Raw genomic sequence first — 67,916 nt, forward strand, 5'->3', positions numbered from 1 at the left:
AGCCTTCCAAGCGGGCAAATCTGGAGAAGAGGGATGGAGGGAGGTGGAACCAGCAGCTTCCGACAGAGCATCTTTGCAGTCTTCTATTGACAAAGCAACCAAAGAGGCTGTTGAAAGTGTTAGCTCCACCTTGTCATCCTTCGTAGCCTCTCAGTTTGAACAGGACTTTTGCTTTCAGTTTTCTGAGATCCTGAAGCTTCAGAGCGTGACAGAAGGACAAGGATCACCCAGAGCATTGGAACGGCAGATCCCAGAAGCAAGCAAGAGAGCAAAGTTGCCCAAGTTGCAACCACTGCAAAACGCTGCTGATGTCTCACGAGTGAGTCATGAGATTGCCACGCAGAGCATTCAGAAAGCCATCTCGAGAGTTCAGCAGCTGGATGCAGAATTGATCGGGTATGCCAAAACCATTGCCCTTGAAGTTGCAGAAACGATGAAGAACAAGTTAGAGGAAGAAAGGAAGTCCAAGCAAAAAACAGAGAAGCTCCAACCCAGGAAGGTCTTGCCACCTCTCAGCCTCCCTGCAATAGTCACACCTTCAGAGGACGCAGGGCAATGCAAAGAGGAGAGCTCATGTACTCTTCTCCCACCTCCCCTCCCAGGCGCTGAGCAAGACGCTTGCCGGCCAACAGAAGGCTTTCAGAAGTCCTGGGATGACACCTCTGGAGGCACAGCAAGGTCTTCAGTGCCCGTGTGGGAAACTCTGAATATACTCAGGCCGGGGAACACCGCAGGCACCCTCCCCTCCACAGGCCCGCAGTTTGGAAGGCAGCCCACGCCTCCAGCGGGTCTGAAGCCTCCTAACCCAGCAGGAGCAGGGCGCAGACCCGTGTGTTTAAAGCTTTTGCTGGAGGAGCCCGTGCAGCCCGTGTCATTAAAGAGGGCGGTAGCTGGGAGCCTTGTGGAGGGTGTCCTGAGGAGGCGTGCGGCTCCAGGGCCACAGAGTCCCCGGGCAGCTCCCCCAGGCAGACAATAAAGTTTGCTCCCGAGGACTTGCTTGTGCCTACGTTTATGGCCTACGCCATAGGCCATACCATGTGTGGGCATTTTCCCTGCAATGTTTTCCCCCGTCTTCCCCCTTCCTACAGCCTCGGTGAGGCTAAGACCCAGCTATTCAGGGAATCTTAGGTAGGGAAAAGAAGGGTAGCCAACGGTTTTTTGCCTTGTTTAGAAAGCTTTGCGGCTGGGCTATTGGAGGGACTGCTCCAGCTCTGTAAAGCTCTACTCATGCCTTATGTGAGTCCTGTATGTAGGTGCTGTTGAAGGCAGTGCCTTTTTCTGTGCATTTATTCTCTCACCCCATCAAGACCTCCTGAAAGGCCTTTGGGTTCCCACGCAGGACCCTCAGTGGGCTTTTCAGTGTCTCGCCAAGAGACCGGCCTTCAGCTTTTCATCTTTCCCGGAGAAATCCTCTTGTCTCCTCGAGACATTTGCCTTTCCATGTCCCCTAGAGACCAGCATGGGCCTTTCGGGGCAAGCGGGGGGCTGCCAAACAGCCTTTCTGTGCCTCCCAAGGCACCCCCATTTCTGTTTTTGTGCTTCCCAGAGCCCTCCATTGCCCTCTGCTGCCTGGAGCTCTAGATGTGCCATTTGGTGTGGCCCAGAGCCGCAGCCTGTCCCAGGGCTCACCAAAAGGGGAGCAATCCCCTCTCTGACAGGAACTCTGTACCCTGCTGTGGTGCAGGCTTGGCCCTTGACCCTCTGACAGACAGCGTCCCCTGGGGAAGGGAGGTCTTCAGTCCCTCAAGATTACAGGGACCAGTGAAAACTGACACAATAAAATTGTTGAGTACCTCAGCCTTCTCCTCGTCTGTTGATACTAGGCCACTGTTCTTGTTCATCAGGCAGTACACTTTCTTTGACTTTCCTTTTCTGGTTGACGTACCTGTAGAAGCCTTTCTTGTTATTTGCATCCCTTGCCAAACTCAGCTCCAGCTGCGCCTTGGCCCTCCTGACCCCATCCCTACACAACCAGGCAGCGTCTTTATACTCTTCCCTGGATACCTGTCCCTGCTTCCACTGCCTGTGCAGTTCTCTCTTGCCATTTAGTTTCACCAGCAGGTTTTGACTCAGTCGTGCTAGTCTCTTCCCTTCCTTGCCTGATTTCGTATACCTGGGAACTGAGAGCTCTTGCGCTTTATGGACCATGCCCATAAAGATCTGCCAGCTCTCTTCTGTTCCCTTGTCCCTCAGGACCGTTTCCCACGGGGTCTTGCTGAGTAACTCCCTGAAGAGCTGGAATTCTGCTTTCCTAAAATTTAGGGTCCTGACTATACTCTTTGTTTTTCCCATATCCCTCTGGAGGGTGAACTCCACCAATGCAAGATCACTGTGGCCCAGGCTGCCTCCAATCTTGATGTCTCTGATGAGCTCACTTGCACCGGTGCCCATCACGTCTAGCGTTGCATCCCCTCAGGTAGGACTATTACCTGGCTCTGCTCCCCGCCACCCCATGTTGACAGCAACACAGATGCATGGCGCAGGTCCAAGCTGCAGAAGGGCCAGGGTGTAGGGCCAGCTCTGCAGGGGCAAGGACCATCTCCTTTGCTCTCTCATTGTCCCATGAGCAGCCAGCAAGCTGAGCCAAGCACTGCTGATGTCCTTCAGTTCAGGTACAGCCATGCGGGCTGGAATTCATCCCTGTCTGACCTCTGGATGTAGATGGTGGTAGGACATGGCTGCACTGCTATGTGCTCCAGCTGGTCACGTTATGGGGTGATCCCACGCGAGGACCTGTGCCCAATGTGCACTGCTGCCGAGGAAAGGACAAGGAGTGCTGCCATCAGCAGGTGGTTAGGACACCCTGGTTTAAGTGTGAGCTAAAAAAGCTCAGGGTGGTTGAACTCAGACATCCCTATGTTCGTGTGTGTGTGCACATGCTCCACACAGCAGCACCCCTCTACCCCCACTGGCATTTTCCTACTGAAAGGTCCTTCCCTCCCAACACCTGCCCCAGCTCACCCAGCCACCTCTCACCCTGGGATGTGGCCATGGTGACTCACACCAGGTCCGATGGCTCTCGGGGTGGTGGGAGGAAGGGCCAGTGAGTGCACTCACTGCAGAGGCAAGGGCAGGGGGGAGCCAGCCAGCTGGCTGTGTCCGTGGGGAACTGGCCCTGGGAGCCAGCCACCCTGCTCCCACCACCGGGAGGAACAAAGGTGCTTTGTCCCTGGTGAAACAAAGGATGGTCCTGATGGCAGCACCTTCCTGATACTCTTGGAGAGAAGGAAAACCAGGCTGGCGCCACTGCAGGGCTAACAGGGTGGCAAGAAGCAGCACAGCAGAAGCAAGCAGTTGTCCCTACCTTGCCTGGTGGGTCAGCACCTCCTCTCTTCCTCCATGGTGCTTCTGGTCCTGGGCAGCTCTCACAGCTCTGTCTTGTCCTCAGCACTGTGCTGCGAATCTCTTGACACCTTCGAGCTGAGGCTGTAGGACATCACCCGGGTGCTCACTGCCAGCCACACTTCCCCCAGGTCTGGCAGCCTGTCCCACGTCACTGTCTCAGTGTGCTTGCCCGCCACCATCCCCTGCTCGTGGTACTGAGATGACTGTGAGCAGCACTTTGCCAAGCTGGGGAAGGTGTTTTCACCCAGCAGTGTTTAACCACAAAACAGAAGCAGAGCATGTGCTTTAAATGTCAAGGGCTGGAGGAGGTGGTTTCACCTCTGCTCCTCCTCCCACCTCTGCTGTGGGCGAGCCGGGCCCAGGGGGGTCCTGGGACCCTGGGCTGCCAGGACAGCCATGGGGCTGAGGCCACACTGGGATGCCCAGAGCTTGCGTGGCACTGGCTCCATGGGCAATTTCCCAAGGCCACCCTCTGTTCCACCAGATCCCCACATGGCAGCACCGGCAGGGTCACCTTGGCAAGGGTTGCAGCCCAACGGCCCCTGTGTCCCCAGCCACCTCTGGCCCCAGACCCTCTTCCCATGCCACAGGCTCGGTTTCCCAGGGCACGGGGCTGCAGTGCATACCTGGGTGGGCTCCCCCTTCCTTTCCTGCAGCTGCTTCGAAAGGCGGTGAGGAGAGCAGGATCGTGTGTGCGAACAGCCTCCCACACTGTCCCATGGGGTGACCTTCTCCACTGCTGCTCAGTGCCTGCAGTGCGGCGCAGGAGACGGGCCGAGTCCTGCACCCTCCGGCTCAGCCTGGCTAGGAGGTAAGGGCTGCACCGTCCCCTTGCCCAGGTGGGAAGGGGCCCTGGGTGTGGGGCAGGTATAGGGAGCATGTCTCAGCTCCTTGCTCATGTTGGGAGGCAATGCGGTGTCTGTCCTGCAGGAGGGAATAAGGTGCATTTGGGGAAAGCCCAGAGCTTGGCAGGACCGTGCCAGGGGTGAGTGAGAGGGAGAGGCAATGCCACCACCTCTGCAGCAGGCTTGGGCTCGTGGCTTTGCACCAATTTGAGTGCACAGGATGGCCGTCCCTGCTCCAGGCTTTGCCAGGGCCGGGGATGCAAAGCTCCTATCCTGCGGGGAAGGGATCTCTCTCTTCAGAGACCCCTACAAACAAGCAGGGAGGTTGCAGACCCCATTCAAGGGCTGATTCTGCACAGCCAGGATGGTGCTGCAGAGCAGGGCCATGGCACAGCCCTGCTCAGGGCTGGCTCATACTGCCTCAGGTGTTAAAGCCACCTGGGTTTTAAAGCTGATGGCAGGAAAAAAGCATGATTATGGCAGAAAAAAAGCATCCTGTGTGGCAGCGCTCCAGCACTAACCCTCACTGCATTTATAGCCCCTGTGGCAGTCAAAAGAGCCGGTGGGATTTCCCCGGCATGGGGAGCATCTGTAGGACAGCTGGGGCTGGGAGCTCATTGCAAAGAGACCAGAGGTGAAACCCGTGGGGTTGGTGGGAACTGCAGCTGAAGCTCAGAAAGCTAGATGGGTAAGAGCACTCGGCAAACCCCTGCAGCAGCCTGGACCTCCCTGCGCCACCACCCTTTCGCCCCCCTCCTATGACTGTGGGGAGCAGCCAGGGCACCCTCTCTCCCCTTTGTGACCCCTCCTCCCCATACCCCTGTACATGGGGTTCAACCCTTTGTCCCTATGTCCATTCTGCCTCCTGGTGCTCCTGCCTGACTTGGCCATGGGGAACATCAGCCCCAACCCCTAGGAGGGGTCTCCCTTACCCCTCAATTATCCCTCCTCACATTCCTTACAGTGGCCCCAAGCTGTCACAGTGAGATGCGGATGGGAGCCAGCCCAGCCTGGCCCTGCTCCCCTTAATCCATGGAAAGGGACCAGCCTGGCCCTAAGGTGCCACCGCATCCCCTCAGCATGTGCGACCCCCAAGGGCTGCAGGGACCAGCCAGGCCTGAGGGCACTTCCCCCCAGTGCCATAGTGTGTAATGCTCCCCTGGCACAGGGAGCGATGCTGCCGGCCTGGAATCTCTGCCAGCATCGCAGCCACTGACCACCCAGTGTTCCCCATCCCCTGTAATCCTCTGCTCGGTGCTCTCCTAGATGCTGCTGCTCTCAGGGCTGGATGGATGAAGCAGCATTGCTGGGACCTGCCCACAGCCCCCACAATGCCCCAGGACACGGGGCTGCCTGACTGCAGCAAGAGCGGACCCTGCACAGGACGTCTCAGCCTGCTCAGCCTGCCCCTGAAGAAGCGGGAGCTGATGGAGAGGAAAGCCGCCTCGGCTGAGGGCAGCCCCAGGCAGCCGGGCTCTGGCACTGCCCTGCCAGACGCTGTCTGCCAGCCCTGCCTGCCCGGTGGGCAGCAGGCAGATGCCCAGGCGCTGCCCAGGGCTGCCTGGCTCTCGCCCAGCTGGGTGAAACCGGTGGCTTCTGCAGGCATCCAGCAGCCACGGGTGAGATCCAGGGATGCTCACAGCTAGGCGGGCACTGCCGACAGGGCAGCACTGGGCTGCGGGCAGCCTCCAGGCACGATGGCTGCCTGTGGAAGGGGCTGGAGCACCTCTGACCCCGAGGGCACCCCCCAAAACTATCACAGAGCCAGGAGCTGCCTGCATGCCATGGCCTCAACATCGCTCAGCAGGCAGCATGCAGGCAGGCAGGCCAGAGGGCTGGGGACAGTGGTGGCCCTGGAGGGCACCGGTCTCCAGCCAGCCCTATTGCACTGGCAGGGGCTGAGCCTGGGGGGGTGACAGAGCTGGACAGGGCCATTCCCCTGGCTGCACCGCTGCCCGCAGCCTGTATTACACAGGCGCAGGTGTATTACGGACTGCCTGCCCCCAGCATGGCAGCAGGCACAAACGAGCTGGGCAGGGAGGGTGCCAGCCTGCAGGATGCTGGGGCTGCCTCCCCCACGCCACCCATGCCCTGCTGGGCAGCCAGCCATCCTGCCCCCAGCCCCTTGGAGGCCACCAGTCCCTCACCTCTGCTTTCAGCCAGTGCTGCCCCTCTGCAGCCTGGGGCTGCTTCCCTGCATGGGAAGGGCAAGGAGAAGCCACCTGCTGACACAAGGGACATCCCCACGATGCCCACACCCGCCCCTACCCACCTTTCTGCCTCCTTCATGCTGTCTCCCATGGGACCATCCTATGCGTTGGTCTATTCCCAGCCGCTCGGTCCTGTGGTCGCCATGCCGGTGGGCTCTGGTCCCTGCTGCTGCCCACGGTGAGCACAGCCTTCGTGCTGCCCCACTTCCAGAGGGCGTACCTGACTGCGCTGCCTGGGGAACAGCAGAAGAGGGTGGAGGAGCTGCAGGCAGAGGATTTCCTAGGGTGCATGGCAAGTGCGGAGCTGCACCTCCACCCCTGTCTTGTGCAGGGCATCTGGAGGAGCCTGTGTGCTGGCTTCGCCTGCCTGCAGGTCTACCTCAGGGACCAGGACAGGTAGGTGTGTAAGGTACCATCCTACAGAGAAAAGGGAAGGCCGTGGGAACTGGGACCCCCCTGCCCAAACACACAAGGTACTTGGCAGTCACCAACACAAGCAACTGTCCTTTGCATTCCCACAGCTCTTGTTACCCAAAGCAACTCCATTCTTGCAGAGCAGGACAGGCCAGCCCTGAGCAGATCCTGGCCTCCTGATAGCCAGATCAGTGCCATTTCTCAAGGCCAGGCTGACCCAGTCCCTTCAGTGGAGGGGGCCGGTGGCCAGGGAGGGCCAGAGCAGGAGAACCCCAGCTCTGCCACTGATGTGCTGCACAGCCTTGGTCATCTCTCTTGATGCGGGAGGATAAAAAGGCACTGCAGGGTCCAGTGGGGCTCATGGGTTTACCAGGGGCAAACACACTGTGGCTGAGCATGGCTGCCCTCACAGCTAGGAAGGAGCCAGCCTGCCCTAACTGCGCGGCAGGGAGGCAAGAGTGGCCGGCTGGGGGGCTGCCCCCACCCCAGCCTGATGCAGGACCTCTCCTCACTCTGACCAGGTGTCTGCTGAGGTGCTCCAGGAACACCCCTTCTTCGCCTGGGGCCGGGGCTGGGTGTGCTGCTGCCCACACACAACCTCCCAGCTCTACCAGCTCCCATGCCAGCAGCTGGCCATTGGGGATGCCTGCATGGTGTGGAGCCCAAGAACATGGGGACACAACACTCCTGTGGGTTGGAAGGAGCCTCCATCAGCAGTGTGCAGGGACTGCTAGTGCTGGGACCAGGCTCCCCTCCCTTGGGGGAGGGACACAGCCAAGGAGCCAGCCGGCTCCTGGCATGGAGCGGTGCTGTGAACCCCAGCCAGGCAGCACCTCGGCACAGCCTGGCTCCCCCCACCTCGCCTCCCTGGCCCTGTGGAGATGCTCATTTCTCAGCAGCCACATTCCTCTGAGGGTGTTTATGGCTTTTTCTGTCTCCCCACTGTCCCAGGCTAAACTCGCCCCTTTTAAGGGAGCCGCTGGACACTGGAGCTTTGCTGGCAAAGGCTGCTCCCTTGCAATGTATCACCTCATTTACTGGGAAAGCAGCATTGCCTTGTTTTTTCCTTGACTCTACAATTTACTGATTCGAGTCAAGCTGCAGCTCACTCCCAGCCCCGTCCACGCGTGCCTCCTAGAGAATAAGATTTATTTTCACCAGCAAGTGATTCACCTGCCTGGCACTGGTTTACCTTTCCCTTAGCAGCCGACTCCTCCCCAGCTCCATCCACAGCCCGCAGCTTCCTGACTCACCTCCCAAACTTCTAATAGATGGGAGAAACCTGAGCAGGAAGGGCAGGAGGAACAAGTCACATTACATTTTCTCCTGATGATGGGTGCACTTTGATGCTGGCTCCCCTGGGGACTTTTGGCAGGAGCAGAGCTCTGTGTCGTGGAGAGAAGAGGCATCATTCTTACCTGAGCTTGTGACCCGGATCTCCAGGAGCCACCTCCCAAGGATCTGGGCATTTGTGGCTAGGGCAAGGGCTGTTGACACAAGACGGTGCCGTCAGCCTGCGCTGGAGGCGCAAGGGAGGTGGGGGATGCTGCAGCAGCCAAGGCAGACCCTGCAGGTACCTGGCAAGGCTTATTCTTAGGCCTCCCTACCAGACGTGGAAACTCTCCACTGACTTCAGTGTCACCTCTGTCCCCTCTCATCTTTTGGCTGGGGCAGCCACACTTGGCCACGAGCAAAAAAAAAATCATTATGTGGAGCTGGCTTGCCTGCATTGGTTTAATTGGAATAAAATGGGTGCCCCGCTGAGAAGCACGGCTTGTGCTGAAGAGCCGGGATGAGTCAGGCTCCGTGCTGATGATATCACTGCTTTTCCAACCCCCTCCCAACAAGACAGGATGGAGGGGCCACAGCAGCGGGGAGCCTGGGTGCGTGTCACTCTGTGCAGGCAGCACCCACGTGCACCAGCCCCACAGCCAGGGACTCGGGCTCCAGTGACCCCTAGGGAACTTGGGGTGCTCCAGGGGACTCACGTGCACAGAAACAGTCTCCATGCCTTGCTGTCCTAACGGGTGCCAATTGACACAGACATGTCACATAGCAAAGACCTGAGCTAATTCCCTGGCCCTGCCTCCTCGCCTGGCCACTGGCAGAGCAGGGCAGGGGGTCAGCAGGGACAGTGGCGAACTGCAGATGCTGCTCAGAGGCCATGCCAGACCACATGGAGCTGTAAGCAAGCCAGAGCTGGCAGGTACTCGGCAGAGATTTGCTCCTGCAGGTCCTCAGAGACCATGAGCCCCATCTCCTGCTACAACAGCCTGGCCCCCCCAGCCCTTCAGGGCCAAGCCACAGCACTGGCATCCTACGCCCAGGTGGAAACCATCAGGCAGGACTGAGGGTGCTTTTTGGATAAGGATAAACATTCTTGTGGGCAAAGCTTATCCCTCAGAACCACTGCCATGTGTGTGAGCTGAAGCCAGCAGCTATGGGCAAGTGCACGGGGTGCAGGCACCGGGTCTCCAGCACAGAGCCGGTTTTTGGCAGCAGGAGCTCCCTTGAGCCAAGGGGGAAGAGCAAAGCAACAGTAGCCAAAACAGACCTGGGACACAAACAATACCCAGTTATCTTTACTCATCCAGACAGTGAGACAAACACAGTGAGAACGGAGCAGGCGGGACACACAGACACAGGAAACTCCCTTTCAGCCGGAGAAAAGGGCAGAGTGGATGTTCCCCACTCCCGGCTCGGTGGTGACCAGGCTGCGGGCAGAGCTGGCGCTGGGCACGGCGAGGCACTGACTCACCCTGCTGAGATACAGGAAGGAGGCGAGCGGCCAAGTCTGCTTCTCTGCCAAGAAGCGGCCCTGATGTGCAGGGCCGAACGTGGGAGAAAACACCCCAGAATGGGATCTGCTGGGGGATGAGGGTCTTGGAAGGCCAGGGGTGAGCTGGGAGGGAGCCCACGGTCCATGAGCTGTCATCTCTCCCATGGGATTGCATGAGCCAGGCATTTAGAGAAGAAAAAAAAACAAAAACAAAAACAAAAAGCAAGCATGAATGGTAACTGCTCTCCGTGCCCTGCAGAGACCCCTGCCTCCAGCCCTGCCCACCCCCTGCCATGCGTGGCAGAGCTCCTGCCGGAGCAGAGCAGCTGCAGCCAGGCCCTGTGGGGCGCAGAGCTCTGCCTGGGGTGGCCGTGGATGGGGGGGGGGACACACACACCCCCTCTGCAGGGACCCTCCTTGGGGACCAGGTACCCCGCAGTGGGCTCTCTCTGTGGGTCCCGGGAACGCAGAGACCCTCCGTGGGGGCCGGGACCCATGCATGGGGAACCAGCTCTCCATGGGGGCCGGGGACCCCGCACGGAGACCCCCGCCGCAGGACTGCCGCAACGCGTGCGCCCCCGCACCGTGTCCCGACCACCGCTAGCAGCAGCGGGGCAGGGGCGGGCCGGGCCCCCGGCGGGCCGGCAGGCGAGAGCCGCCGCCGCGATGCCGCGGTGCGGGGCGCGCTGGCACCGCCCCGCGCAGCGCCGAGCACCGCCCCGCAGCGCTCGGCATGGGCGAGCGGCGGCCGGCGGCGAAGGGGGGGGCGGCCGCCCCACGCTGAGCCCGGCCGCCCCGGCCCCATCCCGAACCGGTCGCAGCAACCGCAACCGCCGCATGTCGGGTCCCGGGGCTCAGAGCCGCAACCGGCGGCTGCCCGGTAAGTGCCGGCCGCGGGCTGTGCTTGGCGGGAGGGGAGCGGGGAACCCACCGGGCGGGCAGGGCTCGGGCTGCCCGCAGCCCCTCGCAGTCCCCCAGCCCCTCGCAGTCCCCCAGCCCCGCAACGCTCGCCCGGTGCCCCTTGTGAAGTAGCCGTGCCCCCCCTTCGGCCCCCGGAGTCCCCCGAGCCCCCGCTGCACCAACCTGCTGCACCGGCACCGCTCCCCGGGCTGCTTTGGGCAGGGGCTGCCCGGGGAGCTCCGTGCCTGGGATGGGGATGCTCGGGGAGACCGGGCTGGAGGGGACCCTGCCTGGGAAGCGGCTGAGCTCGGGGACCTGTTGGGCCACGGGCTTGTTGCAGAGTGGCATCGGTACCCCTCGGAGCGCGGGGGGGAGCGGATCCCCCCGCACGCGCGGGGTTTAGGGGAAGAGGAGCCTGAGAGGAGCAGACATCAGCGAGCGAGGCAGGGTGAACAGCAGCCGGGGTGACAGGGGGCTTGCAGGGGGACACCCTGCCACGGGTCAGTGCCTCGGGCTCTGCGCTGCCCTCCTGGCTTTCTTGTCCTCACGCTTCTTTCTGCACGAATGGAAGCAGGGCCCCGTAAATAGCAGGGTCTTGTGACACAGCCTCTGCCGGGGAAGGAGCTCTGAGTGGCAGGGATATTTTTAGTGCTGAGACGCAGGGGATTTGGAGATCGCTCGGAGGAGTACAGGCCATGAGACCACAGCGCAGGCAGGGGTTACAAGGTGCCATGGCCTCACGCTCTAGTTTCCCCCCGCCCCTGGCTTTTCCCAGCAGGCGGCTCTGCCAAAACCACTGCCTCCCTCGCACTTGCCTGGTGTGTTTCCTCTCACCGGGGCTATGGTTATTTTTTGCTGTGCTGCAACACAAGGTCAGACATGCCGATGGAGAAAAGACCGTGCAGGGAATTCATGCTCAGGCGGCTGGCGTGTCCAGGCGCCCCATCTCCGCACACCCTGACCCTGCATGATTTCTGGGGCATTCCCAGCTCTCCACACTAGCTGCTTCTCCCAAGGCTAAAGAAGCTGGAAGCCCTTGGGATTCACCCTTGTCCCGCAGCAGTTTTGCTGGGGCAGGGTGATAGGGAAAGGCTTGTGATCTCTGCAGGGCTTCCTGGAAGATGCTGTGGCAGCAGAGGAGCTGCATCTTCCCCCCACCCGAGCTCCTTGCAGCACTGCACGCAGGCACCGGGAGCACATGGTGCAGTTCAGCAAGCTGGGCAGTGGTGGGGTGCCCCAGGCCTCTGGAGGAGCAGGGTCAGGGCATTGGGCTCTGGGAAAGCGCAGGGAGAAGGGCAAAAGCTGGCTGGGCCAGCCTGCCACAGCTCTTTCATTCACCGAGGAACTGGCCCATGCTTGGAGTGACCCCTTGCTTAAACTCTGCTCACCTCCCCATCACCCTGTCCCTTTTCACAGCCCAGATTATTTTTCAGGACCTTCTTTAAATCCCTTGAAATCTCTTCAAGGTACTGCAGAGCCACAGCCTCAAGAAAAAGCCATCCCCATCCTCTCTTGGCCTTGCACGTCCACTAACAAGCCTCTCCCACCCCAGACACACCCCTCCTATTCACTGGCACAGAGGGAGGCTGTACCAGGATCCCATGGGCCAAGAAGGAATTAAAAAATGCATCCCCTCCCAGCAGAAATGCCGCCAGACAATTGAAACGTGCTCCACTCCCAGCCCAGACCCTGGCTGGAGAGCACCCTTAGCTGGTGCTCCCAGCACCCTCAAGCCCCGACTGGCCCTCACCCCATGCTAACTGCATCCCAGAAACTGCTCCCCTCCCAGCCCACTTCAGCAAGGCTGTGGATGGGAGAGCTTGCGGCTGTTTGCTTTGCAGCCCGGCCTCCCACACCTTTCCCCATCACAGCAGTGGCTGTGAGCCCTGACCAGGCGAGGGCTGGCTCCTCAGCACCCCCTGCCAGGGCAGAGGGACCAGCTGGGCCAGCATCCTCACCCACAGCCCACCATGTGGGCAGCTGCCTGGGAGCAGGCAAGAAGGAAATCCCTGCCTGCACTTTCTAGGGGGAATCCTGCCCTGCCCACCCAACCTCCACACCAGTGTTTCACACCAGCGTTTGGCCCTGGTTCCTCTCCGAGCTGCACTGGCTAATAAGCCGTGAGAGCCGGAAGGATTTGAAGGCAGCGGGGTGCTCGGTGCCGTCGCAGTGGCGCTGGGCAGTTCAGCCAGCGGGGAAGAGCCTTGCTCTGAATGCAGATAAGCCTCCAGCCCCTTGGCTGAGCGGGCTGTAGAAATAACCATGACAATAGTAATAAAAGCCAGGCCACCAGCAGGTACCGACAGATCCCCCACGGTGCACAGGGGGTACACAGGGGCTGCATTGTGTGTGCGAACGTGTCCCGCGGTGGGAACATGCCAGCCGGATGAGACAATCCCCACGACTGACAGCCGGGGAGTATGACCGGCCGTCACATGGGGAAGGGCCGCGGCAGGGAACGCTGATCTCCTTTATTTCCCCAGTGAGGGTTGCTGAGGAGCGGCCACACTAGCAGGGCTGTTTGCTCTCCCCGGGCCCGGAAGAGCCCCAGGAGGGGGGAAGGCTCCGTCCCCGACTCTCACCGTGGTCACGGGTCAAGCAGGGCCGAGCACAGCCCAGCTGCTGTCTCCCGCTGCCGGCGTTCCGTACATAATGGGATCTCAGTGCTCGTGCCTGACTTCCTGGCAAGAGCTTGAAAACAAGTTCATAAACAGGTCCTGCTAATTTCTTCCACAACAGAAGTCCCGGCGCCCACAGGAATGCTGCCACCAGCACCCATCCTGACTCTCCCCGAGCACCCTTACCCCAAGTATCGGTCACATGCTGGGGCAGTGAGAACATTAATGGCACGGATCAGCCACGCTCACGGCACTCGGGGCAGCACCCGCTAGCATTTTGGTTTGTGTCTGCACTGCCGGAGGGTTTAGAGACCTTCCTCCTTAGCTCCACACTGGGGTCCCTTTGGCAAGATGCCACACAGAGAGCTGGTCTGTCGCCCTGAATCTGGGATCCAGCACAGCCTCTGCGCCGAGCCCAGCTTCCCTACGGCTGGAGCCTGACGGGGTCTCCTCAGTGTTGTGAAGCGCGGCAGTTTGCCATGGATTTGGCACAGCTGGGCTGGGAGGGCAGAGCTCTGCCTGGGACAGACAGGACAGAGCTGGCTCCAGTTGCTGAAGGAAGCCAGCTCCATAATCAGTGTCCCATCACCCCCCTCCTTGTCCCTGGCTCCACTGTTTTTTGCAGGTAGGACAGGGGAAGCAGGAGGTTTTTGCCTTACCCCGGCAGTGCTGGGCTGCAGCCACTGGTCAGGCTTGTGAGGAAACCTTCACTGACACAGTGCATCGGCCACTGCAGCTGTTAGCCCGGGCAGTGCACACCATGCCGAGCCTCTGCACCAGAGCAAGCATCCAGTGCTTAGGTCAGACATTCCGAGAGCAAAGGACCCTTCAGGCAGCCAGGATCGCTGCCCTGGGCATCGCACGAAGGCGCTGAGCAGCTGGAAGAGGACCAGAGCCTCTTTCAGAAAGCGTGTGGTGACTGGTCCTGAGTCACACTGCATGCTTGCGCTTTGCTGCAGGGAGAACTTGGCCTCCCTGAGCAGGCACCTGCAGACAATGGGTTTTAGCTGAACGAAACCCAGAAAGAAGGTGCAGAGGAGCCCTGGAAGGGCTCAAGAAGAGAAGATGTGACACTGATCTCCAGGACATCTCACCAGGCCCACCACCTCAAGCCTTTTGGGTCCTATGCTGCTATATATAGCTGACAGCCAGCCCCCTTGCTGTCCTCGCCCCCGCTCCTGCCAGACAGGGTGGGGATGCTGCTTGCTCTGTTCCCTCCTCCCCAGCCCGGAGGAGCGGAGGGTTTGGGCTGTGCTCAGGCAGAGCAGAGGATGTTTGTTTGGTTTCCTTGGTTACTGCACTGCCTGCTCCAGTAATCACATTTTCCTTGTGCTGGCTGGGTCAAGAGTAGCAGAGAGGAAATCTGGAATGGCTGAGGTCAAACACCAGCCTGGGAACAAGCCGGGGCCACCAGCCACGGCCACTCTGTGCCATTTGGGTCCTTGCCATTGCGGGTACCCAACCAGGAAGGGAGGTACCAGACCCAGGGGTGCAGCAACAAGCTCCTTCAGCAACAGCCTGAGGGCTCCCATTACTGCCTCCGGTGTGAGCAGGGGACATAGGCACCCACGTTGAACTGTGAGAGGAATTACAGGAATGAAAATGTTTGTGCAGGCAGAAGCCAAGCTGGCTGTGCAAGCGGGGGATGTGAGCGGGGGAGCCCGCGAGCGTGGGTGCGGCTGTATTTATAGTGACAGTGCCGGTGGGGTGCGCGTGTGCAGGGGTGACAGGGCTGCTGATGCCTTTTATTCTTTATGCATCCCTCAGCCCAGAAAGCCTGGAGCACTAACGCCAGTTCATGTCCCTGGGAGTTTCCCCTGCTTGTTAGTGTTCACAAACAACCCTCTGTTTTGTGGCAAGGAAACTGAAACTTGAACATGAGCAAACCACGGCTGATCTCATAACACTCTTTCCCCCCTCAATAATTCACTTCAGCAGCCGTGAACATAGCGTATGAGCTCCCAGCTCCTGCCTGCCCTGTGTCTTGGAAGCAAGATCTGAGGCTCCCGCACAGCAAGTGCTGGTGACGCTGCTGTTCCGGCGTGTAACATCTATTCACAATGACTAAATCAATGTGCGCTGGTAAAACACGGCTGTATCTTGTGAGCTGGGACAGGCATTAGGGCTTGGACAGCCCTGCCTGGTCCGACCCTCCTCACCTTTCTCCCCAGCCGACATGGAGCAGGCGCAGCGGAGCCTGGATGCAGAGCAGATGCAGCAGCAGCAGCTGAAACTACGGGACCGGCAGAAGTTCTTTGAGGAGGTTTTCCAGCATGACGTGGATTTCTTCTTTCCTATGTCTCACCTGCAGATCGAGCATCGGAGACGTAAGTGCTGCAGGCACCGGTACGGGGCTGGAGGTGTTTCAGGGAAAGACACGGCATTAGAGATCAGTGGGACATCCCCAATCTAAAGGCAGCTGGGGGCACACGTGTCCTGCGCCGAGACAGGACCACACACGCTGCGTGCGGGTGTGCTGTGGATTACTCACACCACTTAACTGAAGTCACTGCACATGGGTACCCAGGCTGGCGCCCTGCATAGTCATGGGCTTCAGGCAGGCTCCTCCAGACAGCAGTTTGGAGCGGGAACAAGGACTGCAGTGAGGCAGCAGGGGCTTCCAGAGGGATGTTTTAAGGAAACATGATTTTCCTGGGGCACTCCTACCAGCAAAAGCAATTCAGTTCCCCACAGCAAGGCTGACCCCTTCCTTGGGGTCCTGCCTGCACAGGTGCCCATTGCCTGGCACTAGTGATATCCCAAAGAAAATAGAATTGTCTTCGAAGTAATAACGATGACCCATGTGAGCCTGGCAAAACAGAATGTGGCAGCCAGAGAAGGGAGCTGAGAGATAGGGAAGCATTTGTTTGAGGACTATATCCTTGAAGAGAGCTGAGAGACTGATAGAGGGGAACATCCCTCCTCGGAAGATGCTGAGAACTGGGTGATAAAGTGTACAGTCAAAGAGAACAACTAATTGGGATGTTGATAAGAACTAAAACTAAGTGTCCTGTAGGTGAACTGTCCTCATTATAATACTAAAAATCACTCCCATAGGCCAGAACCAGCCCCCACTCAAATAAGCCCCTTACTCTCTGAGCATGCGTGGTAAATTTAAAGGGAGCTGTACCTTTAAGTTGAAATTAGAAAGAAACTAACCAATTATTAGCTGGGGGGTGTGAATATTAGCTGCTATCGACACATTTAACTGTATAAATGCCTTATAGTTTCTTGGTGTGGTGTGCTAGCTTTGCAGAGTTACCACCTCACACCCATCTTTGCACAAATATGAAATGAATAAAATCCCTCCGCTCTGTGTGTAGTTTGGCGTTTTGCGCAGCAGGCGAACGAGCCCGCTTTTAGGGATAACACTAGCACTCACCTTTCCACTGGCCTCTGTCTCTGCAGCCCCCTTAGGCAGCATTTCCTCCATGGAGGTGAATGTGGACATGCTGGAGCAGATGGACATGATGGACCTGTCAGACCAGGACACTGTGGACGTGTTTCTGGGCTGTGGGACAGAGGAGAGCAGCGTTGCTGGGCCCCTGCCAGGTACGTGCAGTCCAAGCCTTTTGCGGGCCAGGCTGGGAGCCCTTTCTGCCCGCAGTGCCCGCGCTGCCTTGTTCCTCAGCCCTGGCCACCCTGTGTGGAGATCCACAAACACCCACGCAAAGACAGACACTTGGTGCTGGGGTCTGTGAGGTTGGAGGGATCATGCCAGTGCCCACCTCCACAGCCAAGAGGTACAGGTGTATATACACACTGCAGAAGACAGGAGAGCCCAGGCACTTTCCAGTGCTATTGTGGATATTGTGCTATGGAGCACAATCTCTTGTCCTGAAGCCGCTCTGGAGCAGCCAGTGTCTTGTCACAATTTTCCAGGTCCCTACTGCACTGCAGAGCTCACTGTGCCAAGTGGGAAGGCTGCAGGACCCCTACCCCTCCCAGCCAGACCCCAGGGAGCTGGGCCTGGGTCCCGTAGGGGAAGCCCAGGGTGCCAGCACCTTCCTCCCCACGCACGCATGCTGCAGCGATTCACTGAGGCCAAGACGAACATCTCCTTGTCTGCTGCAGCTGATGGCCTCATGCAGCATGGCTCCAAGCCGTGCTTCACACGAGGCAGAAGAGGCTCCACTGCCAAAACGGGGAAGGAATGTGCAGCATTGCCCAGAGCCAAGCCAGGGGTGTGAGGTGGGGAACAGCCATGACAGCCACATGGGGAGCAGCTGGGAACGGCTGGGGAAGCACAGCCTGCCAAAGAATAAGTGTTGGGGGGGCTATCCATGAAGCTCAGGGAGGAAGAAGCCTCCAGAAGCTCTTTTCTTTCTCTCCTCCAGGGGCAGATGCCAGACAGTGCTCAGAGGAAATCACCCTGCAAGTGCCCAATGCAGCCGAGAGCAAGTCACGGATTTCCTCCACATCCTCTGTCTCCACGGATCTGAACAGCCTGGACACCAGCGAGGAGGGGGCCGAGACCCCCGTGGTGCAGTCAGACGAGGAGGACCTGCAGGAGGACAGTCCCAAAGAGCAGGAGGCAAGAAGCTAGCAGCCAGCTTTACCCTGCTCCCAGCCTCCTCTGTACGGACCTGCCAGCCCGGAGGAAGTAAAGCTGCTGGCACACAGTAAACCCCATCCTGGACTGCTGCCCTGCAGAAGGGGAGAGAAGGTTTTCCCCTCCTCTCCCTCCGCAGGTTCTCCTGGCAGCCAAGGGAGAAGGAAAGGGGTATTGTAGGCTCCCAAAATTAACTCTTCAGGCTTTGCTGCTAACACTCCCCGCTTCACTCCCCTGTCAATGCTTGACATCCCACGGCCCCACCATTCCCAGAAAGCCATCCCTTGGGATCCCAGCTCCCCGTCCTACTGACAAGGGTCCTGCCCAGACAAGCAGTTAGTGATGGCATACAGAGAAATAACACTCCTATCTAAACAAGCAGTGGGTGTGTGTGTTATTGAGAGAAAACAGCACTGGGGATGAGGGTTAGGTGGGGGTTGCAGGAGGGAGAGCGGCGTAGAACCAGTATGCTATGGGTGCCACACAGGAGCAGATGAGGCCTCCTGTTGCACTGCCCAACTCCAGCACAGGGACGGTTCCTGCGCCCAGGGCAGGAGCAGACGGCACAGACCTTGGCGGAGAAGGGCGGCTGTTTGTGGAGTAAGTCACTGTACTGAGCAGCTCTGGTGCTGCCTCCAGGAGGGAGAGCCAGCAGCTGCAGTGTGGACACAGCTCATCACAGCAGACCTAAAGAGGGCTGCTGGTGACCGGTAACTACCCACCATGAGTGCACAGGGGGAGAACGTCAGTGCACGCCGCACCAGCAGCTGCTGCTCCCCGGCACAGCATGGTGGCAGCAACCCTGGCTGAAGGCTGCTTTAGAAACATGAAGGAAGAGCCATCAAAATGAAGCCACTTTGCAGCCTGCTACACTTGCTGCCTGCAGGAGATGTCAAGAGGAGTCAGGCACAAAGCTGGCCAGAGCTCTGCTGCCTCTGTCAGTGGCTGTGGGCCACTGTCCCTGCTTGGGCTGTGTCAGCACAGCCACGGTCATCCCCACGAGGAATGGAGCCTGGGAGATAAGTGACAGGAGCCAGGGAACACGCCACATCCCAGCTGCTTCCCAGGGGGTCTTCAGACCTTACTGTGCTCCATTCGGCGTCAGCCAACCCTTCGTGAGACCACCTGTAGTGCCCCAGTTATCTGGGATCGGCCGGCCAGAGCGGGAGGCGTTGTGGGCTCTGTCGGACTCCCACCCCAGTGCTGCCTTGCTGGGGCTGCACTTTGCTTCCTCTTGGGGTGGCCCCGGGCTGGCCGGGGCTGGCAGCCGGTGGAAGCAGGGTGCTTCCAGATGGTTCTGTGCTCAGAGATAGACGCTGCGCTCCGGAAAGCAGACATCAAGGAGTGAGGGAGAGCAGACAGCAGTGGGAAGAGCTGAGAAGTGGAAGGCACCCCGGGGACAGGCACAGCCCTCGTGCACGGTGAAGCCTTGCAGTGAGCCGCCCAAGCTCGGCCGCACAAGAGCTTCCCCCAGTGTGAGAAGCCGGGGCGGGGAGCACTCGCGGAGCTCCCCACAAGACAGACGGTCTCGCTCCCGGGCTGGGGCGGCCGCTCCAGGTGCTCCCCTCCGGCCGGCCGCGGCCGGGCAGGCGCTTCCCCCGCCACGACCACCGGGGCAGGCTCCAGGCCTGCTCCCCGCAGCAGCTCCCGGGCTCCCCGGCCGGCCGCGGGCCCGGTACGGGAGGGAGGGAGGCGGGGAGGGGCGGGGCTGCGGCGCCGCGTCTCCATGGCGACGCCGGAAGCGGGCGCCATTGACCGGCGGGGCCGGAAGCGGAAGTGGGCCGTGGGGAGGCGGGATGCTGGCGGCGGCGGCGGCGCTGCTGCTGGCGGCGGCGGCGGCGGGGACGGTTGGGGCGGGGCGGGACGCGCTGCGGGAGGAGCTGCTGCTGACCCCGCTGCCCGCCGGCGACGTGGCCGCCACCTTCCAGTTCCGCACGCGATGGGACGCCGACCTGCAGCGGGGCGCGGGTAGGGCGGGGCCGGGCCGCTATTGGCTGGGGCGCGGCGCAGGGGGTGGAGCTATTCTGCAGGGTGACGACGCGACGTGATGATGACGTTACCGCGTTGGGGTGATGACATCACTGGGGGCGAGTGACGTCAGGGGCGGGGGGGAAGGTGAGCAGGAACAGGGTGGGGTGAGGCTCCATGGGCTGCAGTGACATCAGCACAAGGGGGCTTAGTGGGGTGATACAAGCGGGTTGCGCATGATGACGCGAGCAGGGAGTAGCACCAGGGGATGATGCCATATTTGGCCAGGCCCTGGTGTGATGTCGTGGGGGAGCAGGCGGGCAGGACGGGGCAGGTGCTAACGCCACCCACAGTCTCTCACTACAGGCTCTTCCCGAAGGCGCTGGGGCAGCTGGTGGCGGCGCTGGGCGTGCGGGAGCTCCACCTCGCCCTCACCCAGGGCTTCTGGCGCACCCAGGCCTGGGGGCAGCTGCCCCTCCAGGCACCCGCTGGTGCCGAGCTCTGGGTCTGGTTCCAGCCCACTGTCACCGAGTAGGTATCCCGGCTGTGGGTTTGTCCCTCCAGGTCCCCTCTACAGCCACTGCCCCTGGGAGCTGTCACTCTTCTCACATGAGGCAGCCATGGCATGTGCTCGGGCCTCCTGGTTTGGAAAATGTCCACTGGAATAAAAAAGCCTGCAACCCCAGGAGCTGCTCTAAGAAAAAGCAGAATGTAGCCCCGCTCAGTGCATGGGGCAGGATGTGGTGCTGAGGGCAAATCCTTGTTCATTAAAGGAACAAGTAATTCCCTTATGGGCTCTGTGATGACAAACCCCTTTCTGCACTAATACGATGGGGTTATATCTTATCTGTCATCCATGACTCACTTCCTTTGACTCTCGTCCAATACCTGTCACCATCTCCCTTAGCACACAGCTGCTGTTTGAGCCACAGCAGCTATATGTGTACTCACAGAGCTCTCTCCTCCTTACAATTGGCACATTTCGGGTCTGCTGGTGGGGCCAGCCTTCAGAGCTGCACCGAGGTGTTGCTTGAAGTCTCATAGCCCCTTCCCCCTACACTGCACGTCACCTCCTGCATGCTCCCTGCTCCCCCAGCCTCTCTCCTCACTTACCAGCTGCACCCACTGCCAGGTCCCAGGCTGTGTGAAGCCCTGCCAGTCCAGGGGCTGCCCCTGCCCCCAGATCTCATGTGCTGGGATAAAATACCAAGAGAGCTCGGAGAGTACATGACCAGCATCCTCTGCCTGCATGCTCCTTGTATCTGCTGAAAGCCAGTGTGGTCATCCCCATGTATTTATTGAATATTACTGACTTGATGCTTCTGGTTCCGAGGATTCGAGTTTCTGAGTAATCTTTGGTATCTGTTCTCACACAGTGTTGACAAAGCCTGGAAAGAACTGAGTAACATCCTCTCGGGAATATTCTGTGCTTCTCTCAACTTCATTGACTCAACCAACACGGTCACTCCAACAGCGTCCTTCAAACCCCTGGGCTTAGCCAATGGTGAGCCCGGCCTGCACTTGGCTTCCTGGCTCTGCCCTCTTCACTCTTGCCTCTAGCTTTAGTTCTGCCCCATGCCACTGCAGGGATTCTGGGCGCAGGTCCTGCAACGACTGTGGGTCTGGGTGTGTACAACGGGTCTGTTAACCTCCTCCTGGAAGCATTTCCTCTCCCTATGAATGAGGCTTGGATTTGAACAGAGGAAGCCCACACGCAGTACGTGGCAGATGCTCTCAGGCCCTCGTCTGTCTCTGAAAAGTATTTTATGAAACAGTGAGGACTAGAGGATTTAAGGCACTCATGAAAAAAAAAACTCTGCTAGGATATACCCTCACCTATTCTTTCCAAATCACTCTGAACAAAGTGGGATCTATTCCTGATTGAGCTCATGGCATCTTGGGCGTGTTGAGAGGGTGGTGGGCTGTGGGGTGCACTGCGGGGTGGAACAGGTCTGCTTCTGCTCTCATGCCTGTAGCAGTACCAGCCTGTTGACCCTCCACCTCCCTGCCCAGGGACAGATCACAATCTCCTGCGCTATGCCGTCCTGCCCCGGGAGGTCGTCTGCACAGAGAACCTCACACCTTGGAAGAAGCTGCTTCCATGTGGCTCAAAGGTAATGGCAAGTCCTGCTGCTTCACTGGGCCTCTCCCAGTGGGCTGCTGGGTTCACCACAGCAATCTGGGAGCATGCACTGGGAAGTCTCAGCAGGGCCTTTCTCTCAGTGGGACCAGAGAACAGACCTGGGACTGAGTTTCTGTTTTCTCCCTGCAGGCTGGGCTTGCTGTGCTGCTGAAGGCTGAGCGCTTGTTCCACAGCAGCTATCACTCACAGGCAGTGCACATCCGACCCATCTGCAGGGTAAGCAGGAGGCTTGGGGCTCCTTCCTTTAACACCCCCAAGAGAAAATCAGAAGCCGCCTTGTGGCACTGCAAGGTGACAGACTGGTTTGCCCAGGTCCCCTGCAGTGGGTTCACTGTGTCTAACACAGCTGTCATTCTGCTTCTCTGGTCTCACCCGCATCCTGATGGGATTCTTGCAGTCCTGATAGAGTTCCAGCTCTGTCCTGGTGTCCTGCCCCTCCAGAAAGTGTGATCAGAGCCACCTGTCTCTTTCTTGTCCAGGATGCCTCCTGCCTGGCTGTGTCCTGGGAGCTCAGGCAGACCCTTACTGTGGTCTTTGACACCTTTTCCAGTGGCCAAGGAAAGAAAGGTAAGCTCAGCCGCAGCGCGCTGTGGTCCTCAAGTGCCCACAGCCCGCAGCACTTCATTCCACCTGACACTGACTTTGCTTTCCACAGACTGGTCACTCTTTAAGATGTTCTCTCGCACACTTACTGACGCATGTCCTCTGGCATCGCAGAGCAAAGTGTATGTTGACATCTCCCCTAAGAACAAGGTAATGCTCACGGACCAGAGAACACCCCCTGCTCCCTCAGTTTAGCCACTTTGTGGGCTTGGAAACATCCTTGCCTCCATCCTGTGCATGGCTGGGCCCCCCAGGAGCCCTCTGGGGTAATGAAGGGAGGTGATTTCCTTCCTCTGAGCAGGGCTGCAGGGATGATCACAGTGGTTTTATTAGAGCACCAAGCTGGCCATCGGGTGGGAGAGCTCAGGGCCAGCTGGAGGGGCTTTGCCCAGTGCTGCCAGTTACTTCAAGGGGCATTTCTCCTTTCATGGTCCATTTGCTTTCTCAGGAAAAGGAGTTACTGGAAGTGACTCCCCCTCCAGCATCTGTACACGAGGCAATTGTCCAGGGAGACAGGAGAACCTATGCTGTCTATGACCTGCTGAGCCCCTCGCTCTTCAATACATCTCGCAGCCTCAATGTGCAGCTGAAGTGGAAGCGGCCCCAAGACAGCTGTGAGTGACCACAACTTCATTCCTGCACCGCTGATCAGGGCTCCAGGCCTAAAAATCACCTGGCGTCACCCCCCATTCCTGTATCAATCCCCACTCCTGTGTCGTTTTCTCTTTCGCAGCGGAACTGCCAACACCTGTACTCCATGCGCAGCGCTACGTGAGTGGATATGGGCTGCAGACCGGAGAGATCAGCACTCTCATCTACAACACACACCCATATCGGGCCTTCCCTGTGATCCTGCTGGAGACTGTGCCATGGTATCTGCGGCTCTATGTGCACACTCTGACTATCATCACAAAGGGGAAGGAAAACAAGCCAAGTAAGTAAACCCTCCCAGCAACACATGCTACCCGGTTCCCTTGGCACAAGCCGCTTATTCCAGAGATGGTTTAGTCCCTCTCTCAGGCCCCAGTGGTCACTGGGAAACTGGACTGGGAATCAAAACATCTTATGATGTTTTCCTAGCCTTCAGTTTCGCACTCACAGTAGATGAGACTTTATTAAGTCTGTTTTATAAGAGGCACATGGACAGTGTTTCATAATCCAACAAGGGTCCAAACTAAAGTGAATTGAATTTTGTAGTAAAGGGGGCTCCATTTAAAACTGATGACTGGGTCTTATTTTGCATTTGTACCTTTCCTTACGAACACCCAACTTTCAGGGGTCATCGGCTCTAAAGGCCAGCCAGATTTAGCTTTAACGCATGGTTTTTGCTACCTGAGCATCTTCACTTGCCCAGAAAACCTCTCCCAGGACAGCGGAGGCAGGAGCACCCACCCCATGGGAGATGTCCAGGCAATGTGAGATTGCACAAGGTGCCCCTGGTGCCACTGATGCATCTCTCTGGCTAGGTTATATCCACTACCAGCCAGCCCAGGACCGGAGACGGCCTCACCTCTTGGAAATGCTGATCCAGCTGCCAGCCAACTCTGTCACCAAGATCACAATCCAGTTTGAGAGGGCCTTACTGAAGTGGACAGAGTACCCGCCTGACCCTAATCATGGCTTTTACGTCAGGTAATGACACACCTCAGCTCCTTGTCCCCTTCTGTGCCTTGTGTAGGACTTGCTGCTGGGGTCTCTTGGAATGGGAAGAAGTCTTGGTGTCTTTTTGCTGGCAGGACTGATGCTAGCATGTCCTTTCTCTCCTTAGTTCATCTGTGCTTAGTGCCCTGGTGCCCAGTGTCATTGCGATGAAGGACATGGATGTGGAGCAGAGCCCTCTCTTCACCTCGCTGTGAGTGTGCCTGTGCTGGGGAGCGGGGCCATACCGCAGCGCCTGCGGGCTGCCAGCCGCTGTCATCCCAGCTGGTGAGCACGAAGCAGCGGTCCTGTGGGCTGATGCTCCCTTTCCTGCTTCTGCTCTCCAGGTTTCCTTCCCTTGATGGCTCCAGCTATTTTGTGCGCCTGTACACAGAGCCGCTGCTGGTGAACTTGCCGACGCCAGACTTCAGCATGCCCTATAACGTCATCTGCCTGACCTGCACTGTGGTGGCAGTGTGCTACGGCTCCTTCTACAACCTGCTGACCAGAACGTTTCACGTGGAAGAGCCGAGCCGGGGTGGGCTCGCCAAGCGGCTGGCCAACGTCATCCGCAAATTCAGGGGGGTGCCCCCGCTCTGAGAGAAACCAAGGCAGCTGGCGCTGGCTGCGGGGCTCTGTGGGGAGACCCAGGGAGCAGAGCGCCACTGCCTCTTGTCTTTGCTGCAAGCAACCTGCTCCATTTTGCTGCTTGGGTCTCCCTTTGACATCCAACAAGCTGAGAGATCCCTTCCATCATTAGGGTGGGAAACGGCTCTAAGACTATTGACTACTGAACTGCACTGCTACAGGACTGGGAAAGGTATAAGACTTCTGTGTGGGAGTGAGGTAACTTATGTGCTGGGAATGATGCTGGAAGTAAACTTGAGGTATTTTGTACATTTGTGCTGCTTCTGGTTGGTTTTACTTTCTCAGCCCCACAGGTACAGTTGACCCTGTAAGACTCTGTGTGGTGCAAAGTCTCTAGCACGCTACCTGACTCAGCTGGGAGGAGATGCAGATGTGGTCAGGGGGAGGGGTGTAGCCTGCAGTGAAGAGATGGGTTCATCTCTACCATCTCACCTGCTGCAACTGCCAAGTCTCACAGCTCCCTCCTGCTGCACTTCACATTTGAGCCAGTTTGCAAATTAATTGTTGGCCATGGTGTATGCCTGTCCCATCAGCCAGGGCATGGGTTTATTTTCTTTCTCAGGAAAAAGCTTATCTTGCTCCCAGCTTCTATTTGAAGCATTTTGAAACCCCTCCACCTGCTCACCCTTCTGCTGCAGCACCAGATCCTCCTCTGCCCCCTCGGTATCATTTCTGCATGTCTGCCCGATGGCTCCCCTGCATCCATGGTCCCCCAAAGCTTCTGGGCTCAGCAGACCCCTCATGCTGAGCTGCAGCCAGCTGGGCACTGCTGGTGGGTGGCAGCCTCAGCCCTGGGCTGGGAATGCAGGGACAACGGTGCCACTGGGCTCTTCAGAAATTTTAATAAAATACAAGGTGCCACCTTGCTGCAGTTCACACGGAGCAGCGAGAGAGAGGAGCTTGGCCTCCGATGGTGCTGTTTTCAGGGGTACATTCTTTCCATCTCCAATGTGGCTTTTGTGATGGTAACAGACAACTGCCTACAAGCAGCTCAACAAAGCACGAGGGAATATTTAGAAGAAATATTCCCCAGAATCAAAGCAAAGCACAGCCAGAAGTCATTTAAAAGCTTCCACTTGAACAGAAAAACCATAAAAACCCTGTTGCTTCCTGTGCTGCACAGAAGAGTCTGTTCCTGCTGGCCTGGGATTACCTTTCCCTTCTCTACCGGAGATGTCTTTCTCTTGGCAGCTCTTTACAGATCCACTCCACTGGATGGCTCCATGCAGCCTCCAGATCTGCAGAAACAGATGAGTTTGGGACGATCCCTCTGTCTTCCTGCTTGCTGAGAAGGATGCCCCAGGGCTGGGAGCTCGTGTTGCTTCCAGCCACAGGACTGCTGCTGCAGCTCCGCCAGCCGGGCTTCAAGTGCAAAACCGAGTTTCTTTACAGAAAACTAGAACTACACCCAAACGACACCTGAGTGAGCGTACAGCTCCTGCGCAGCACGGGGCGGGGGGACACAGCCAGGATTCTCGGGCACAAGGGTCCACATTGCAGTTTGCAAAAGGATTTGGGGACACGTTGTTTCAGGATGGGTCCAGGATAAATCCCGCAGACTGCAACCACCAGCATGTGCTGGAGAAGCTCAGAAAGCCCGAAGTACCCCCAGCCCAGCTCCCTGGGAGAAACTTGTGTGCTGCAGGCTTTAGGTGGGATCTGGCAAAGCCCCCCAAGCATTGAGGCTAGCACCCATGGATGCAGCTGGCACTGCAAGCCAAACCAGCCAAAACTGGTGCAAGAAACACGGCACTGGTGCAAGAAACACGGCACTGCTGCAAACCCAGCTGCCATTTCTGCAGGAGAAAAGGTCCTTGTGCTGAGGATGATGAGGTCAGCCTGTGCTGGGGCCAGCCAGGAGCCACCATGGGCAAAGGGTGCTGCAGCTGGCATCAGCCAAAGGCTTTGGGGCCATTCCCATGCGGTGCCGTAAACCAGGAATTTAAACAGCCCATAAAGAGGTCAGTCCGGAACACTGGCAGCGCAGGAGGGAAACTGTCCTGGGCTGGATTCCCACCTGCCAGGCCATCGAGGGCATCGGTCTTATCACATCCATCAAATGCCTGGGCCATCCAACCAGAAAACCCTGCAGGAAATGCTGGCAACCCTGCAACCACAGCTGGGTGGGTTTTAAATGGCTGGAAAAACCCAAAGTCTTAGTGTTTGGGGTATTTTTCCTGGGCTGTTTCTCTCCCTTCCCTGTATGGCCCCCTTGGAAGCCCAGCCAGGGCTGGGCATAGCTTAGTTGTGCTTGGTAACTGGAGCTGGAGTGCTCGCAGCAGCTCAAAAATAGATGTGTTTAAGGGGAGGGGCCATGGAGCCATCTCTGCTCTACATCTGAGAGGTAGTACCAGAAGGGACCAGGCAGTGGGTGGTGCACAGGGATGCAAGTGCCCACCCTACTGCAGCACGGAAAACTGGGCCTTTGGGGCTCAATGGGACAAAGTCAGCAAGAAAAGCGCACTGCCATGTATGACAGAGAAGCAGGATGCAAGCAAGCCTAAAACAGTATGCAATGGAACACAAAAAAGCATGGGCTTGGCACATCACAAGAGTACAAACACTGTGAGCACGTGAACAGCAATCAATGATGTGCAAAGACACGTGCCAACTGCATGCAAAGAGAAGCCTGCAAACCACATGCAACCACACGTAAAAAAGCATGCAAAAAGCAGGCCACCCTGCAGAGAATCATGCTAGCTGGGCGCACAAATGCAATGCCCTGCAGCACGCAAGAAAGCAGGCAAAGAGCAAGCCACACAGTGCGAAACAGCGTGCACACAGCATGCAGAAATCGAAGTGGACAGCGAAGCGCGCTGCACCGTGCAGGCAAGCAGCGCCCAAAGCGTGCTGGCTGCACGCCCGCCCCGTGCAATGCCATGCAAAGCAAGCCTGCAAGAAGCACGCCACGCGGTGCAGAGACGCGTGCGAACAGTACTTTAAATTTAAAAAGAACAGATAATATAATTCCTTAAAGAGCGAGGAAGCGCCTAAGACCCTGCCGCGCACCCACGCTCCACCACCGCCCCGCCCCGCCGCGCAGGCGCAGTGCCGCCCCTCCGCCCCACAGGCGCACTGCTGCGCCACCGCCCCGCCACGCAGGCGCAGTGCTGCCCCCTCCCTGCCGCGCAGGCGCAGTGCCGCCCCTCCGCTCCACAGACGCACCGCCGCGCCGCGGCCCCGCCGCGCAGGCGCAGTACCGCCCTCCGCCGCGCCGCGCCGGCGCACTGCCGCCCCGCGGGGCTGCCCGCGGCGCCTCCTGAGGGAGCGGCGCCCCCACCCCCGGCCGCCGCCGGAGCTGCTTCGCGGCGGGGCCGGGACGGGCCCGGGACAGGCGGGCGGGCGGCCGCAGCGGGGAGCTGGTGGCGCGGCGGGCAGGCGGGCGTCCCCCGGCCTCTCCCTTCTCTCCTTAGGGCGCGGCGCAGACGGGCCGGCGGCCCCGGGATGGTGGCGTGAGGCGGCGGCACCGCGCCGTGAGTACGGGCCGCGGGCGGGGAGGGAGGGAAGGAGCGGGGCGGGGCAGGAGGAGCCGTCGGCCTCGGCGGTGTCAGCGGGTCTGCCGGGGCCGGGGGGCTGCGGGCGGGAGCGCTCGGGGTCCCCGCGCGGTGAGGGCGGGAGAGCCGCTCCGTCCCACCCGGGCGGGCCGGGGTCAGCCAACTGCGAACACGCTTAGGTGACCGCCGGCCTGAGGGAGAAATAACGCTGTAACCCCCGTACTGAAACACTATAATTGGTCTCACACCTACTGTTGTACCGGAGCGGCTTCTGCCTTTCCAACCTCTACATCGTAACTCCCCAGAACCCTGTACCGATACAGCATTTCTGCCCGTCTTTACCCGAGACGTAGAAAACTGGCTTTCATCAGGCTGCGTTCAGACTTCTGAAGCCCACCAAAGGCACAAATTAAAACTAAAAATAATTATGTTTTTCAGGAAACTTGGAATGGGCCTGGAGTTCATGGTCTTTAGCAATTAAAGGCAGATAGTGGGAATGAGGACCACTGAGAATTAATAAATTAATATAAATGAAAGTAGTGATGCCTCAGGTGACAACTGTGGAGGTTGACATATCTTCCCACCACAGAGCTGGCTGACTTAAGATGCTGTTCCTGGGATTTACTGTGCAGAGAAACATGGATCATACTGCTGCCTTCCTGCTCACAGGTGGAGGCTTGTTGGCCCTGGTGCTGTGAGTGCACTGCACTGCCTCCAGATACAGGCTAACCCATCCCTCTGTGAAGCTCAGAGAGCAGCTGTGGAGGTGGTGAAAAGAGCAGCTCCACAGAGAGCCTCTGCTTGTCATGCAAGGAGTTGCTTTGACTTGTGTCTATAGCTTGAGAAATCAGAACGTTCATAACCCCTAGGCTTGGTCAGTCAAGGATTCACTGTTCTTTTGGAAACTGTTTCTAATTACATTGCAGCATTTCTGAGTCTACATCAAGTGTTCAAGGCATGAACTTATCAAGGCTATGGTAAGGCCTTTGCCAAAAATCAGAGACTCACTTTTTCCAGCTGAGTCATGCCAGCAGATAAAGCTTTAGAAAAAAAATAGAAAAAATAGCAGCAAGGATAAAAAAAGCCCCAAAGAAGTTAAATCCCTGATACTGCAAATAGGTCTTAAAGTTTGAACAGTTATGGTTCGTGGTTTTTTTTTTTTATTGAGAGAGGGTTTGCATCTAGAAAGCTGGTCTGTTGCTTTTCTTAGCTGAACTTCTCAAACTCATCACTCAGTAGCTCTTTCACCTTCCCCCCCCAATGCGTTGGATATTGTGTATTTTTAGTGGCAGTTTTGGGTGCTATGTGGTATTTGAGAGCTGGTTTTGAACACATGCTGGCAGCATGAAGTGTTGCCCACACACATCAGTTCAAGTTATGTGGCTGTGACGGGGTTTTTGATTTAAAAACTTTAAGCAAACTGTACTACAGGTGAAACTCGGTGCAAGCCCCTGAGGCTTACTCTTAAGTTTAGATGCACTGTGTAACTTGAGCAATTTTTATCTAGTCAATGGGGCTTTTCATTCCCAAGCAGAAACTTCAGCTTCTGGGAAAGGGGAGGCCGGCACCACCACCCTCTGATAAAAATGGTACTTAGTCTTTTATTGCAGACCTTTCCGCTGCCAGCCCAGGTGACTCTGTAACATCTGCTGGGGAGGTTCCTTGCGGAACTGGCTTAATAGCTGCCTTAGTAAGGTCTGAACAAGCTTACCTTTTAAGTGCTTAGTGAAAGCCGGCTGATTATTCTCCCCCATCAGGGTAAATGGACTGTTAGGGAATTAAGACATTCTTGAGAAAGGTACAGACTTGGTGTTGGAACACTGATGTATAAAACCTGTGGTGTAGGAACACCTCTCAGCCTCTTAGTTGCTGAATTAGCTTGTAGAATATCAAGAAACAGCTTCCTATCTCCTCAGATGGATTTATTCTAAAGTGTCACTGATCTGTTGCAAACCACTAACAGACTTGTGCTGTGCTACTCACTTTTGACTTGTCATAATTAAAGTTTTGTTTCTGGCTGGGAAAGGTGCTGCTACCCTTGTTCGTGGGGAGGATTTTCAAATTCCAGCGCATGTGCCAGTAGGACCTGCTGGTTTTGAATGGTCTTGGAAGGGAAGGTGACAGAAGGAAGGGCTGTGAACACAATGGAAGCCAATTAATAAGCATGTGGAAAAGTATTGGTGTTTGCTTACTGGTGAGGTGCGCAGGGAACCTCCCCAGGCTGCTCTCCTGCTGCAGGAACTGGCAGGGAGGAGGCTCTGGCAGCACATGGAGATGAGACAGAGCTGTCAAGCTCTGACTACAGGGAGAGCAGCGGGAGCATCGCTTGCTCTCAGCTGCTGAGGGGTCTGAAGCAAGTTCAAGTGGCTCTAAGAGCTGCGGAGGAGCAGGAGAAGGCAGTGGTAGTGCGATGAAAAGGAGCAGTCTGGTAAACACGAGTGGCTGCCAAGTCAGATGACTTGAGCAGGAGAGCAGCCTTGAGGATAGCAAGACACCAGGCTGGCTAAGGAAAGAGATGAGTCAGGCAGGGGAGAACAAGAGCAACTGGTTGAGGAAAAGCAGGATGCAGTTGTGAAACAGGGAGCCGGTAGAAATACTGTTGGGTGACAGGTTCTTATTTGCTCTTGGGACGTGGTAATCTTTAGCTTGATCATGAGGTGGGGACAAAGACAACAAGGCAGGAATTTTTCATTTGCAAGTTTCACCTTGCTTGAGAATCTGGGCAAAACTGAATATTGTTACAGCTTCAAGAAGGGACCGCCTACGCTGGGCAGCAAGGAAGGCAATAGTTCCCTGCTCAGTAGAGAGTTGATAGGAGATGCTGTTTCTCTTTGATGGATAGTGTGGAAAGAGAACTCAGTCTTGTTGCCAGCTGCCTAAAGGAATCTCCAGTGAAGAGCTAGGAAGAATAGGTATCTCACTAGTGGAAAGTCCCTTGAGGAAGGCAGAGCTGAAGAAATCTCGAGTAGTAGGTACCTTACCTAGCATCAGCTGTGGGACACAGCAAAGGGTCTTCAGCCTTTAACTGGTGGAGAGCAAAGGGGCACATGAAAATACAGGCAAACTGACTACATATACCAGACTAACTGTTTGAACATCTACATTTGTTAGGAGTCCAAGAGGCTTGCAGATTGAAGGGCATTGGCATTGAAATTTCATAGTAAAAAGAATGACTATTAAACAGTTCTTTATTCTGCAGAGTGGTTGCATTGATTGCTACAAGCAATTGGCTCTTGGAATATTGGAAATACCAATATTTAAAAAATGAGTAGCTTGTTTTGAGACAGATTTGTGTTTGTAGGAAGTGTTTGGGTAGTGCTTACCTGCTTAGAATCAACTCGCTGTTTAGAGTATTTTCACTTAAGTCTTTGCTATGGTTGAGACTGTGGAGTTAAATGCAGCTACTTCACAAATTGTAATACACTCCTAAGCTGTGGTCAGTTGTAAAGTTTGGGGGCTAATGGCTCAATAGCAACATGTGGCCTTATTAAAGCTGGAAGACTTACGACATTAGTCCTGGAAGGTTCTAGAGCCATGTCCTAGCCTTGTGCTCTTCTGATAGACATGGTCTTAGGTTGTTTTTTATCCATCTCCTTACTCCAGAGACAGAAAACCCAAAGCAGTCATCTGTAGGCACTTTGAATTTTCAAGAAGGGGTGACCCAAAGACTGCTGCACATGTCCTGCTACAAAAGTCAAGCTGATGTGATTTCAGGGCTGGATCTAGCAAAAGTATGACGCAATGTTTGTGCAGTGATTTGTAATGCTCAGTATTGGGAGCACTTGCAAGAGAAAGACTATAGGAAAGGAACATTTCAGGAGGAATAAGGCAGCTGCAGATCATTGATCCGGTGCCATTTTGTTGTATTCAATGCAATCTGAACTAAAAAGTTGGGCAGTGGTGTTTAATTACCTTTCTGTTCAAATATTTGATAGATCTTTATTCTTCCCCTGGGGAAAAAAGTAAGCTAATATGTCTGCAGTACTTTTGCTCCAGAAACATCTAAGCGATTCACAAAGGCTAGCAGACAGCATGTTTTGTTATGAAATAAGTAATCCCTATTTCCAGTTAGGGTGGAGGGAAGGAGGGGAACAGGCTTGGGACTAGACTTGCCTTTAAAGATATGAATGAGTGACCTGCATAAAACAGGACTAACACTGTGAGTTTTATTCCTTTCACTTGACTGTATCCATATTGCAATGTAAAATAACTTCCTCCTTATTCTTTGGCTGCCTAACTGCAGCTTAGTTTTACTAATGGAACCCCAGCTGCCCTCTCTGCTGGAGAACACTCCCTTGCTGGAACGCCAGCACAACACACTCTTAATCTGTTTGCTCTGGTGGAGATTTTGGCCTGTGTTCTCTCTCACTAACATTAAAATAGATCCTGCTGCTAAGAACACAGAGGATGGCAGCATGCTTCTTGCTTCTGACAGCAGAGCCGGTTGGTACCTATGAACAAGCTTACAGAGCTGTAAGACAAGTCTGACCTCAGTAGTTTTTTTGGAAGGGAACCATGTGTGGTTTTCTCTTGGCTCTTCTGTGCAATCCCTCATTCTCCCTCCCTTCACCAGGAAATCCCTTCTCCTGCCAACAGGAGCCAGAGGAATGTGCTGTTTGTTTACCTTCTCACTCCTTCATCCTACTAACCTTCCCACCCCCCACCCCCCACCCCAAGCTGTAATCCTAACAGGCTCGGCTCAGCCCTTCATTCTTCTGACAGAGCACTACTCAGCTGAGTATTTTCAGATAAAAAGGATTGCTGCAAGAAGCTGTTCTGACCCAGCTCTGCGTAGTGGGGGTGAGGCCGTGGCATTCTGCAAGGCTGGGACTGTCCTCTCACCTCTGTCTGTGCCCTGGCTGGTGGCTGCTTTGTTCAGTGTCACTGTGTGTCATCATGATATGCTACAGGATAGCAGGGAAGAACATCCTTCCCAGTCTTTTCCCTTTCCCAGCATTTCCCTACATGGTTTTGTCTTTCTGGGGTCTTGACGTACCCGCTTCTCATAGTTTCCCTACTGCATCGACTGAAAGAAATCTTTGAGTTATTCCCTCCCAAAAGTATTGACATCTAACCTGACCTGCTGTTACTATCTCAGACTGCTAAGCTCCCTTCTGTCCCCTTTCAACAGTTCTGGCTCTGTAAAAACACCTGTAAGGCATTTATTATTTTTAAAGCCACCTGACATTCTTGGATGAAGATGTTTGAACTGCTTAGAAGGAAAAGGCACCCCATGCACTTAGCGTACTTGATGTGGCTGCCAAAGGTAGAAGCTTGTTTTCTTGACTTGTAGCGTGCTGCCGTCCCTGCGCAGAGAAGCCCGTAAAGCTCACTGTTTCCACAGGGCTTTATAATAATCCAAGGGAGGAAATCCTGTGTTTACAGCACTTACGAAAATTGCCATTTTGAGACTGCCCCCTCTGATCTATTCACATACTTCATCTTATCTGACTTTAGCTGATTGGCAAGGATTATAAAATCCCTTAAGCAGGGGCTGTCCTCCCATTCGTTCTGCAGCCTGGACACTGTCAGGGCTTTCCTGAGTAGCTACATATATAGCTTGAATTTTATGCTGTCCTGCTGGAAGACTTTATAATGGGTCTGTGCATGGGAGGAAGCAGTTTCTGCACTTACACCTCCTAGACACTTCTTGCACTAACACTTCGTCATAGCACCTCAGAGATTACCCCTCAGTTTGCTTTCTTTACACATCACAATCTTGGATAAATATGTGTGTAGAGACGGCTGTGGCAGTTTGTTTTCCTTTCTGTTTTCCCCTCTTCCTTTCTGTTCCTGCACTGTCCTAAAGAAAAGGGTCTCAGCTGTTAGCCTGGTAAAAGCCTGGGAGACAGCGCGTAAGGAATATACTTGTGTGTACAAGCAGCAATCACGTCCCTAGGCTGAGTGATTCAGAAAGCAGGAAGTTTCCACCAGCTCAGAGACACACCAGAATTTAGTATCAGGAGTTTGAGTATCAGCATACGATGCTTGGGAGTAAATGGAGCTGTATGGGAAGGATGTCTGTTGATGTTTTTGCTGTTTCTCTGTCAGTCTGATGTTTTACCCCTCTTTACAGAACAGCCTGCCCACAGTAGGAGTTGCTGGAGACTGTTCTGGAGCACGTCTGATTGCTGCTGCCGCAAGGCCCAGCCAGCCAGCCACAATGTACTGCCTTCAGTGGTTGCTACCTGTTCTGCTCATACCCAAGCCCCTCAACCCAGCGTTGTGGTTCAGTCACTCAATGTTCATGGGCTTCTACCTGCTCAGTTTCCTCCTGGAACGGAAACCTTGCACGATTTGTGCCTTGGTCTTCCTGGCAGCTCTATTCCTCATCTGCTACAGCTGCTGGGGGAACTGCTTCTTGTATCACTGCACAGGATCCCAGTTGCCGGAATCGGCTCACGATCCCAGCATAGTGGGCACCTAGAAAACAAAAATCTTCCAGTCTGCTGAGGGCTCATTTTGCTTTTAAAAAGGGGGTGGGCTAGGGGGGAGGGAGGGGGTGTTAGGCATGTGACTGGAGTAAAACCAGCCTGTTTCCTGTAACTTTGTGTGGACTAGAGTGGTAAATTCCTCCCACTGTGCCTGTGAAGTTCAACTTGTTTACTGTGTGAACTCTGGCAGCACCACCTGCTTTTTTAGAAGCAGAAATCTCCCCCCCCCCCCCGCTCCACTTCCCATATCACCAGGAACGGACACCAGCCCTCCTAACTGAGGACTGGTAGAAGACCGAGCTGCTGGCCTCAGCCTCTCCCTGGCTGTTGCACGGTGGTGGAGTTGTGTGTCCCTCACTTGTCTGCATTAGGCCACAGTGGTCTAACTCAGGGCTCTTGGCCCACTGATTCTGCTCAAGTAGCTACAAGATCCTCTCCATCTTTCTCGTTGTGGGGAGCCAGCCTTCCCACGTTGCTGATCAAGGGCAAGCTCGACAGCTCACAGATGCACTTGGCCAAAAGCTGCTGGAGCCAGAGGCAGTTGAGTCACCTCCTCCTGCTCAGCCTGCCAAAGAGATGCGTGCACTGCCGAAGTGCTTTCTGAACTACGTACGCTCCGAGATCATAGCCTGAAAGCCTCAGTTATGCTGCTGCTTTTATAAAGCCTCACAGGTAGTAGCGACTCCTCCCTCTTCCTAGATTTCCACAGTTTACCGAGATATTGACTGTTGGGATGAAGAACTGGTATGCTGCAAGATGTGGGGTTTTGAAAGCCACTGTGAACCTCACCCTATAAAACTCACACTAGCCCAAAAAGCCAGGTGTGAGCAGGGCAGAAGACCCCAAGGCAGAGGCGTGGCTTGAAGCAGTAAATGCTTCAGCCATTTCCAGTGAATGGTGTTTTTGGGCCAGGGGTGACAGAAGGTGCTGGTGCTACTGACCAGAGAAGGGAGGAGGCTGGAGGAACACCTGGCATCTTCATCTCCCCTGGTAGAAGGATGTCAAGGAGCTCTTGTGGTGGTGGGTCAGTCCTACAGCCACAGCTGTGCAGAGCTCCACGCTGCATACATTACTCCATGCAGCCGTGGCTCTTGGGGCAGAGGTTTGTTTGTGAGAAACCTTACAGGTTAACTCAAAATACTGTACCTAAACTTTAAAGGGTTCCCTCCCCGTTGCCATCGGTTTGTCTTTACTTCAGTCTCATAGTGGAGAGCAGCACAAGTGGCTGTTGCTGTCCCGAGGAAGTTCAAGCTATGAGGTTGTGAAACTTCCAGAGTATTGTTTGTTCATTGCACAGCTGTTCAAAATGTTTAATAAAGCTTTATAAACTTTGATCTATGGCCTCCTGCCCAGCATGATGCGTTGGCTGTTCATTGCAGATGCCTTAGCCCAGCAATCATGTGTCTCTGTATTGTTCTGTTCCCAGCACAGTAACCCCAGAGAGTCTCCAGCAAGAGGCAGAGCTTGTTTGCCCTGTTCCTTCCAGTACTGACTCTTCTTGCTAACTGTTTAACGTGACCCTGGGCAGACTGAGAACCATACTGGTGACTGCTAAACAGCCTCGTTTTACAGACAACACAGGAGGGTGCTTCTGGTTGTGTCTGCACTTAAGTGACAGATTCCCCCTTACCATTTACGAAATTAAACCACAGAGCTGCCTCCTGAAAGCCGCTAATCCCCAGCGCCAGCAGTAGAAGTGTTACCTGCCAGGTGCCTACTCTGTGTAAGCCCATCCCATGACACCACATCGTCCCGACCTGTCCCCCTGCAGTGGGCAGGCACAGGGCTGCAACCCAACTGCCACCAGCCACCCAGCAGGGATTCGGCTGTGTTGGCCCTTCCCCAGCTTTGGCCGCAACCCTGTGTAGTACAAGGGGAGAAGGGACGTGGGACTATCGGATCCGACAGGAGCACCTCAGGGAGTTAAAGGGCATAGGAGCTGTACTGCTGGAGCTGGAACTGCCTTCCTCTACCTCTGCTCCAAAGGCCTGAAGACCAAGTCCAGGTTGGAAAGTGTTCAGGGCGTATCAGTGTTAACGTGTTTAAGTGGGTGCCACATCACCAAGAATAGATACGAGAGCTCTGGCACCTGTCAGGCTGTGGGAAATCCCAGTAGCTGTCATATCAGCTACAGCATAAAAAACAGGAGAGGAAAGCAAACTTGTTTGCAAACTATGGCAAGTGCCTGTGCTCTGAGCAGCTTTTAAGTTTAAATTTATTTAAGGTAATGCAGTCAATTCTTTTAAGAGTACGTTTTTGTTGCTAACTAGCCAAATTGTGCTCTACAGCAATTTAAATAAATCCTAGCCATGAAGCTAGACAGTCCTTTGGATAAGAGCAAGTGCTGGCTTTGTACGTGGGGTTCAAGACAAGACACAGCTGCAAGGCTTTCCCTTCTATGAGACCCAACTTGGAGAAGAAAAAGCACTTCAAAAGAGTGAGGCTGCCTGTGCAACAACAGGAGAGATCTCAGCAAACTGATGTGTAAGAAACCTCCTTTTTACAGCACCCCCACCCCAGCCATAAAGAGCACTCTGGTACGCAGGCAGCCCTCACCAGCACACTGGCTTACCCTCTTCAGAGATACCATCTTCATTTTAAAGACAGAAAATTAAAGCAACTTCATGGTCAGACAGAAAGCCTCAGGCAGAATGAGGAGCCCAACCAGGCCTCACATCCCATGCTAATGCCCTGCTCATCCTTCTCTATAAAAGGACCATGAAAAACCAGCCTGTGACTGCAGAACAGGTTGAACACGGTGGCTTTTGAAAAGCCTCATCACAGCTGCTCTGCTGGTGCACCGCAAATTGGACTGAGCCTGCGGACGTGGCACCTGTGCTCTCGGGGGGGTGTTCGCTGGCTACACAGAAGCCATCTCAGAGGAGATGTTTTGCCCTGGTCTCAAAGAGCTCTGCCAGAAGAGCAGTGAGGTGACTCTGTCCCCTGGTGTCCTGGAGGCACCAAGGGGTCTCTGTGTGGGGACCGCACCAGTGGGTGGGCACTCCAGGGGTTAGCTACACTAGTGACCCTGAAAGCAGCGGGGTTTAACACACGACCACTGTGCTGTGCCAGGTCCCACGGAGCCTGGACGCTGCCCGCAAGTGCTTTGGCACTGAGCGAGCCTCATCTTGCTTTGTAATGAAGTGTCCATCTGCCTGGTGCTCCTTAGATACAGGGAGCAGGAGCCTTAAGCTGCTCTTTTGTCTTTCCATTTGAAGGAGAGATCATTTTCTTTTCTGGGTCACATAACAGATCAGTGACACAGCAGGGTCAGGAAAGGGAAAAAAAAAAAAAACAACCCAAAAAACAAACCACAAACCCGGGCTCAGATCCCTAGAAATGGAGATATAGTGTAGCTCAGGCAGATCTTGGGCTTCTCACTGCAGCCTCAGGGTCTGGGCGCTTCTCACTCCCCGCCTCACCGCTGGTCAGGGAGAGGCGGTATCCCCAAGATGAGCAGCTGGGACACCCCAAGGCTTCCCATTGAGCTTTGGCCATGGCTGCGAGGCTGGTATAGCTTTTTGAACCCTAGATCTACCAGACATCTCAGCTCAGGGGCTGACATTTGGCAGTCAAGCTCCCAGGCACCGCTCAGGGTGCGGGTAGGGAACCAGCTCTCGGGCCCTGTCCCATTCATCCCCAGGTCTCGCTGGGCAATCAGTGCCTCCTGCCTGAACGCTTTTCCTCCTTACCCTGACAAGCCCACAGCATGGCCTTATTAAGTTAGCAGCAGGTGGAGGAAAGAGGTTTATCTAGCTGAGGAGCTGTATGGGCTGGAAGCACCCACCAGCCAGCTCAGAGATAGAGCCGAGTCCAGAGGTGTAGCCCCACTGCCAAAGCGCCAGGCTCCCGCAGCCTCCAAACTCATCCCCTCATGCTGGTCCAACCAAACCCCCCAGGCCAGAAAAGCCACAAACGTCACTCCAGGCCACTGAGAGCCCTACCCTGCCAGTGCCCTTTGGTCTTGCCTGTCTCTTGCTCCTTGCACTGAACAGTTTCCTAGCCCTCAGTCACTGAGGGGCACGAGCTACACATCAGATAAGGACTTGGGAGCTTGGGATTAACCCTTGGCAAGAAGGTTTTGCTACTCCTCTGAGCAAAGGCAAACACTCTGGTAACGGGAGGACGGGTGGCTCAGGTGCCACCCAGACCTGCTGCTGGGGGCGTGAAATAGGAGTGGCAGTCTGCAGGGGCAGAGACAGGCTTTGTCCTCTGAGTTGAAGCATGCCAGCAGCCTCCCATTCCACCTTTGCCACCAGTGAGCAGCAGGCACAGCGGGGACTGGAGCAGCATGGACAGCCCGATTCAAGCACCTGGCACTGGGGCACAGCCCCACTGCAAGCCAGCCCTTTAATGAACACCAGCCTGCTCCTGCCCCAAGAGCCCTTCTGCTGGGTCTGGGCTATGGGAGAGACCCCAGACCCACAGCACCACCCAGGATTTGCTCCAGGCGATCCTCAGCGCACAAGAGCAGTTCCACAGCGTGGGCTGTCCCACACACACTCAGCATTTTCCTCCTTTATCCTCTGGGAGATGGGATCAGGAGCCAGGACTCAGTGCACTTTTGGGGTGCTACCACTGAGCTTTGGGGAAAGTGAAGGGGATGTTCAGGCCAAACAACAACTCATCCTTGCCACTTTAGAAACCCACTGCCAACACAAGCTGCCCAGCACAGGATCTCTACCTCCTCACCAGACCTGCTGCGGGGGCAGCCACAGCCCCCACCCTAATGCCCAAATCCTCTCCTGGACTTACAGGGCGCAACATGAGTGTGAAGCAAACAGCAAGATTAAGTGTATTCAAGGAGGCACGTGGTGTAATCCCCAGGCGCATCTGCCTGGCTCATGCTGTGGACGCCTGGCAAGAGCAGACCCAACAGTGATTCCCATCTCACACCTCCTGGCCCAGCAAGCCTCTGCCCCCTCCAGGCTAGCATCACCCCCTTCCCACTCTCCAAAGGACTTGGGAGTTGTGAGGGGTGTCACCACAGCAAAACAGCCACCGACCATTGCCAGGGTGGGGTGCAGGTACTGCCAACTGCCCTCACCATCTTTTTAAGAAGTTCCAGTTGCCACCAAGGCTGACAACCAGACACAAAGCAAAGGGGGCAGCGAGAGAAGGAAGCGAGCAGTGCCATAGCCAGGGTTTGGAAGTCCTGAACCTGATCTTCTCACCCCCCCTGGGCATGACCCACCGCAGACACCCACACTGCCCCAGGGCTTGGGCTGGACCACGGCACCCCAGTCTCGCCACAGCACCCCAGCCTTCCCGCTCCTGAGCGGAGATGCCAAAGGGGCAAAACCGAGAGCTGGAGGAGCCTCAGCCCCAGCTCCAGCTCCCCTCCCGGGGCGGACCTTGCCAACCCACACGTCACACAGGGACCAAGGCAAGAGATAATCCCTCAATCACTTAATTGCTTTAAAGAGAAGCAAAGCATAAAGTATTAAACATTTAAGGTGATATCTGAGTCACTTACCAGCCCGAGGAGGAGGGAGCAGCTGCCTGCCAGTGCCGAGCAGCCAGACCCAGGGGCTCAGGGCACTAAAGCCACCCCAGACTGCGGCAGTGGCGGTGATGAAGGAGGGCAGCAGCCATCCTGCTTTCAGAGGGCCTGCTCTCCCCAACACCAGCTATAATCACTGAGTGAGGGATCCCAATCAGCACCCGCTAATTACCCTAACAAAGCAGGTCTGCTCCTTGCAGTTGCTGATGGGATTCTGCTGAAAGGAGGGCTACCCACACCGCCCTGACCCCCCAGCCCAGCTGAGGGGTGTTAGCAGTCACATTTCCTCCCTGCTGGGCCTGGGGCAGCTCTGCTGGCCCTGGCTTTGGCCAGATCAACGTACACACCAGGGTCACTGTGTCACTCAGCCCCACAGGGGCCAGTGCTCCCTACGTGTGGCAAGGACCCGGGTGTCCCAGCATGCAGAGGCTGGCAAGCAGCGATGGACGCCGTAGGGGAGCCCCCAGGTTCCCTCCCAGCTAATGCCACGTGCTGGCGGCTTGTGCCACAGCCCTCTGCTTGGCCTTGACGGCTGCAGCTGGGATCCCACCGGTGATGTAGGCTGCATCCTAGCTCAGCTCGGAGCGCAATGGCCTGATTCTGCACCCACCACGGCAGTGCTTCCCTGTCAGAGTGGTCCGGGCACAGGGAGCTCGCCCATCACTGCCAGCAGCTGGCCCTGGCCCTCAGAGCAGGAGGGACATGATGGATGAGGAGCAGGCACTGGGGCTGTGCTGGACCATGAGCCCATGTGGGGACACAGGAGTGGCTCTGGCAGCACAGAAGTGGCAACAGCTCCCATAAACATTGGGCAGAAAAAGCCCCTGAAGCACCAGGAGCCACACATGGGCATTGTACATGCCCCAGTGCTCCAGGAACCACCGACTCCTGTCACGGGGATGCTAAGAAGTGTTCTCAAACATGAACTACACTTTTTTGTTTGTGAGGTCTGTTTGTATTTAATTATCAAATTGCAAAGTATTTACATCAACATTAGAGTTTCAAAGCATCTCCACCCCCCACCACCCACAAAGCTGGACCTTTTCAGGTTCTTTTTTCCAAAGTTTTATTATTATCCAAAAAAAAAAAAAAGCTAAATATTTTACTTTGACACTGAAAAAGGCAGGTGGGGGGGAGAGGGGAGCTGGGGAGAGAGACACAGATCCACATGTTCTCTGCATAGTCGGTTGGAGATCTTACAAAACACTGTTTTAAAAAATGGAAACAGCAGAGGAGCATAACTTGTAGGGCACTATTGACCCCGGGAAGCCAAAGAGCATCCTTGGTTGGGGTCCCCCTCTAGAGTTTATTGGCTTAAAAACTAAATTGGCAGACGACAATGGTGATAGAGGAGAGGCTCTTGAGCCGCAGGGCCTCCGGGTCGTGCTGGCTGCAGTGGCAAGACAGGAGATGCTGGGTCCCACCAAAATTGCTGCATGGACACACAGACACGTAGACATGCATGTGCAGGGGAGCTCCTCAGGGATTGCTTTACTCTTCGTTGTCAGAGCTTGCCAAAACCCACGGGGAATTAAGCCAGCCCAGGGTGTTCCTTGAGCCGAGGGTGTGTTCCTGCTCTGCCACTTGCCAGAAAGAGCCACTAAATGAAACTGCCGGGTAAAGCCCGTCCCCACCCCGCTGTGCTCGTGCAAGACTCTGTGCGTGCTGCAGACAAGCGAAGGGCAAACCTTAACATGTGCTCTTGCCCTCTCCCCCCAGCTTTCAGATCAAATCTGGCTTCCACACATTACGGTTTTAAGAGGTTTCTCCTGGGGATGGGGATTTTGTATAATTTAGGCAGAGCTATGGCACAGGACACCCCTCGGATCGCTGCCACGGGATGGGGTTTCTGTGGCAGTGCCAATGGGGATGCGGCAGCCGCCCGTCCCAGGGATGCAAACATGGAAAGACCCAGAACATCGAGGTTTGGCGAGTCCCTGTCCAAACACAGAAATGCAGGCACAGCAAATCTGCTCGGAAGGGGGGAGAAAAGGCTCCGAGTCCCAAAATGGTTTAAAAAAAACAAACAAAAAAAATCCATTAAACTAGTCACTGTTGTCCAAGCCAGCAGGATCTCTCCATACTGCTGAAGAGCACTCATTAAAACAGACCCACCAACCAGCCAAGTACTTGGTTCATGAATAAGTGGTTGGGGAACTACAGGAACAAGTGGGAGGCAGCGGTGTGCCTGGGCCCTGCTCCGGCAAAGGTTTGGGGAGGGGGTTTTGGCTGCCTCCCCCCCCATGCTTGGCTCTCACCCAGCTTTCATGGGACACTGGCAGCACGGTGGGGGCTGGGGAGAGGCGGTTTAGGTCTGCTGCCTGCAAGGTGGCTGTGCTGGAGGGAAACCCCATCCCACAAGTGATGGGGAGGCAAAGAAAGCCCACTGCCTGAGGACCCAGAGGGCAAAGCTGTTGGCTCCCCTCTCCAGGTCCGTCCTGATGGTGCCCTGCCCCACAGCACCCCTGCCCTGCAGCAACCCCTTGAGCCCCCACCCCACCCCTCATTCAGGAGACCATCCAAAGAGCCCCCAGGTCTCTCTAAGGGAGGGTGCCCAGGACCCGAGCGCTGAGGGAGCGAAGCCTCGTGAGCCACCACAGTGAAGGGTTTCCAGCTGGGTACAGCTGCAAGAAGGGGGGGGAAAAACAACACATGCAACTAAGTCAATGTTTGGGAGAGCACAGGGATGCCTCGAGGGCTATGTACAAGCAGGCGCTGGGCGGGAGAGTGCAGGGGCTGGGTGCTGCCCCACCGGCCACGGGGTTCAGCCCCAGGGGATGTGTGCAGGGGCAAAACTGGGCACAGATAGCCACCTGCCGCTGAAACACAGCTGAGGCTTTTGGGAGCAGGCAGGGGGTAGACGGGGATGCAAATGTCTCCCGTGCAGCACAGTGCTTCCCAGGACTCTCCTCCAGGATGGTGGCCCAAGTCTGGGGATGCTCCCACTGCATGGGGACTGCAGCCCAGCAGTTGAGATGTGAGGGATGGGGGGAAGGCAGCTAAAAATGTACCAAGTGGACAAAAACATCTGTGAAAGATGAGTAGTTCCCTCAAAACACTCCCACACCCTGAATAGCCACACGTGCCACACACCCAAGCCCCACAGTGGCACCGGATTTGGTGGCAGGGCGAGCCTGGGGGACCCTGCTGGTGGGAAAGCTGGTGGTGGAGCCAGGGGAGGGAGGCGCGGGGGGGCTGTGGGGCACCTCCCAGGGGGCCAGGTGGAAGACCAGGAGTGCTTGGTGGGAGAAAGCACAGCCGAGGCAGCAGGGCTGGCTGCAGGCAGGGCAAGGGCTCTGCCGGCACACCCCCAGTGCTGCTCCTAGGAGAGACGAGACATGTCCCTTGGGGGGACAGACACAACTGGAAGACTCAAACGTGCAGCCAGGTGCTCCCATGGGATGGTGTTGGTTACCAGAGCCATGAGCAGCCGCATTTCATGCTCCTGGTGCCTGCTAGCTGACAAGGCTGGAGGGACACCCAGGGAAGGGGGACCACCAGCATTCTGCTGGTACCACCACCCTGGCACATCACCGTGTCCGAACCAGCCAGGGATTGTGCCTTCCCCGTGGTGAAATATCTCTGCCAGCACCCTTGGGAGAAACAGAGCCAAGGGGGGGATGGTGGGGAGGGTGAAGGGGCAGGGAAATTTGTGCTGATTTAAAAAGGGGGTGCAGGAGACCAGGGCCGTGTGTCCGAGGTGGGGTGATGCTGTCCCCCAATTCCTCTGGGCTCACCCCAGAGTTGCTAGGGGGGAAAGGTCTCCCAAAAGCCAAGTCTCTCAGTGGGAGATGCTCTGCTTGCCCTCCCAAGCTGGCTCCGCTGGTGCCTGCAGGCTCCTCCTGCCAGTGGGACAGTACCGCTTCGTTAAACACGGGCCAGAAGTCTTAATGAGCAACAGAGGAGCCCAGCACCTCCCCTGGCTGCATCCAGAGGCAATGCCCCATCCTGCTCCGGGGCTGCTCCACAAAAAAACGGCCCCTCGGCAGGGAGCCCAGTCCTCAGTGCCCCATGGCGAGGACAGCAGCATCCCTGGTGCCAGGAGGAGCGCCGGGTCTATAGGTTCTCGCCAGGCTGGTACTGGGGCTCTGTCGAGGTGAAGTAGTCCTCCAGGAAGGCCTGCAGGTACTCGAAGGTGGGTCGCTCCTCCGGGTCCTTCCGCCAGCACTGGCACATGAGGTCGTGCAGGGACTCGGGGCACTCGGGCGGGCAGGGCATGCGGTACCCCCGCTCCACCTGGTCCAGCACCTCCCGGTTCACCATCCCTGCATGTGGCCAGAGACACGGCGCCGAGTGAGAGATGGGCCAGATCCGGCACAGCGCCTTTCCCAGAGGGGACACCGAAGGCATCATGCTGGAACGAGCCTTACAGGCAACCCCAGTGACTTGACCCAGGGAAAGAGGGTCCCCCAGCCCAACAGCGCTCATCCCTGCCAGCCTGTCACCCTGCTCAGAGACCGGAGCAGGACAGGGCAGCTGTGACCCTGCAGCCCACAGAGCTCTGCTCACCCTACCCTGGCCTGGGCAGGGGCAGCTCACCCCCAAGCCTGCTCTCCCTGCCCAAATCGCAGGAGAAACTTTGCATCAGTTTGCTCCTCTGCAAAGATGGCTCTGGGGGCCACGGAGCACCAGGGGCGAGCGCTGGGTGAGGGTGGCTGCTGTCAGGGTATCACGATGGGAACAGGTTTTCTGCTGGCGGGTGCCAGCCCTCACCTGGGTATGGCACTCTGCCCTTGGTGGTCAGCTCGGTCAAGAGGATGCCGAAGGACCATACGTCTGACTTGATGGTAAACCTGCCGTACAGAGCAGCTTCGGGGGCTGTCCACTTGATGGGGAACTTCGCGCCTGGACGGAGAGGCAGGGTGAGGGGCTGTTCCCAGCCCCACAGTGCCCAAGGGCACATGGGCTGCGAGTGCTTCCAGGACCCCGGTGCAGCCAGGGCCATGCGCTGGCTCGAGATGCAATGTGCACCCCTGGGGACCAGGGACCACGGAGTGGCCATTGCTCCGGTTCCACCTGCCTGGGCACGGTGCCGGCAGCCCCGGGCACGCACCTTGCCGAGCAGTGTACTCGTTGTCCTCGATGAGACGTGCCAAGCCAAAGTCAGCCACTTTGCACACCAGGTTCTCCCCCACGAGGATGTTGGCTGCCCGGAGGTCCCGGTGGACATAGTTCATCCTCTCCACGTAGGCCATGCCAGACGCGATCTGTGGGGACCAGGACATGGGGCACCAAGGCTGGTGGGGTGACATGAGGGTCCCCAGGGAAATCCTGGCACCACGAAGGGGAACAGCTCTGCAGCAGGACTGAACCCAGGGTGCGGAAGCAACCCATTGCTCAAGAAAATGCACACAGATGCAGGTTTGCTGACCAGGAAGAGCCAGCAGCAATGGGAACGGGAAAAATTATGGTCCCTGACTGCAACTCAGCTCCAGGCTGAGCACCCAGCAGGGACAGCGGCACCTAACCTGAGCCAAGCGAGGCTGCGCAGCACCCCACCACCTGACAGGCAACAGCCACGACAGTCCGGCGAGGTGCTTGGGCAGCCAGCACCCTCGGAAGGGGATGTGGGAGGCCTGGGGATGCACAAACCCACCTGAGCTGCCATATCCACAAGCTGGGGCAGCCGCAGGTACTTGCCCATTTCGCCCTTCAGGAAGTCCAGGAGGCTCCCTGCGAGGAAGACCACAGTCACAATGATCTGAAGGAGCAGAGCCCCTCGGCCATCCCCCCGGCACCCCTCCTGCACTCACCCTTGCTCATGTACTCGGTGACGATGTAAATGGGCTCCTCCGAAACCACGGCGTACAGCTGAACCAGCTTCTCGTGCCGGAGCTTCTTCATGACCTGGGCTTCCTGCAGGAAGGCTTCTGGGGACATGGTGCCAGGCTTCAGTGTCTTGATCGCCACCCGGGTGGTGCCATTCCAGGTCCCTGCAATACAGGACACACTGCTCAGGAGAGACTTACAGGGCAGGGGGCCGTGTCCCTTGCCTGCTCCCGCACCCCACTGCAGGCTCCGGGCACCTGCAGATGGCTGGGGGGTGGGTGCAGGTGGTGACATGAGGGGGACGGCGGGGTGGGAGCAGTCCTTACCCATCCACACCTCTCCAAAGCAGCCCTGCCCCAGCTTGACCTCCAGCCGCAGTGATTCCCGGGGGATTTCCCAGGCATCCTTGGCGAGGCCTTGGGTCTGGGGCTTGGAAGTGGGGCAGACGTTGGTGAGACGGTGGCACAAGCCATCAGCATGTTCTAGCACAGGAGGGGACAGCACCAGGGTGACATTTGGGCATTTAGGCACAGGATGTCTTTACCCCACATCTTCCCTGCAAAACACCTCAGGACCCGTACCCAAACTCTCGCCCTCTTCCCTAAAACCCAAGCAGCTTTTCACCAGGGTCCCCCACATCTGATTTGGGGCCCCCCAGCCCCACACTTGCTTCCCAGCAGCACCCATCCTGCAGCAAGGGCAGGCACAGCACCCAAGGTGTCACCCAGACCCCAAGGGGACCCCAAATGGCTACCCACTGGAGTAATAGGCCACCAGCTGCTGCAGACTGTTGAACTGGGTGCGGGAGGTGATGTAGAAGCCACCACTGTCCAGCTTGCGGATCTTGTAGTGCTTCACGTTGAGGCCCTTGGCGTTGTCGAAGTCAGAGACGGAGAGGCAGTAGGCACCTGTGGGCAGGACCGAGGAGCTGGGGGGGAGGTGTGCCACACACAGGTGCTCCCCATGGGATCCTGCCAGGGGATGGGCAGGACCGGGCTTGCAGGCTGCTGTTTTCACCCGAAACCAGAGGATGGGGAGCAGCTCTCAGCTGCACAAGCTGGCACCTTGTGCCAAGGGGGGATGGCACGTACCCCTGGCTACAGCCACATCATGTAATCACAGCCTCCAGCTGCCCCTGCTTGCATGGCAGCTCCGCCAAGCCTTGCCACCAGCCGGGCCGGCACAGAGGTGGGGTCTCCAGGAGATGCCCCTACTGCAAAAGGAGGTGGCTGTCGGGTCAGTCATCTGGGTGCGGGTGATCCCCGCTGCTCCTCCAGCCCCAGCAGCCAAGAGCCAGCTCAGCATCCCCACAGGATGTGCTAGCAAGGGGCATCACCCCCTCCCGCCCTGCTAGGTCCTCCTCTCCAGCGACACGTGGCGCACAGCAGCGCGGCTGCTTCCTCTCAAGGAGCGCTGCTCCTGGCCAGGACACAGGGGCCACCGCGGCTCTGAGGAGCCAGCACCACAGGGAGGGACCGTGCCCCCCAAGCTGGCGCTGAGGAAGAGACCGTACTGAGTTTGAGGGGGGCACATGGGTGGGAGCGTGAACAGCCCCCAGGGCACAGGGATGAGTGTGGCTCTGATGGCAAAGAGGGGACACCAAAGCAGGGGAGAGGGGCGGATGGGAGGCAGGCCGCGGGGAGCTGCTGACCCATAGCCCCAGCATCTCGGCATCTCAGAGGGGAGCCAAGGGGCTGGTGGACCTGATTCCCTCCTCCACAAACCCCACCATGGGCATTTCTTCGGGAGCTTGTCTCTGCTCTGCCCACAGGAGAGCAACACTGCGCTGATGGGGCCACAAATAACGGAAAGGAAGATTTATGCTGCTGCTTGAATGAGCTGTTTCCACCAGAATAAAATAAATAGGCATCAAACCAGAAAGGAAAATCAAGGAGCTTTTCCCAAAGGTGCATTTGGAGCCAAACTAAACCACATTTCCAGGTAAGAAACAGCATCTTCAAGCAGCTGAATCGTGAAGATCAAAACTTGCACTTTCGGGAGGCACAAAACAAGTATAAGGAGACATTAGGCTTGAAAGAAGGATGTAAAGGTTCATCACTAGTTCTGCCTGCTTGCTCTAGAAGCACACATTCAAGATTTTGCTGCTCTATAGGGACCATAAAAAACCAAAAATCACCTACTTGAGAGTGTTGAAACAAAAAAACCCAAACGAGGAGAAGGGAGCATTCTGCCTGGTGGTCCTGCTGGAGCTGGTGGAGGACCCAGCCCCTACCCTGCCATTAGCCATCTCTTTGAAGGGCAATGACTGGGCAGGCAGCACCAGAGAGAAGTGCAGCCAGCTGCATCCCTCCATGGCAGGAGGGAGGCTTATTGGTGTAGAGATATCACCAGTGTTTTAGTGGGTGCATCAGATCCGACTCCCTGGGGACCAGCAGTGGCAGAGGAGACACCAGGAGGCTGCCCATACTGAGGGGCATCACTCAGTGACCCCGAACATTGGCTCCTGTCTACAAGGTACGACTCTTTTCTCCTTCTCCCTCCCTACACACCTAAGCTGGAGGAACCAGGGTGACCGAGGGGACCAGGGTCCCCGTGTGGATGCCCTCCAACCCCCCCAAGAGGAGCTCCCCTAGGCTTCCCCCCTCCCCCAGCCCCACTCACCTTTTGTGGTCTCGCTCTCCCTGACCAGGAAGGTCCCGCGGGGGTTTTCAGGGTTGAGCAGCAGCCGCTCAGACTCCCGGCGAGTGATCTTCCCAAAATACCACCTGCAAGAGCAAGGCAGTGGCTTAGCATCCGGCACTCGCCCGCCCACTTCTTTGCCTGTCCAAGCAGTCCCGGCCCCCACCGCTGCGGTTTTGGAGACCACGGGCTGTGTCCCCAGGCTTGGGCACCCTGGGCTGCGCTATGCCCCCATACAGCCCAGTCTGGGCATCACCCGAGGAGCAACCCTGCACCACGGGCCACGAAACGCCTTCACTGCAAAAGCCTCCTCAAATGAGGGGCTCCAGAGACCCCTGAAGCCCCCTGAGCCCTTGCTGGGGGGGACGCTGGCTGGGGATGGGCTGCAGGGATGTAGCTGGCACCTCCTGCTCTGGGACTTACAGCTGGCTTTGCCCCTGCCTGCTCTGCTGGTGTCACAGTCGCCTCTGTGCTCAGCCTGACCTGCACAGGCAGAGCCCACAGCATCCTCACGCACGGATGCAGGTCTATGCGGAACAGTAAGTACCAGACCAAAAGCATCAGGTCCACCACAGCCCTTGCTACGCCACCACTCATCCCTCCAGTGCATAAGCACGCCGCACCTCTGCACTTTATGGGCCTTAAAGAAAGGCTGGAAAACATTTAAGGGTTTGCAGATTCAAAGGGGAAAAAATAACAAAAAGAAGAAACCCGGAGGCCTTGCAGGCTTTGCCCAGGAGAGGGGCAGGGGGAGGGAGGAGCGCTCAGGTTCTGTTTGCTATCGCTTGTCTTTAAACTGTCTAAAAGATGGCAATTACTCTTCAGCCTGGATGGAGTCTGAGGGCGCGACATAGTTACTGGGGATGTAGCCCGTCTGTCCTGTAGTGAGGGAATGAGCCAGCCACCAGTCACCTTCCCTGCAAGAGAACCAAAACACACTCAGTGTGAAGCCAGAAGCCCCCCCAGCCAGCCCCTCTCCCGCCTGGCTGGTGGGGGGTGAGCCAGCACAGAGCCCTGCCGGGAAGGGATGCAGCCCCACAGCCCCCAGCCCCGGAGCCGGACCCCAGCCAGGAGGGCTCCTGCTCCCTGCCCGTGGCTCTGTTTGGGCAAGCTCTTGGTATTGGGGCCACCCATCCGCATATGGGATGCTTTAAACTTAAACGGGGCAGGGCAGCCAGTGAGACAAAATACCTTCAGAGCCACCTGAATGCAAACAGGGTCTGGCTGGAGGATGAGGGGCATTGGGGATCCAAGGCAGCAGGGCAGCAGGGAATGACAGGCAAGGCGGAAGGAGGGGAAATGGAGAAAAGCAACAGAATTATGTCAGTGGTTAAAAAAAGCCCCGGGAAAACCCAAGAGAGTTTGTTAAACACAGGCTGCAGAAAAGCAACAGGAGAGGGCTGAGGTTTGGGCAGGGCAGGGTGAGACCTGCCCCGCAGTGATGCCCAGCCTGGACGCAGCAGGCTCCATCCCGCTCAGGTGCCCTGCTTGCAGCCCCAGGATGGGCAGGCTGCGCAGATGCAGCCCTTGACCGCGAGCTTCCCCACCAGCTGCGCCTGCAATGACCATGAGTGAGGCTTGCACGGAGCCACACAAACCACTGTGCTGGCCCCACGGCCCTGGGCATGGCTCTGCCCTGCAGGAGCCCCTGTGCCACCCCTAAAAACCCAGGGCTGACCCACCACCCCTCCTGCCCCTGGCACAGCAGCCCCAAGCACAACCCCAGAAGCTGGCAGGGTACAGGAGCCTTCTTGCTGCTGTCCCCTCCTCCCCATGGGCTCCTACAGGGGACAGGGTGGGAAAGGACAATAGAGAAGAACAAGAGGACAGCGGGAGGTGGCTTCCTCTTCCCCACAGACAGCAGGGTTTCCTCCCACCATCTGCATCTCTCATCCATCGAAGACAGAGTCGCCTAATTTATCCTGGCCATAAGGGAGACGAACTACAGGAAAACTGCAGATCCGTGGGAACAGCACCGCAAGGATGCAAGAACGTGGCAGGATGACCTCCACAAACGCTTTACAGAAAAACCTTAATAACCTCAATCACCACTAAGAGACCCATCAGACCACGTCCAGACCCATCCCTGTAAACCTCTGTCCTCGCTGCAGACACACCAGCACCTTGAGAGTTTTGCTTGTCCCAGCTAAACCAGCGATCCTTTGAAGCAGGAGAAACCAGACATGGCCCCCAGCTCCCTGTGCTGGTGCCAGGGGAGCTGGGGAAAGCGGGGACCCTCAGGGCATCTCCTCCCAACCACACAGCCAGGCTATGCTGCCCACCCAGAGCCCCTCTCCAGCCTTGCAGCAACCCCGGCCAGTGTTTTAACTTCTCCAGGTCCCGGCACATGTCATGACAGGTAGCTTGGGCTCTCCAGCTGGAGCTGCTGCCCCAGTCACCTTTACTGGGGCGGCTCCAAAGGGGGCAGAAGGCTGGTTGGACTCCTGTCCCATGGGACCACAGAAAACATCTGCTTAAGAAATGCCCAGCTTTTGACTTGTGGCTTTATTCCAGCTTGGGCTGCAAGGCCGCAAGCTGGGAATTCAGCAAAAACAAACTATTCCAAAAATGTCTCAGTGGGGAAAATAATAATAATCATCATCATCAAAACAAAGCATTTCAACAGTCCCCTGTACAACCTTACCCAAAATACCCCACCACATCCCTGCTGGCTGCCAGCTGGCTGGGAGGAGACCTCCTCCTGCTGGAAACGGTACCACGAGGGCCTTTCTGCCCTGGGGTGGATGGATTTGGCCTGTCTGGGAGGCCAAGGGTCACCACAGACAGCCTGGGCTTTGCTGGGTCGCAGGAGCAGGGAGGTGAGCAACGTGGAGGTTTCTCTCACCCTGCACAAGCCCCAGACCCATTAGACCAGCCAAAACCCGCAGCCACCCTGCAAAGCCGCTGCTGGCTCCTGTGGCCGTGGGCTCCCGCTGTGCCCAGGACCTGCCAGCCCTTCCCAGGCTGACCCCAAGCACCCTCCCCACAGCCCCGGGGCTCTGCCTGTGCCCTCCAGGGAGCCCAGATGAAAAGGACCTCACACACATGCCTGCCTTTTGCTGTGCCCAAAGCGCAGCAGCCTGACCTGCTCCCAGACAGTCCGAGCACCTCTGGGCACTCAGCGAGAAGAGAGATTTACCCCTTCCGAGCACTGCACAAACCGCACAGCTTTCTCCACCGCCTCCCTCCTTGTGGGCATCCCACCCGCGCAGCCGCAGCAGAAACCGGGAAGGTCAGCAGCTAGATCCTGCACCCTCCACTGATGGGCTGCTTTGCCAAAAAAAGCCCTCTTGCTCCCCAAGATGCTGCAGAGCCCATCACACACGGACCCTCCCCTCTGACCGAGCATTTGACAAGCAGCAGCAGAGGAAAAAAGGTATGGAAACCCCAGAAGTGATATAAAGCATAAAGAAAAAACCCTCACGTATGGGCCCAATCTGGATGCCCAACGGGCAGAACTCACTTCGTAACAGCCCAAGCCGGAACTCAAGCCTGGGGCTAGTATGCTGCTGAGGCTGTGAAAGCAAGAAGCACCAAACCCCCCAAATTCAGGCTTTTCCTGCAGCATTGAAACCCCGCACATCCTGCACTTCATGGATTAAATGAATCACCATTAATAAACAGCACTGGAACAAGGAGAACAAGGATGAGATTGAAAATGCGTTTGTGTGACACTGCCTGACCGCTGCAGGAGAAATATCAGCCCTGGGATATTCCCTTGTCTTTCCACCCGCTGACTTTGCAAAGCTGCCCAGGCTGGAAGGCAGCAGCGGAGGGGACAGCGGGAGCTGCGGAGCGCTGGGGCCTCACGCCAGCGCTAGGGACAGTGACTCTGCCAGCCAGCCCTCTGGCGGCCTGAGGGGTGCTGCAGACCACGTGTGCTGTGTGTCAGGACAGACCACACGTGGGTTTAACACAGGATCACGCTTAGGAGCATCTTCCAGCTTGTCACGCTGCCCTGCTCCATGTGGCAAGCTATGGGTGAGCTGCTACAACCAGGATGGAGAGCAAACAAGCAGGAGCCAGACCCCTAAGGAAGTGCTTGAGTCCCCTGAGCCACTTACAAAAAATAAAAATAAAATTTAAAAATGCAAAAATAAATGCAAAAAAGGCCAGGAGGGAGCAGAGAGCCAACTGAAAAGGGACTGCAGAGTGGTGCCAGGTGCAGACAAGGAAAGCAGGCCAGGTTCAGAGCTCCTGGGTGCAGACACAGCTCTGGATGGAGCAGTTCCTTGGCATGGAAGGGGCTCCCCACTCTGCCCTTGTTGCTCAGGGAGGACAAACCCAACCAACTCCAAAACCAGCGGGCAACCCTCTCCTCCCAGCCCTGCTCCACCCAACCTCGCCCTAACAGTGGCAGCAGACCAGCTTTTATCATTTAAGATCCTTAACAATAATAAAAATGATAACAATCAATCTGTAATACACACCTGACGTCCACTTTTCTCCTAAACGACAGCATGGCACAGAGGAAAGAAAAAAGAGTCAAGAGGGAGGCTGAGATCAGAGACACCGTGCAAGCACAGGGGAAAGCACCCGGGAAGCTGAGGAGATGTGTCCAGGCAAACGACAGGGAGCTGAGGGCTGACAGGGACAGGGGACCAGCAGGGACACAGCCCCGCGCTGGAGGGCACGGACTGGCCAGCAAGCAGAGGAGGTGGCTTGGTGACAAGGCTGCAAGGCAGCGGTGACCCGCAACAGAGGTGGGAGGATGGGGGAGCAGGCAAATGATCGCCTCCAGCGCTGGTGTCCTCAGACAAGTCACTGCATCCACGTGCGTCTTGGCAGAGTGGCTCCGAGGGCGGCACCGCTGGCGATCAGGCAGTGATCACCCAGAGCATCCCTCCTTGAGCACGCATCCCCGGGGAGAGCTGGGCTTGGGGGCTCCGCAGGAGGGATGAAGGTGGCAGCTCACCCCCATGGGCTTGGCTGCATGGACATAGACACTCACGTGTTGTTAACGATTTGCAGGCGCTCTCCTTTCTTGAAGGACAAGTCCGTTTCGGTACGGGACTCGTAGTCGTAGAGGGCCACAAAGGTGGTGACTCCACCTACGACAGAGACCACTCAGGTTGGGCACGGCCACCGGTGTTGCCGTGGCACGTCGCTGGGCGACCCTCACCAAGGACCCCCCTCTCCCACCATCCTCCCACCGGCCGATAAGACACAGATTTCGACCCCTCCAGCTGAAAGACAGAGTCCCTCAAAAGCAGGAGACCCCGTCATCACAAGAGGAAGCTGGAACCAAACCCACGAAGATCTGACGAATAAACCCCCCCAGCCCCGCAGGACCCCCTGCCCTGCCGCGCCCCAGCCCACACCAACCAGCCAGCGCCCCGGCACGCTGCGGCGAGGTGACTGTGTCGGAGGTGTTGAAGCCTCCGAAGAGCTTGGACTCGGCGGCCATGGTCCCAAAGGAGCGGCTGGGGGTGCGATGGGCGTCGGGAGCAGCTGCCTTGCTGGGCGTCTGCGAGGCTGGGTAGCCCCCATGGTGGGTGTTGTCAGTGGGCTCCAGACTGCGCCGGCGCTGGCTGGGGTCTTTGGGTTTGCTCTTGCTGCTCCCCATGGTCCCGGGCTGGAGGAGACAGACACACATGCAGAGGACTTATTATTATTATTATTATTATTATTATTAAGCTGCTTCCCAGGGCTTGCGTGACAGACGCCTGCCCACTAGGAAATGAAACAACCTCCAAAGCCTTCTCAAGCATCAGCTGATGGAAAGTCTGGCCATCCTGCCCTTGCCCTGGGATAGCATTGCCCCTCATTAATGCCGAGCCACCTCCTGCCTCGCCGCAGCAGCCAGCAAAACTCTGGGAGTGGAGCTTTGGGAGGGGAGGGAAGGACGCTTAGCCACGGGATTGCGGAGCAAGGATGCAGAGCACAAAGCCTGGACCGGTGCTCTGGAGGGCAACTGCAGATGCCCCAGGGCCAGCCACATCTCCTCCTACACAAAGGTTTCTACCAGGGCACGGACAGGAGAAGGCAACACCCAGACAAATATTCATGAGTTTGGATTACTCCGATGGCACAAATTTGGAGAACCCATAGCTGCATCACTCTTCTTGCTCAGGATGGGGATTTCAATGCTGAGTATGTTCCTGTGAAGTCCAAAATGTGCAGCAAATGGGTGAAAAGTTTAAATCAGGAGCCGTTCCAGGCAGTTAGCAGCTAAAGACCAAGGGATCTCGGCTTTATATATAGTCATGCCTTCCTTTCCACTCAAGATCATGCTCTATAAATACCTTCAAGGTAATGATATAAATGAAGGAAGGGAATTATTTGGAGTCTCCAAAGATGGCAGGATATCCAGCAGTGTCCTGAAGCTATGGAGGGAAATATTTAGGCTTTATCACACATGGCAGGAGGAAAAAGGGAGACGGAGACAACCGAGGAGGAGAATATCTCTAATAAAAAACAAACAGGGAAGAGGCCGAGGAGGCAGCCCCATCCTGTGGGGTGCAGACTGGATGGGTACCTGGATGCAGCTGCCACCCAGGCTTTGCCAAGGGCTCAGCCTCACCCAACAGACCGTTCTTCTAACCCAGCTTTCGACAGAAACTCAGGCCGAGCCCCCACGAGCAGGGCCAGAGCCACGGGGCAGCTCCAGCAGCCTGCACAGCCCCAGTGTCAACGTCCTGACATGGGGAAGTTTAGGGGTGCCAGGCACAAGCTCTGCTCCTCCCCCAGCTCCCCTCCCCACAGCGAGGGCTGTGCCTGACGATCAGAGCTTATTTTCCAAAAGATCCAACTTCCATCTACCATTTTCCAGCTCCCAAATTGCACAGATGACTGGCAGCATCTCCTGTCCCACCTCCATGCAGGTTTCCTTCAGCTGCAACCCTGCCAGTGGGATCAGACCCCGCCAGGGTTTGGGAATCAGAACAAACTGATTTTTCAGGCTGGGTACAGCTATGGCAGCCACTCTGGCAGGGAGCAGCCTCCTACGTGTGCAAGCGATGAGGAGGGACTGATGCCTCTATCTGCCATGGGAGTCAGCCCACGCATATCTGTGCTGGGCTTTGGGGGCCTTGGAGCAAAGGAAGGTCAAATACAAGCTTTGTACTTGCAAATTGCCACCGACAACAATCTGGAAGCAGAGCCCACAGTGAAGGGGAGGGGGTCTGTCCTGTAAATAAATATGCTTTTAAAACCCTAGTGCAGAAGATGTTAAAGCAGAACTGTGGGGGAAAGCAGGACCTTAGAAAGGACGAGAAAAAGCCCCCACTGCTAAGGAAAGCGAACCTCCCTGTCCTCCCGCCAGCCCTTTGCTCACCTCCACCCGGGGCTCCGGCGCCCGCTGGTGCTCCCGGGATGGCAGCGGCAGTGCGGGGAGGAAAGCGGGGCACGGCGGGGCTGTGACCGCGCGGCTTGTGACTGTCCACGCGGCTCTGAGCAAGGGGCGCAGCCGCTCAGAGTTTCCCCTGGAAGCAGCACTTCCCCAGGCAGGAAAACACCCCGACGGGGGCAGCGGATTTAGCAGCACTATGGGGACACAAGCATCCCCTGAGCACACCCCGCAGGGCTGCTGCCTGGGTCAGCAACTGGTTTATCAGTGCGCTGAGAAAAATCAGAGTATAAAATAGTCAGTATGCCTAGAGAAGCAGTCAGGAGCAGGGCACAGAAAGGGGAGATCCCCAGGCACTTCCCCAATGACCCCAAAGCAGGGAGGGTCCTTGCCTTCACACCCATTAGCCCACGGGCACGGGACATGCATCTTCCAGGCAGGTCCTGGCCAGGGACCACAAGTTCATCCCTTCTTGCGCAGTGGTTTTGGGGAGGGAGAGCTCTCCAACACACATCACAAGCCCCCCCTTGCGCCTGTGTGTTAGCCCTTCTTGTCAAGGGCTTTGCTGGAACTGTGCTGCTCACTGGGACATGCTGCTCTGATGGGGCCCAATCCAGCTGTCAGGGCTTTGGCTGCAGGAGCCAAAGAGGAGGTGGAGGCGGAGGAGGCACAAGCCTGTGGCCCTGGGGAAGGGGCTGCAGAGCACTGAGCACAGCTCCAAGCTCTCCTGTTGCAAACACCTTTGCACCTAAACACACGCACACAATTTGGCTAGTGCAAAACATAGGCTGGCAACCCCAAAATATGCCCAGAGGCACTGGCAGCCTTGTACCATCCCCACTCCGAGTCCCAGGTAACTCAGCCAACGCGACCATGCAGCTTTAGACCTGCAGCTGCCCTAGGGATGATGCTCCCCACCAACCCCCAGGGAGGAGACGGGGGTCTGACAAATCCCCTGCAGCTCCCACACTGCTGCCTTGGCAGCTGGCAAGGAAAGGGTGCAAGTTCCCCTGGTAGGATGCAGGGGGTTGGGCAAAAGCTTGGTGGAGGAGTTATTAATGACAGCAGGAATGTGCTGGGCACTCAGGTCCCCAGGGAAAGAGAGGCCGTGCACCAGCCCCACCAGTGGGGAGAGACCCACCCCCTGCCTCCAGCAGAGCTGGCGAGGAAACCCCCCTGGAGCCAAGAGGCAGAGAGGAAGGAGGTGAACCCACCACCCAGCTGCAGCAGCTCCCAGCACACCCCAGCAGCATCAGTGGGAGCTGTGGCCAGATTGCAAAAAATACCCACCACCAGCAGCTATGCTGTATTTATGTCTAACGTAGAGTATTTCTACATGTAACAGGCTGCAGGCATGCTCAGAGGATGCCAGCATCCAGCCAGGGCAGCCCAGCCGATGCCTGGTGGGATAACTCTCTACTCCTGCGCTTTCTGCAGCCGAGAGTGCTGGGATGGGGGGGCTCAGCACCACTCCCCAACCCAGCCAGTGCCTCGGCTTTCGGCAGGGCTTCCCCTCCCAAGGCTTGTGCGGCGGTGGCAGGCTGGAGCGTGGCCAGCATTCCTGGCGCTCGCCTCTGACTGATGCGAGGCGGCACACGGAGGCAGCTTTCCTGCGGCGGGGATTAGCACCCCAGGCACGTCGCAGCCTGCAGGAACTCCCCTGGTTTCCGCTCCGGGGGGTCAGCGCCAGCGGCAACTCGCAAACCACCACGGTGCCAAGCTTCGAGGCCTCAGCTCTGCCCCATGGGCCGGCCACGCAGCGGGGAGCGCCAAGGGGTGGGAAGGACGAAGGGAGGGTTCTGCCTTTAGCTCTTGTACCCAGCACCCCACCCACCCACGGATGCTCGAGGGCCAAATCCAGCTGTTGCAGAGCACCCGGTACCCCAGATTGGAGCTCCCCCAGGGGGTCAAGAGGGTTCCCCTTTTCCTGGGTGGGTTCATTCAGCAAAGCAGCCCGATCCCCCCTCCCCGGGGCCATCGGAGATGTCTTACCGGTGCTTTCCGGCTACAGCCTTGCCGCGGGGTGGGGAGGGGCCACCGGCAAAGTCAGCTCAGCTCCCGCCGCAGCCTGCGAGACAGAGGGGACGTCAACACCCGTAGCAGCTGCCGCCGTCCCTGCACCCGGCTGCCTTCTCCCTCCCATGCCACGGTCTGGTGCCTAGGGCTGCCGCTGCCTTCCTCCTCCTCCTCGTCATCCCTCCAGCATGGGGCCAGCAGCTCACACTCACTTGCTCTGATCTCTCATGTGTGAAGAGGGGACAATTCTCTGCTCCACTTCATCAAACCCACCCGGGGACAGGAGAGGAGGCGGCTGGAACCGCCCTGAGCGATACCCCAGGGTGAGATGGGAGCGCCAGCACCCCCAGCTCACCGAAGGGTTTTTTGGGGGGAGAAGCAAAGCCAGTTCCTCTGGACACACCAGTGTTCCCAGCCCCGCTGCTCCATCTCCAGACAGCTGGGACTGGTGGCTGGGAGGGTCAACCACCAGCTGGGGACCTTGTCCCTAAGGATGAGAGTCACCTTCTCCATCCCCAACAGCACAGACAGATGCTATGGTATGAACCACACACAAGGTCTGGGAGCACTACATGCTGCTCAAGCCCTGACTCAGCCAAAAAAGCATACTTTGGCCAAATTTTTCAAAAAGGATAGTTCCCTGCTGCAAGTGTGTGATGGGGGACACTTAGCAGCCGTGGCTCAGGGCAGGAGCTGCCCTTTCCCCCCACTCTCATATTGAAAAAGAAATCTCTCTCCAGCCAGCCCTGCTCACCTGGCACTGGGCAGAGGCTTCAGCTGCCCCTGAGGTGCTCCAGCTTGCCCAGCACAGAGGGGATCCAGCCCCCCCACGGCACCCCCAGCTTCACGGGCCTGAGCAGCATCCCAACGGGCTCCTGTCCCGGCTGGAGCCCAGATTTCATGCCTCATGCAGGGGGAATATCCCAAATGGATGGGGATGGGGCACAGGCAGGTTTTTGCTGCGCTGCCATCCAACCCTGCTGGGAGCAAGCCTGGAAGGCAGATCAGACGCAGCCTCCTGCCTTTATGCCCTCAGCCACCAAGGCATAGACCAAGGGGAGGGCTTGCACATAGATGGCAGCAAAGGAGAACGAGCTGATGCTCCCCCAGCACCGCCGGCTGCCATCGCAGCCTCCCCTGCCCCAGCTGCCCCAACCCACTCAGCCTGTCCATTACCCAGATCACGGCACACTGCCCCATGGCACACACAGGGCTTGTTATGTTGCAAACGCCATGGTGTGATGGTGGAAACCACCGAGCAAACCTCGGTGGGGTTGGTGTAACGCCAGGCAGCCGCCTGTGTCCTTCTCGCTGGGTGGGCGCCTGGGGTGGTGGCTGCCACACAGAAGATGTGCCACGCTGCAGGTTTATTTGGATGGCCTCCCCTTCCCCCCGCCAATAAGTTTTGTCACTATTTTTAGTGCATTTGATTAGGATAATAAGCAGCAGCTGATTGACAGCTCTTTAAGACTTTGAATGGTTTGTAATTTGAACTTGACTAATATTCGCTGGCAATAATTGCACAGCGGGACGGAAGGTGGGGGAAGCTGCAGTCTCAACTCCGGGCTGAAGCACACACAAATAAGGCTGCGCTATGTATGCACGTGGTGCCCCGTCCCCGCTGCCCATGCATGCTGTGACACTTGGGCTCCCGGGCACACGCTGCAAGGCCATGGCCATGTTTAGACAAAACACGACCAAAAGATCCACCAGGGAAACCCAAATACGCCTCAGCCTGGGTCAGCCATGCGCCAGGGCGGCGAGGTGCAAGGTCCTCTGAAGGGAAGGGACAGGTCCCTGCGCAGCTGCCAGGCGGATGGATGCACTGGCATCCCTCACGCTCCCAGGTTTGGGCATTTGGTGGCTGAAAGTGGCTGCTCCAGCAGCAGCCCGGCACAGCCCTGCTGTCGGCTCCATAGCAGGGCTGCGATCCCAGCCAGCGCATTGCCGGCGCGGCTATGGCTGGGGTCCCCATGTCCCGCTGTGTTCTTTATTTGGGGTCTTCCCGGCCCCACAGTTTCCCCCCAGGCCATGGCTGGGCTGAGCCCAGCTGGAGGGGAGGATGCCAGGGCCGAGCCCAGCCGCACACCCTGCCCGGGGCAGAGGCTGCAGCAAGGAGAGAGCCGCAGCAAGAGGCCACCCCCACCTCCCCTCTCCAAAAGCAATTAAAAATGAAGCACACTCAGCTGCACAACTCAGATCAGATCAGATCATGGCACGCGAGACAGCGGCGTCCCCATCGTCCCCTGCCGGCGCTGGAAATGCCGCCTGACCTGCCCAGCATCCTCACTCTGACACCCGCATCCCCAGGGATTCACCCCGCCAAAAATAAACCGGCAAGTTGGGATGCAGGAAAAGGCTCAATCCTCTGCCCTACCTCCCCATGGCAGATGCTCTTGGAACGACAACAGCGAGGGGAACTGCTGCTGTCCGGCAAGTCCTGCTTTGGCTGCTTTCCCCTGTGCACGCATCGCTCAAGGATACGATGGCTGTAGTAACGCCAGGCTAACAGGGCTGGCAGAGTGGGAAGCGATCTTATCTTCTTTTCAAAGATACTAACAAAAGACACTGATTGGGAGCAGACAAAACACAGCAGTACGGCTTCTGCTGAGGCAGACGCAGAAACCTTGGGAAATGCCACGACAGGCTGGGGCCCAACAGCAGACACTGAGCCTTGGGGAGGGAGACATCTCCAGCAAAACAGGCTCTGTCCTTGGGGCTGCTAAGGAGCCGGGTGGGTGCTGAGCAGCGCCGGCAGCAGATGGGATGGGGCAGGTGCTGGGGGAGAGGTGGGTGAGGGGCTGCAGGCAGCAGCACCCACCCACTGCCGGAGGGAGCCGAGCTGCATCCCCAGCTTGCGAAGCCCTGGCGAGATTAATAACGGCGCCTGTCTCATGCCAGACTGAAAAATGAAGCGTGCAGGACGGTGGGCGAGACAAAGCAGCCTTGCAGCCCACAGCAGCAGGCACCAGGGATGGGAAGGAGCAGAAAGCGGTGATCCCAAAACCACCCCAACCTGCTCCATCCTCCTTTGCACACAACTGACCCCCTCCCAGCAGGACCGGGGTCCAGCTGGGGCAGATTCATGCAGTACAAAGAGCTGCCTACGAGGTGTGCCATTAAAGACAGAGATCCCAGGCTGGAGGCAGGCAGGCGAGAGCCAAAGGGCACCTTGCCGTGCCCCAGCGCAGGCAGCACGGAGGGGCGGCAGCGCTGTCCCCGCGACCGCAGCACCCGGACAGCGGGGTCAGAGCCGCAGCACAGGCTGCAGGGAGACGGCGGCCTCCGTGCCAGGGGTGATGAACTGCTGCTCGGTCAGCGCTGCCATAACCACTGTGAGGGTGGGACCTAAAGAGCCAGCAGCCCAGCACCCCGTCCCCCTCCCCGCATCACCCCCCGCTCCCTCCCTGGATTGTGGTAGGAAACGCAGTCCCAGACAAGCTCACACAGCAGTTTCCGCCATGGTCCCCGAGGATGCTACTGAAGTTTTGCCTTTTCCCAGGGCTGGGGGCCAGTGAATGGCAGCACAGCCCCTGGTGCTTTGGGGAAAGCCTCGCTGCCCAAGCTCAGCCCACCATCCCCTCCTGCCACCCAATATGGCAGGTCAATGTGTCCCCCACGGAAAAAGCGATTCCAGTCCCCTGTCCCGTGGCACTGGGCTTTGCTCAGTACAAGAGGGGGAACACAGAGGCACGTCTCTGACAGGCTGGGACCAGCCCTCCTGCAATGAGTCCCAAGGGCCGATGAAAAAGGAAGAGCTGCTCCCCCAGCTCTGTAAACCAGGGTTTGATGCTGCAGATCCTCTCCCTGTCTGGCTGACGCTGTGAAGGCATGCCTTGGTCATGCCTCCAGCCCTTCTCCTCTGCAAGAACGTGTTTCTCACCTGAACTGATTCCTAAAACAAAAGAAGAGATGCAGAGATGCTCAATTCATCTCTCAGCTCCGATCTGGGGACCAGGGGAGCTGGTTCCATAGGTAAATGCCCAATGGCACCTAAGTTAAGGCACACCAGCCCGCCCCGGGTTCCCCAGCTGACGGAAAACTCTCCCAGACGGAAGGAATCACTGGCAGAGGAGAGGGGAGGGCAGCACGGCTGCTGTGCTGGGGCCCAGCTACACGCTCCCCACATACATAAGTCCCAGCCTCTCCCATCTGACCCTGTCAACTCCCGTTAAATTTAAAACCATCTTAATTAAAGCTCCACAGCCCAAGCTAGCAGGGGCCAGTGGGTCATGAAAGGGGAAAGGATAATTAAATCAACCATCCAAATTCACCCCTCCAAGCATGGGGGAGAGTCACAGTTGGGAGTGATGCAAAATGCCTCTGTAAAGATGTGCCAAAACAGGGAGTTTAAAAGACCAAAACAAACCCCTGAGAAGCACAGAAGCAGGCTCTCGATGTTTATCTGGGCAAGAAACTGGGAAACACCAAGCACACACAGGGAGCCATCCAGGGAGCTCGAACTCTCCCCACTGTTGCGGGGTCAGCCCCTTGATGGCAGTTTTTGGCTTGCCAGGGCGATGGGCAGTGGCTCAGCCAACACCAGTGGCTGCACACAGCTGCAGTGTTCCCCGCTACCTGATGGCATCCCAAAGTTGTGTGAGGGCAGGGGAAGTCCAGTGGTGGCCCCCCCCCCCCCCCCCCCAAGTACTGTCTTGCATAAGACTGGCAAGAAAAAGTTGCAGCCCTTATCTCCCCAAAATAATGCAAGCGGCCACCTGGAGCGAGCGAGACATGCGGAAAGTTGTGCTTGCTGGTGCCGAGCCGCCAAGCGCTTGGTTTTAAGCCTTTTTCTCCCCCAAGGGATGGGAGAAGGGAAGGTGACCATTGCCATGCCCCATCACATCCCCATCACCATGCTGCAGCAGACCTGGGTACCAATGGTGCCACGTCGTTGGATCCCTCGGTGTGCGGATGCGGGCAGCCTGGGCTGACCCGCTGCGGTGTTCGCCCACAGCCCTGCACACCAGGTCCCTGCGAGCTGGCAAAACTTTGCATGCGCAAACCTTCCTCCAAGGCAGTGGGTTTTTAATGCACATCATCGAGTGGTGTGGAGGGCTGCGGAGGGAGCTGGCAGCTACCTTTCCTGACCAGCATGCCACCAAACAGAGCTTGCGGGAGCTCCTGGCATACCACTCCCTGGCATCACACGCAGAGCTGTGCTGTGTGGTGGGTGCTGGGAGCTGCAGCCCTTTGCAAAGGGCTGTGTGGGGAGTCAATGCTGCACCGACAGCGTGGGCAGCCAGCAGTGCCCCATCGCCACTTTCCACCCCTGTGCAACAACAAAATCACCCCAAAAATCAGGGCTCCACCAGCCCCGTGCCCTGGTCCAAAGGAGATCTCCCCGGGTTCAGGGTGCTGCTAGGAAGTGTTTGGGAAGGAAAGGAAACAAAAGTCAATGGAAGGCTCCTGGAGCTCCTGCTGTCCCCTGCCATCCATGCATAAGCACTCTGGGAGAGCTTTGGGACAGGCAGAGAACAAGCGCATGATCCTGCAAACCCATCTCAAGTCTGCTGCTTGCACACACAGAGGAAAGGGGAGCCACGGGGGAGAGGGGAGCACCTTGCTGCCCAGCCAGCACGCATTCCCCATCCCCTTCTGCACTGCAAAGGCATTCTGGCAATTAGAGATGGAAAAATAAGCTTTTTCACCATGAGGGTGGTCCAGCACAGGAACAGGGATGGAGAGGTGGTGGGATGTCCAGCAGGAGGTGCTCAAAGCTGGTCAGGTGCTGTGCAGCCTGACCTCACTGGTGCTGCTCCGGGTTGGTGCAAGGATGCCTACCAGTGCCTCCCAGCCTGACTCGGCCTGTGCTTCCAGCATCCCCACTGGGACACCAGCCAAAGCCAGGAATTGCCCAACCAGTTCCAGCAAACGCTTTCCAAAAGCACACAAAGCCTTTGGCCTGCGTTAACCCGAAGCCAGCTTCTCCCAGACAGGTGATGAGGGCAATGTTCTCCTCCAGAAGGAAACAGAAAGGAAATGCTTCCAAAGGCGGGAGTGCCCGTGGGGCCAGGAAGCGCCGATGTCAAGCCAGGCTGGCACTAGGAGCCAGAGCTCCCGGCCACCAGGACTGCCCGGAGCCACGGAGTGATGCTTCCCCAAAAGAGCCCTCTAGCTCAGCACGGTGGGGTTCAGTGCGCCCCCGAATGTATATTTTTAATATTAGCCCCCAGCATGCTGGCATCGACGGGCTCCAAGCACCCACCAGCTAATTCTCCAGTTTCCCATGGCCCCATCACATCAACACTGTTCCCATCCTCCTCTGGGCAAAGCACTGGGACGATGGACCAGCCCTGCTGGAGGAGATGATGGAGACATGGTGACACGAGCTGACCTCTCGAGGAAGAGAGATGATTTCTGTTCCCCATTTCTGCAGCGCCTCTCCCAGCACGGCCAGCCTTGGGCTGCAGGAAACAGAGTTTACTTCTGCTTTCTGGAAGAGGACATCTGCCCCAGGTGCTCCTCGGGGGTGGCTGTGGCACAGCACCCAGCGCACCCCGTGCCTGGCTCCTGGGGAAGGGGCAGGTGGCAGCAAAAGGCTGATGTGACTCATGGGTGGCTCAGATCCAGCCAAAAGGGTGCTGCCACCTGTGCGTGCCCCAGCTCGAGGGCTGCCGCACCCAACAGCACCCGACAGCACCGCAGCAATTCCACCCCCGGGCGAGGATGGCAGCGCAGGCAGGCGGCAAATCTCCAGGGCCGGGGGAGGAAGGGGGCAAGGAACACGCAGGAGGCAGAAAATCTCCAGATCTGAGCAAGTTACAACCACCCCTGGCCACACTGGCGTCACTGCTGAAACATTTCCACTTTCAGAGAAACCAGCCCATCCAGTCCAGCGAGGAGAGGAGCTCCCTGGGGCTCCAGCAGCCCTCCTGGGCTGGAGCTGCAGCCCCACCAGCCCTGCAAAGGGGTCCTGCAGGACCCCCACGGCAGGAAACTTCCCAGTAACCCTCCTGACACTGAACAGGAACTGAAACACACGCTGGTAAAAAAAGGGAAAATGCAGGGAGGGTATTTGCATCCTCAACACAAACCCCATGGGGCTGGGCATCACCCCACTCCCAGCCAGGAGCCACGGGGACGTGGCAGGACATGTGCTGGGGTTCGGTGCAATGGGGGGGTATGAAGCAGAAGCCAAACAGAGGCCAAGGGTCTTCCATCACTGATTTCCAACACCTCCCACTTTGCAGACCTCTGAACAGTTTCAAATGAACGAGCAGTATCCCACGCAGCAAATTTATGCTGATTACTGGCTTATCTTCCTGGATTACTTTGGGACTCTGGGGCATCTACCCGACACAAGCCATGTGCTCTGGGGAACCGTGGGGCCACCAGCGCTAACGCACACATGGTACGGGGGCAGCGGGTGGCTGCGGGTCAAGGCTGGGTGATCAGGATCAGCCTCCAGCAATGCATGCTCGACTCCTGCTTTCACCTCCGCCGGCATGGATTGGACCCAGAGCAGCTCCCACAGCAGTGCGCACAGCCTGGGAGTGTGGCTCTGGTCTCGGCACTGTCAGACCCCATGCTGAGGCGTGTCTGGGAAGCCTGGACTTCGCCGCTGGTGGCAGAGTCCTGAGAGATGCTAGTCCCCACAGCCACTCCCATCTGCACCACCAAAACAAAGCAACTCGCTCAGGATGCGTCAGAGGAAGCAACCAGGGAGGGTCTTCAGGAGCAAACGGAGATCAGCCAGCCCTGGACAGCATTTCCATACCCAAAAAGCTGCATTAGATTCCCCAGCCGCTCCTGGGGTGAGGGGGATGCTCAGCAGCTCCGCTGGAGCTGACGGGAGAGGAGCCGGCCAGGAGGTGCAGCCCCAGACGGTGCTCACTATGAACAGCCCGAGCAGATATAAAACAAAGAAAATTGCTGAGCTGGTGTCTTTTATCCCCGCCGCTCCTGGAGGGGAGAGCCAGGCTCCGCACACCTCCGCTGCTCGCTGCAGCGGTGGTGGGGAGCAGAGAGGGGCTATGGGCGAGGTGGATGGGACCAGCCCCAAGCTGCCAACACCAGCCAGAGGTGTGAGACAAGCTGCACGTGGACCTTGCACCCTCCCATGGCATCTCTATAGCCCTTGCTCTTGCTGCTCTTCCTACCCAAAACGACCACTCCAAGCTGGAGCTGCCCCCCTCCCCACCCTCGGGCAGAGCCTGCGGGGATGAGATGAAGGGACAAAGGGCATCTCCTCTGTTTTCCTACACCTGTGGCTCATGGTAGCTTCAGCACAGCCCACCCAGACCACAGCATGAGAGCTATCCCCATCCCCAAAGCACCAAGAAGGGCTCGGATTAGTGTACGCACACACACGTGCATGCACATCCGCATTTGGCTGGGCACACGTGCAGGAAGCTGGGGTGGGCAGGCACCTCCCTGCCCCCACGTGCTGCTCTCCTTGCCTGGCCCCAGCTGCACACACCAGTCCCAGCACCCTGAGCCTTTCCACCCCACACACTTCCAAACTCAACTGCCCGTGATGTTGGTGCATGAAACTCATCCGGGTCGCAGTGACTTTTGCAGCTACATATGAGCCCTTTCTCGTCCCGTGACGCCCTCCCTGCTTGGCACAGCAGGGTGCTCACCAGCAGCTCCCCCCAGACTGTGCCAAGGCTCCCTGGTCCCTTCCCTGGCACAATGGCACCCCGCCAACACTTGCTTGATGGGCAGGGGAAGGAAAGGGCCTGGCCGAGCAGGGAGTGACTCTGACAGCCTTTTCGTGGCTTTTTTGTTTGGTGGTTTGTTTTTTTTTTTTTCCAGAAGTCACGAAGCTGAGCCCAGGATGGCACCGCCTGACCCTGCTGCATCCCAGTGGCACCGTAAAAATCACCAAGCTGCAAGGGATGGTTTTGGCTGCGGAAGTCATTGCTCAGCTGGGCCATGGTCTGGGGAAGGAAGCCCTCGAAAACACCGTCTGAGGGGCTGTGGACGAGTGGGTAAGGAAGGTGGTGGCGATTCATGGAGATCAGATTATATTTGCCCTGCCTAAGGATGAGCTTTGCCCATGGTGCATGCATGGTGTAGGGCTGTGTGGCTGGGGCTGGTGAAGGACGGGTGGGAGACGGGGAAACTGAGGCACGCACTCGGTATAAAGCCTCACCAACCTCTGACAGTAGCTTCCCAGGCACTCCTGGGGGAAACTGAGGCACGCAATGCTCCTTAGCAGGTAGGGAAACAAGGTGGAGCTGTGAAACCCAGACACAGTGCTACACCTCCAACCCAAATTCCTGCTAAAGGGTACCCCAAGGTGAGACATTTTTAGGATCGATCTAGCACTGACCTGACCCTATCACGCTGCCCCCAAACCAGGGCACGGCATGGGAAGGGGGACGCTGCATGGGAAGGGGGCACGTGGCTTGGGCCAGGCTGGACTCGTTAACCTCACCCATGGTGGAGGGGGCAATGCAGCAGCGAGCTTTTACCCTCCTTGCCCAGGGTTTTGGTGGCTGAAACTGCCAAACGTGGTCGGGAAGGATGGGAGCAGCCACACCGGGTGGAAGCTATTTTTGCAGCACACAGTCAGGTTTTCCTCCATCCATCCCGCCCTAACACAGCAGGCTCGGGGCCAGCCGAAACCTCACGGTCACGGGAGCGAGACCACAGCAGGTCAAGCATGGGACGGGGCCGGGAAATTTGGGGCTGGGAAACTTGGGGCTGGGAAACTGGGGGCTGGCATCCGAGACTTGCAGCACAGGGAAGGAAGCACAGTACAGCCTGAGTCACAAGTGTCCCTGTGTCACATGTGGGCAGAAGCGCTGACCCAGCAAAGCCCACTTGCCCTCTGCTGTGGCCCCCAAAGCCATCCCGGTGCCCTCCTAGCGTGGGGGCCCACACGTGCATGCCTTGCCCAAACCTCTGCTGGTTCCCCAGCTGCAAAGCGAGGGCAGGCTCACTGTGCGCATGCCCGATTTCTTACATTTTTGCCTTAAATGCCCGGGTGGTTCTGTTCCCTGAATTCCTCCAGAGAAGCCCACTGTTCCTGCATGCCAGCCTACAGATATTTTGGATGCTGCATCTCCACCAAGACCACCTGTAGCCAAGGGGCTCAGGCAGATTTCTTGAAGGTCTGAATTAAAATCAACAACCAGCCCGCCCTTGCCCAGCGGCCG

General features: G+C 57.2%; 4 protein-coding genes across 7 annotated transcripts in view; 3 read left to right on the forward strand and 1 right to left on the reverse strand.

Annotated features, from left to right (window-relative positions):
- Positions 1 to 10,244: 10,244 nt before the first annotated feature.
- Positions 10,245 to 18,041, forward strand: DBNDD2 (dysbindin domain containing 2). The gene is made up of 4 exons (XM_064465153.1): positions 10,245 to 10,473; positions 15,283 to 15,438; positions 16,520 to 16,663; positions 17,449 to 18,041. The coding sequence occupies exons 1-4, from the start codon at positions 10,260 to 10,262 to the stop codon at positions 17,655 to 17,657; spliced, it is 723 nt and encodes a 240-aa protein (XP_064321223.1). The 5' UTR covers positions 10,245 to 10,259; the 3' UTR covers positions 17,658 to 18,041.
- Positions 18,042 to 19,435: 1,394 nt separating this feature from the next.
- On the forward strand, positions 19,436 to 24,912 carry PIGT (phosphatidylinositol glycan anchor biosynthesis class T). 2 transcript variants are annotated; one of them, XM_064465738.1, is made up of 12 exons: positions 19,436 to 19,631; positions 19,985 to 20,162; positions 21,008 to 21,135; positions 21,645 to 21,745; positions 21,904 to 21,990; positions 22,254 to 22,341; positions 22,430 to 22,527; positions 22,826 to 22,991; positions 23,111 to 23,311; positions 23,844 to 24,009; positions 24,146 to 24,229; positions 24,363 to 24,912. In XM_064465738.1, exons 1-12 carry the CDS (start codon positions 19,460 to 19,462, stop codon positions 24,613 to 24,615), a joined length of 1,722 nt encoding a protein of 573 aa, XP_064321808.1. In that variant the 5' UTR covers positions 19,436 to 19,459; the 3' UTR covers positions 24,616 to 24,912. The 2 variants fall into 2 exon arrangements, with proteins under 2 accessions (XP_064321808.1, XP_064321809.1); XM_064465739.1 differs by having other exon boundaries at positions 23,143 to 23,311; positions 23,746 to 24,009.
- Positions 24,913 to 27,867: 2,955 nt separating this feature from the next.
- Positions 27,868 to 35,925, forward strand: BLCAP (BLCAP apoptosis inducing factor). The gene is made up of 2 exons (XM_064465741.1): positions 27,868 to 28,136; positions 34,234 to 35,925. Exon 2 carries the CDS (start codon positions 34,321 to 34,323, stop codon positions 34,582 to 34,584), a length of 264 nt encoding a protein of 87 aa, XP_064321811.1. The 5' UTR covers positions 27,868 to 28,136; positions 34,234 to 34,320; the 3' UTR covers positions 34,585 to 35,925.
- A 5,218-nt stretch (positions 35,926 to 41,143) lies between these two features.
- SRC (SRC proto-oncogene, non-receptor tyrosine kinase) overlaps positions 41,144 to 67,916 on the reverse strand; it is a 30,857-nt gene continuing 4,084 nt past the window's right edge. Inside the window, exons 2-14 of one of the 3 annotated variants that reach the window (XM_064465742.1) lie at positions 57,784 to 57,859; positions 55,780 to 56,063; positions 53,829 to 54,078; positions 53,455 to 53,554; positions 49,322 to 49,420; positions 48,486 to 48,589; positions 46,622 to 46,771; positions 46,190 to 46,345; positions 45,848 to 46,027; positions 45,691 to 45,767; positions 45,148 to 45,301; positions 44,808 to 44,939; positions 41,144 to 44,359 (exon numbers count right to left, since the gene is read on the reverse strand). In XM_064465742.1, the coding sequence (XP_064321812.1) occupies positions 44,151 to 44,359; positions 44,808 to 44,939; positions 45,148 to 45,301; positions 45,691 to 45,767; positions 45,848 to 46,027; positions 46,190 to 46,345; positions 46,622 to 46,771; positions 48,486 to 48,589; positions 49,322 to 49,420; positions 53,455 to 53,554; positions 53,829 to 54,069 (1,602 nt within the window). In that variant the 5' untranslated portion in view covers positions 54,070 to 54,078; positions 55,780 to 56,063; positions 57,784 to 57,859 and the 3' untranslated portion in view covers positions 41,144 to 44,150. The remainder of the gene's footprint in view (positions 44,360 to 44,807; positions 44,940 to 45,147; positions 45,302 to 45,690; positions 45,768 to 45,847; positions 46,028 to 46,189; positions 46,346 to 46,621; positions 46,772 to 48,485; positions 48,590 to 49,321; positions 49,421 to 53,454; positions 53,555 to 53,828; positions 54,079 to 55,779; positions 56,064 to 57,783; positions 57,860 to 67,916) is intronic. The other 2 variants (XM_064465743.1, XM_064465744.1) reach the window with 2 other exon arrangements.

This window comes from Phalacrocorax carbo, chromosome 14 (genome assembly GCF_963921805.1).
Source record: "Phalacrocorax carbo chromosome 14, bPhaCar2.1, whole genome shotgun sequence".
Taxonomy (NCBI): domain Eukaryota; kingdom Metazoa; phylum Chordata; class Aves; order Suliformes; family Phalacrocoracidae; genus Phalacrocorax; species Phalacrocorax carbo.

What these genes read in the sequence shown, in the direction of transcription:
- PIGT (XM_064465739.1), top strand. Translation starts at nt 19,460, where the DNA reads ATGCTGGCGGCGGCGGCGGCGCTGCTGCTGGCGGCGGCGGCGGCGGGG. An exon ending in GAAGCGGCCCCAAGACAGCT is followed by an intron (nt 22,992 to 23,142) that starts GTGAGTGACCAC and finishes CTCCATGCGCAG; the next exon opens with CGCTACGTGAGTGGATATGG. An exon ending in GGGGAAGGAAAACAAGCCAA is followed by an intron (nt 23,312 to 23,745) that starts GTAAGTAAACCC and finishes AACCTCTCCCAG; the next exon opens with GACAGCGGAGGCAGGAGCAC.
- BLCAP (XM_064465741.1), top strand. Translation starts at nt 34,321, where the DNA reads ATGTACTGCCTTCAGTGGTTGCTACCTGTTCTGCTCATACCCAAGCCC.
- DBNDD2 (XM_064465153.1), top strand. Translation starts at nt 10,260, where the DNA reads ATGCCGCGGTGCGGGGCGCGCTGGCACCGCCCCGCGCAGCGCCGAGCA. An exon ending in CCGCAACCGGCGGCTGCCCG is followed by an intron (nt 10,474 to 15,282) that starts GTAAGTGCCGGC and finishes CTTTCTCCCCAG; the next exon opens with CCGACATGGAGCAGGCGCAG. An exon ending in CGTTGCTGGGCCCCTGCCAG is followed by an intron (nt 16,664 to 17,448) that starts GTACGTGCAGTC and finishes TCTCTCCTCCAG; the next exon opens with GGGCAGATGCCAGACAGTGC.